Raw genomic sequence first — 72,089 nt, 5'->3', positions numbered from 1 at the left:
CCCCAGCCATTTAGTCCCAGAGAAAATCACACAGAGATCTCCATAAGTTATAAAACTGATTGGCCCATTAGCTCAGGCTACTTATTAGCTCTTGTAACTTATATTAACCCATTATTCTTATCTATGTTAGCCAGATGGCTTGGTACCATTCTCAGCCTGGCAGATTACATCTTGCTTCTTCCATGGTCTGGGCAGGACTGAGAAGAAACATTCTCCTGTTCTCATGGCCCCGCCTCTACTTCCTGTCTGGTTGACCCGCCTATACTTCCTGCCTCTCCAATCAGCATTTTATTAAAATACATGATTGACAGAATACAGATAATTCTCCCATACCCTCTGTCGTAAAAGGAACAGCGGGCCGTTTCCCACCACCCAAATAGCTTTACCCGGAATAATTACATGGAAATTGTATTCATTTAAACACTGCCTGGCCCATTAGTTCTAGCCTCTTATTGGCTAACTCTCACATCTTGATTAATCCATTTTTAACAATCTGTGTAGCACCATGAGACTGTGACTTACTGGCAAGATTCTAAGCTACGTCCATCTGGGGCCTGAGATTCATGGTGTCTGCCTGACTCTGCCTTCTTCCCAGCATTCTGTTTGGTCTACTCCACCTATCTAAGCTGCTGTTCTATCAAAAGACCAAGGCAGTCTCCTTATTTAACCAGTGAAATCAACACAAAACAGAAGAACCTCCTACATCAACAAGCTAATTTAGGTAATTCATCCACAACTGAATGCTGGTGGTCATTCTTACTTGGCACTTTGACCAACTATGAATCTGCATTAATTGTTACCTGCTGTAAAAAGAAACTCCTCTAATGCTATGTGAGAGATGCAAAAATCTATAAAAATTAATTTATAAACAATACTTAAAAGGCAGTTTGATAACAAAAGTTACCAAATAGGGTTTATGATCTCACTGGTCACGAGCTTTTACCATGTTTACAGTACCACACATAAAATACCTTTTGTAGAACAGGTATTGAAACAGAAAGCAATTGGTTAGCCCCATAACCACCATGCTACGATTGCCCTATTGGGTATATCTTGACCACTGATTCTGCATCATAGCATGCACCATTCCCTTCCAGGTAGCATCAATGATATCTTTTCTTTCACTGCACAACACCTTCTGCCATTATGTGAGCTAGCCAACAGACAGACAGTTTACCTATTTAGTTGAGATTTCCTGTTCTGTATATTTTACTAGTATGAAGAGTTGTTAAAAGAAGTCAGACTGCAATTCCTTGAAGCTAGCTATTTCAGGGTGATGAAAAACAATATGGTATTTATGATTTTCATATGAATGGACCTATTGCCATAATTGATTTTTTTCCAGGGTAAGCTTGTTTGAACAACAATGTTTGGGAATGCCATACAGTGATTAAAAATGATGACCTTAGTAGAAATATTGTATGTTGGAAGCAATGCAAGCTTGCATTCAGGACACATGCAAGTGTTCTTATAGTAAGGGCTTGCCTAAGTCTAATCTTTGCTTTGTATCACTAACTGATGAGAGTCTGTTGGACACATACATTTTTAACTAATTATTTAAATGTGAGCTAGCCAACAGAGAGACAGTTCTACTATTTAGTTGAGATTTCCTGTTCTGTATATTTTACTAGTATGAAGAGTTGTTAAAAGAAGTCAGACTGCAATTCCTTGAAGCTAGCTATTTCAGGGTGATGAAAAACAATATGGTATTTATGATTTTCATATGAATGGACCTATTGCCATAGTTGATTTTTTTCCAGGGTAAGCTTGTTTGAACAACAATGTTTGGGAATGCCATACAGTGATTAAAAATGATGACCTTAGTAGAAATATTGTATGTTGGAAGCAATGCAAGCTTGCATTCAGGACACATGCAAGTGTTCTTATAGTAAGGGCTTGCCTAAGTCTAATCTTTGCTTTGTATCACTAACTGATGAGAGTCTGTTGGACACATACATTTTTAACTAATTATTTAAATGTGAGCTAGCCAACAGAGAGACAGTTCTACTATTTAGTTGAGATTTCCTGTTCTGTATATTTTACTAGTATGAAGAGTTGTTAAAAGAAATCAGACTGCAATTCCTTGAAGCTAGTTATTTCATGGTGATGAAAAACAATATGATTTTTATGATTTTCATATGGATGGACCTATTGCCATAGTTGATTTTTTTCCAGGGTAAGCTTGATGGGATTTCACATCATATTTCCCAATCCCATGTGAAATCCCTTCCTATCTTCCTTATCCCTTTGCAATCTCCCCCCAAAACCAAAAGAGCCTCCCTCCAAAATTTCAAAAAAAAAATAAATAAATAAATATAAGGAAACTAACATTAAAAAAGTCTCAGCATAGAAGCTGTAGTAAGACTCAGTGAGTCATACAGTAAACCCTTTCAGTCCATAAATCTTTACTTGTAAGTGTCCATTGCAAAGAGTCGTTGGTAAGGTTTAAGACTCTGATAAACCCTTAGTACTGTGCCCTCACTGGGACTCCTCTTGGGTATTCTGTTGTTGCCTTGTGTAATGGAGATCCTATAGCTTTGTATTTGCAGGTCTGACCCCTTCCCATGCTCCAGCAGTTCATAGATGAGGTGGATGTTGGGGTGAACTAACTCATAGCAGTTCTAGGCTTGGATGGTAGTTGGGTCAGTCAGCCTGCCAGTTTTGCCTCATCAACACCAATAGGGCATTGCCCCAGCTAGATCACACACTGCAGCAGGCAGCAAGGAGTGGACCTAGTTCTCCTGTTCTCATGCCTTTGGTACTGGCTCATCCACACCACATCACCCAGGCCTGTTTTGTCCAGGCAAGGTGCAAGCCTATTTTTTTTTTTTTTTTATTTTTTTTTTTTTTTTTAGTTTTTCGAGACAGGGTTTCTCTGGTTTTGGAGCCTGTCCTGGAACTAGCTCTTGTAGACCAGGCTGGCCTCGAACTCTCAGAGATCCGCCTGCCTCTGCCTCCCGAGTACTGGGATTAAAGACGTGTGCCACCACCGCCCGGCAACAAGCCTATTTTTCTGAGTGCTACAGTTGGTAAAGTTCAAAGCTCTCCTACTCTCCTGCTCCCGAAGCCAGCTCTCCTGCCTGCCACAAGTTGCAATGGTGGGGTTGGGTGGGGGAGGGGGGAGGGCATATTTCCATCACTCATGCCACTGTATTTCTGCTCTCGTGCCCTCAGAATCAGCTTACCTGCACCACATCCCTTTCCTCCCCATTCCTCACCCCCCAACCCCACCAACAGGGTCAGCTCTACTGGAACATAACCAATTTCATGACCTTTGAGACAGTAAACATCCAGTCCAAAACAGTTACTCGGATTGCCTGAGAATTTAGCAACATGCCATTAAATATCTAGTTTCTACTAAGACTGAGTAACAAGCCAGAACTGATTTGTAAAAGTAGAATAGTTATCACTAGTGGATGGTAAAGTTGGCTCTAATATTCTGAGGGTCTGTATGTGCCATATATATAGGGAAGTCTGACAAAGACTCTTGATAGCATTCTTATCTGGAACAGATACTTCAAGCAGCAGTGTATCTGCTAGGTCTCCTGAGAGAAGTGGCAAGAAAGCTGGCATGGTTGTCTAGACTTAACTCAGAGCTTTCCTTGTGGATTGTTGTTCTTTTGAGCTTCTGAGTTTCCTTGGCAAATGGAATACTCAAGTGAGGTCTAGGCCATCTGAAAAAAGACAGGAAACTGTGATGCCTGATGCCGAGAGGGGCAAGATGAAGCAATTTGCTTTTCCTCTTAGGAGGAATTTTTGATATTTTTTAATGCTTGGTTCTCCCAGACATTTCACTGAACTAGTAAGGCCCTCCAGCTTTGCAGAATTTACACCCTTCCTCTTGCACACAAGAACCTGCCAAGGTAAGCAGCTGTTTACCTAGCACTTATTATTCTAGTGCTACATTTGCATTTATTACCTCATTTAATTTTCTCAGCTCCTCTGAGGGAAGAACTGTACTTTCACTTTTCAATGTACAAAAACCAAAGATTATTAAAATTCTGATTTGGCCCATAGCTTTGAAGTTAGAAGCTGTTGGTATGGTTGGAGCCTAGTAAATTCTGGCATCAGGAATTCAAATATCTTGATCTGAAGCTAGATGAAATTGTTATTTAGCCTTTTGATACTACTCATGACTTGTAGCAATAGAATGGCTCAGCATGATGCACTGTGGAGGTGAAGGGAAGGCTGTAAACGAACCTATAGCCATAGATCAGGAAACAAAATAAGAAGTCAGTTCTTGGGGGCCAAGAAAGATCTATTCCTGGCCCAATCTTTGGGAAATTTTGTTTGATGCTTTACTATATCTGATACAGAGAAATAAATTCAGCATATCAATTGTGTATATTATCAAGGTATATGAAATTTGCTTCGATAATAAAACAACCTACCTAGCTTAAGTCACCACATAGTTAAGTTTTCAGTATTACATTATTTTTTTGGGGGGGGGGTCAATTGGTTTTTTCCGTAGGCAGGTTTGAGGAAGAGTACTGAAGACATTACCACAGCTGTATCATGTAGTTCTTGATCCTTCTGTTAGTCTTTACAGCCCCTCCAGGAATGCAGCTTTTCTTGTTGTTTACTTTTTTGCAAGATGTAGATATACTCTTTTAAGTTGGATTTTTCCCTATAAGCACAGATTCTATAGGACAAGTAACAAGTGTGGTAATTCTGTCAGGTGCTTAGTGTATGTTTTGTGTACTTTGAAACCGGAAAAATAAGACACAAAATGACCTATTGGGTGCATACATACCGACTTACAAGCTGGTAAAGTTCTGTTCGTTTTCTGCACTTCCAACCTTAATATTTATTCTGGAGTGTGGTTAGAAGTGCTGTGCCTGGTCTCTGAGATTTCACATTTTAGACATGCATGATTTCTTCCTTTTCCCCAGTGTATATCCATTCTCGTAAAGAGCTAAGACAGAAATCCTTTTAGGAGAGGTTCAGACAAAGAGATAGGCTAAAAAGTTTGCCAAAAGGTCAGAACCCCTTCCCAAGAACCTCAACTGTCTTGTTTAATTAATTGATTGATTTATCTATTTTCTTTTTCAGACAGGGTTTCTCTGTGTAGCCCTGGCTGTATTGAAACTCATTCTGTAGACAAGGCTGACTTCGAACTCACAGAGAGCCACCTGCCTCTGCCTCCCAAGTGTGGTTCTGCTTCAGTTTTAATGAGATTATTCATCTGTGAATTGGCTCAAAAACTGGAAATTGGTTGGCCAGTCACAACTCTGTCCAAGTAAGCAAAGGTAGAATTCTGCTTCTGAGACACAGAGAAAATTTGTTCTCTGAGGAATGTGGAAGATTTTTATTAGCCTGCCCATCTATTTCAATTGTTGGAATATTGCAAACTAACCAACACTAAACACTATCATTTGGCTTGATTCTCATTTTGTGATAGGAACCACTCCTTCTTTGACTTTGTTGATTATGTGACCTCACTTGGGTGTGCTAGTCTTAAATGCCATAAATTCTAAGAGGAACCCTACACAAAGGTAGCCATTTCCATCAATCATAGCATGTGTAAGGTCACTACCAGGGAGTTATTTTAGAATTTTAGGGTTCTTTATGTCAATACATCTCTCATAACTTTGGTGAAGGATGTGTCTTTTGGGAGATAGATAACAAAGTGAATTATGTGGAAAATCCATTCCAAGCTTCAATTTTCGTAAGCCGGTGGATATTTTCCATTAAAAGTGCCAGAGAGCTTTGGCATTTGAACTTCATTTAATACAGGACAATTTGGGGCCAAATTTTAGTCAATCCACCAAACAAGCTGGTAAAATCCCTCTTCGATCTTTGAAGTGTACTACATCAAATCCAAATTCTCTTTTGTAAAATCATATGAGGAAATTTGACTCAGTCTCATCCCACATTCCTTTGTTGTTCTCCAAAAGCTCTTGAGTTCATTTCCGTACAAGGATTCTGAGGAGAAAAACTGAAAAAGATAATACTGTGTTGTGATGTGTTTATAATTCCAAGGGTGTCCCTTGCTGGCTGTAAATCATTTGCTGGGTTTGCCTGTAGTTATAGCAGGAGTAACAAAATTCACTGAGGGTCTGAATGGCAGGCAGTAGTCCATCCCTGTGTAAAACAACTAAGTGGCAGAGGCATGTGTGGTTAAGTTCATAGGACAGAGAAGAAAGACTGTTTTTATGTAAGTGAGGCTTGGTCAAGAACAGGGAACTTATAGCATATTTTCTTTATTCCATTTCCCCACATTTCTAGATATTTGATGTACACATAACATACAGTCTTACAGGACTGGCTTTCTTCATGTAGCAGAAGAATCTAAGCAAATTTCAAGCATGTTGCAGCAAAGATCAATATCTTGTTTCTTCTAAAGCATAATACTTTGTCATTGTATCGACGAACCAGAGTTTGTGATTTTTTTCCATTGGTAACGGGTTCCAGGTTTTATCTTTTAGGAATAATGTTCCTGTGGACATTCATGAACCCACTTTTGCATAATTTTGTTTTCATTTCTCTTATGTAAGTATCTGGGAATGAAATGGCTACAGCCTACATTTCTTAGGGCCCCATGAAGAAAACAGCTTATATTCTGTTTTACTGACAGGGAAACCGAGGCTCTTGGGAGTTAAACCAACCATCACATTAGAAAGCCAATAAGAGATTAAGCTCCTGTGGACATGAAGTTCAGAGCTCATATTTCCCTCAGGCGTCTCGAGCACTGAAGACACAGCTGTATCCACACAGGCAGTGCTTTCCCTACAGAATAAGTACATACAATGTGAAGGATGAGAGCGGTTGTCACCTGAAACCAACCTGACATTGTCACCCCCATCCTCTCCCTCACCGCTCTCTGTTGCAAGCAGGAGCTGCAGCTGGGCCTGCCTCTCTTACCTTTAGTTTTCACAAAACGAACACTGGCTTCTCTTTGGGGAACACAGCAGCACTGCATTCTTGCGTGGATTAGCCTTCAGAGACAAATGAAGAGAGAGGAGGACAGTACCCCCAGCAATGGAATCCTTTCCACAGCCCCCCAAGGGATGAATACACCTGCATGCCACCTGAATACCTGTCTGGTTAAGAGGCTACCAGAAAGTCCTTAGAGCAGGGCTTCCATTCTCAGCCTAGGCCACTACTTCTGTGCACACACTCAAGATGCTGAGAGCTTGTGACTTGAAATATGGCTCTCTCAGACTGACTGCTGTTTCCCCCACTAAGATGCAGAAATCTTACAACTTTTATATATTTTTTAAGAGCAAGCAATTCAAAATTGGATTACCTTTCCACATTTTCATACAAAGTGGATTAATGTGCCCCTGTCTTTATTGCATCTTCCACCCTTGTCATTTCTGATTAAGCCAACACTATGAAGATGTATTACAGATCAGTATAAATGGGAACATTAAAACACTGGCTGTGTGTCAGAGAAGCTCAAGGCAAGTTGATTTGTGCTATACACACCCCCGGCGCAATATATCTGGAATATTTCACATCTCTTTGGACAGAACAATCTTTCTGTGTTGCCCAAAGTAACATGAGATAAGTAAAAATGAAGAAAAGAATGAAAGGAAAGTGCTAATTTTTGTTCTAGGCACCGGAGGGAGTGGATATGTCTTGTCATAGTTTCAATATGTTGTTTCCCCAAAGGATCAGATTAGAAGGAACAATTTGGATCATGCCTAGGACTCCTAATTCACACAATGGAGGCTGCATGGGTATGACCTACCTTATTGTTTGGTTCTCGATTTCATCTCTAGCATGTCACAACTGCTCTCTGGGTATTTCTGTGGCTTAGATATAGCTTCCTTGGAACCACTGGAGTCTGAAAGGCAACACTGTTTTCAAAGAATGTACTGCCTCAGTTTTAATCATGAGGTACACTCATTACTGATAGGTGCAGGTTACTGGTGAAACAATTTTGGCAGAAGGAGAAAGAGTGAAGATGAAGAGATATGATGTTTCTGGGCAGCAGACACTCGTTTCTGCTTTGTATCACCTTTGCTGTGTGTTTATGAGAAGATTTCTGGAGTACTTCAACTTCAGTCCCTTTCTGGAACTCTTTGCCTACAGTGTTACATACATTCTCCCTGTCCCACGCTTGTCAGGAGCCATTTCAGGCTTCTCCTTTCTCACGTCTCACAGGGCCTTGAGGTGGAAATCTTGAGACAAGAAAATTTAAAGTTAGCCAAAACATTACGTGCTGACCGTGGAGACTCAAGCTCTGGAAAGCACCACAGAGTGTCTTCATTGCTTCCTGCTTATCACTAACAGCAGGTGCTCTAGCCACTGACCTTGCAACTGCCCCACCTAGTTGCCTAGCTACCGAGCCCCTCCTTCTCTTCCCCCTTTCCTCAGTTCCCCCTTGCCCTAGCTCCTTTCTGAGGAGTATTTAAGACATAAAACTTGCTTCAATAAACGGGATGCCTTGACAAGGAATACTGCTTGGCATCCGTTTCTCTCTCCCCCCATGTCTTTCAGATAGTGCCTCTTCAAGACCCTGGAGTAACTTAGGACCTGCTGGGCGGGTCACATGCTAATCTCCTCTTCTGCTCCACTGGGGCCTATAGAGCCTTGAAGGAAAAATGTGAATGAATCACAACTTTGCCATCTTGTCCTTTCATGTGCAGTGGGGAAAATATCCCTGCATCGATCTTCAGCTGAGGGGGAGTGACTTAATTGTACTGGGAAAGGATTTCTCGTGGGTGATATTATATCATCAAACTTAGTACAACAGAACAGAGAACACTGATGTATGTGTGTGTGTGTGTATGTTAGTGTGGAGGGAACTGGTGACCTTGTGCATGCTGAAGAAAAGCACTCTCACACTGAGCTATACCCCCGAGCTCTACGAAGAGCTCTGAATCAGTTTGATTTTCATTGTTGTTTATCTTATTTTAATCTGACTTTATTCTAAGGTAGAATGCAGTTGAGTATAGTGGAAATGAGAAAAGCAGAGTCCTTGTGCCTAGTGAGTTTTTGAGGAGTCGCAGAAAGAAGGAATTAAATGAATTGCAGTAATTATTAATAATCAAATAAACAGGGGCACAGGAGATAGTGAATTGAAGAGGGTAGCTTACCAATATCAGGGAAATGACTTTTCGTATATGAGTTCAACTTGATCTAAAATTGATTGGGGGACTAGGGGTTGCCTAGTGGAGCAGTATTCTGAGAGGAAATGGGTCTTCAGATGTGAGGTATTGTGAGCACGGCTGAAGAACTCTGTTTCTAGAACACACTGGAAATTATCCTCTTTCAGACCCCCGCTATTCTTTTAGCAGAGTATGAAGAGATAGCTGGAATGCAAGATTGAATTGTAAGTTCTTTCTTTCAATCTGTCTTTCCAAATTGTAGATCTGCGATTAGGATCCAGACAGTTGTAACTTCAGCAAATGCGGATTAAAACGGAAAGAATCACATTGCCACGAAATGTCTAGATATGCAGAAGAAATTGAGAATAAAGTAACAACAGAAAGGGGAAAGACTGCACTCTAGGGAGAGGAAAGGGAACACTCCCTTTTATCTGAGGTTTGATGAAGATGTGTAAGGTTATGTTTGTGTGGACAGACTGCAATTTGTGGTAATGGAAGGGGTTTGTATGGTAGCAGGTAGAGAGCCTTCTTGGCACAAGAAATAGTTGGTGGAAAGAGTCTGTGGCACAAAGACATACTTTCTTTAAGACCCTGAGAAGCAAGCTCATGTAGAGCCTGGTGACCTGGGCCAAGGTATGCAGAATCATGTAGGTGACAGGAATCGAAAGATTGCTTTATCCTAAGAGCAGTAACAAGCCCTTGAAGAATTTTTATTTAGGTCACATGGGCTCACTTGAATTTCTGAAGAGCCCTTTTGGGTAAGGCAAAGCTAGATGCATTAAAGCCTGTCAGAAACTATGTGGTACCAATCAGAGATCACAATGCCTTTGAAAAAGAACAGGGTGGCAGCAAACGGAAGAAGTGAATTTGTTAACTAGCATTTACTACTGGGTGACAATAGCACCTGCTAATGCAAGCAAGAATGGGGAGCTAGCACTAGACTGACTTGGAAGTTACTATTTGAATGCATTTCATTAGATACAGCTGCAAGCATGGTGCTAATTCCCTTAATTGAGATTAGGTAACCGTACACCTTGGTGAAAGGAAACATTATGTACTGGACTGATCCAAAGTAATGGCTATGTGTTGGTCTTGACTGACTTGAGAATGAGGAGAGAAGAAATGATGAAGATTCAGTAAGGATGGGGGAAGCTGGTAGGAAAAAATGAAACTACTGCGTTCAAAGTTCTGAGCTATTGCTTGACATTGTCTTTAGGATGGCAGCTTAGCTCTATAAAACAGAGAATTAGAGTTGTAAGGAGATGAGAAGCAATAGGATATGCAGAAAAGGGGACAAGGTAGATGCAAACAGGGAGAAGAGGCCAATTGTAAGTGTGATGATGCAACAACTTAATCTTGAATACTGAAAACTGATGGAAGGGCTTCTGAATAAAAACTCAGAATGATAAAAAATCATTAATACAGATCAATGACATACATTAAGTCTAGTCAGTAGCAACATGTGAACCAGGGAGGAAGTAGACAGATTAGTATCCATTTTTCATCTGAAGAAAAAATATTATATATTACATAATATGAGTTATAATTTTAAATGTAATAAATACAATGGAAGCTACAACTCATAAGCATTCAGCAAAGAATAAAACAAAGTTAGAAAGGCAACCCCAAGTAATCTTCCATTTTTGCTCTGTAGTAAAAGCTTTTTAGAAAAATAATGAATGAACACATATGAAATTTCACAGAAAAAAAATATAGTATAAGATGACTTTACCCAGCTTTGTTGTGTTATGTATAAAAAGGGGAGAGTATTAGAAACATAGTCACAGATATGTATACGTTTAGATCATCTAATCAATGAAGACTTTAATCACAGACATGCTTGTACACACTAATGTATACTCCTCCCACTCCCCCATACACATCCCCTACTCTTCTAAATAAACCCTTAGAAGATTAAGCCTTCTGATAGGAAGATAAGTACCAAAAAAATTAAAAGAAGCAGAATCTCACAAATGTAGATATTTTGACAGGAAAAAATGGAAGATAGCACATTTGAAACAAAAACAAGACAGATTTTCATCAGCTCATGTATAAGACTAACTATAGATGAAAAAATAGTATAGCATGAATGATTGTTATGAAAAGCATTTAGATGTTCCCGGATTCTATTGCCAAAAAGGGATAGCAGTTTAGAAATGAGGAGGACTCCATACTGTGAAATGGGGAGGAATTCTATTTTGCCTTCACATTATAAAATATAATAAAATGTATTATATTTTACCTCCCACACCAAAATCAATATTGAATTAAGAGGGATTGACTATCTTTGCACGTCTCTCTTTTGGGAAGTATGACGTCATCTCACTTCCTTTCATTGAGGATATTATTTTATTTCTATCCTAAATTAGACTTTCAGAATGTTGAGTTGTATTGAGCTATACTGTTTAAAGCAAAAAAGAGTGTCTATGTGAACACAATCTAAACTCTGTATGAAATAGTAAGAGCAGAAAACCTTATATTATTAAGAAAACAAGATATTTTTACACAAAGTGTAGTGAGATGTGGTCCCACACTCATGATGTTTGTTCTGATATTTTCACCTAAAATATAGAGTTTTACATTTGGGCTGTTTTAATTTATTCTTTTTAGCTTCAGCCCAGCATTCCTCTCTCCATCAAGGCTCTCTCATCAGACACTGGCTCTATCCATTTTAGCTTTGCACCATCTGGAGACTTGGCCAACAGCCACCTATGCCTTCGTCTAAACTCTAGTTCTGAAAACTTTAATTATTCAGGGGCTAAAGCCATATTTTTGGTAAAATTTTGAATTCACATGTGTCTTAAAAATCTATTATTTTCTAATTAACTCATATTATTAAATTATTTTTAGGGCAAGACTATAATGTAGGTTTGATGTCTAAAATATTTCTCTGTGTAAGCCACTGTGGGTTTATGTGCTAAGTAAAAGTCTCGTTCCCTCCCCCAACTGTGTGCTTTTCAGGAAGACGTGGTTCTCCCACTAAAAAGATAATAGTAGTGGACCATCAAATATTTGCCTGAACAATGATGTCAATTTCTGTGTTACCACCTAAAATCACAAGTTTGCATAATGTCAGAAGCCAAAACCTCAGTATATGAACTGATAATATGGGATACTGTAGTAATATTCTTCCACTTAGGGACATCTCTTCTGTCTTGACCTCGTCATATTGACTTTAAAAATTCCACCTTACTTTCAGTAATTCATGTGGGTCTTTGATTAGTCTCTGTCTCTGAAACTCTGCCAACATCATTTATATCTGACTATATTTCAGTTTTCTGAGAGACTAAGTTTTCTGCGACTATGTTCAGAATACACCATCAAAGACCGATTTCACTTGCACTAAAATTGTGTACCCTCATTGACTTGTCAAATCCAATGGTGATTTTGACCAATATGTATATCATCCCAGACAATCAAGTAAGATAAAATAGATATTTCCCCTTTCATGCTTGAATGGACCCAGAAAGAAATCCTTTTATTTGTTTGAAATTCTGTTTCTTTTAGCCCCGATTCTCCCTTCTCAGTTTAGCAACTGGTTACTGTCAATGTAATTTTCAGTAGAACCACTTTAAAATGCACTTAGCAGTTTGATGAGGATTGCAGCAGTGATTTCCATTGCCAAGATCCAAATAACAAGAGATGCTCATTCCTAGTCTCCAGGGACATCTGGTCACCCGGAGGGGTCAGGAAGAAAGGATTTTGGCCAAAAAAAAAGTGTCACGTGATTCACATAATTGTCTGAATACAAACCCTTTCTCTTTTAACATAGGTACAAACTCTTTTTGATGACGTATTAGCATGTTTTCCTCCAGTAACATGTTGCTATTTTACTTCCATTTTTTCCCCTATCTCCTCTCCACCTCCATATATCCTTCAGCTGTTACATTTCTTCTCTGGTCCCTATTGGTTCCTTTTCCCTTTTCACTGATGAATAATTTATTTTGTACATCAAAACTTAAGTCTTTCCATTCGTCTGTCATGGTGTGGTTAGGACACACACCCGTCCTGCCATCATTCTTCTGCCCAGCCGTTAACTAGGGCAGTCACTGGCATTCTACAGTAAATTGCAGAAGCCAATTAGTGTTTGTGGTAAAGCTGCCAGTAAGGATATAAAAGAGAAAATCGCAATACCCGGAAATTAAAGTTTCATTTAAGATAGTCTATTTGATGTTGCATCGCATACTGTGAAGTGCTTGTACTGGGAGATTTGGAATTCTTCACTTAATGGATTCCCTTCCTAATGTCACTGACAGAGTGTGTGGGTAGAGAGTGACAGTGGTGGCAGCAACAGCTGTAATACTCTTAAAACTGAAATGCATTGCTCTGCCTTTTACGTGGCTTGTTCAACTTTTAACATATTGTAAGCAGTCTGAACAATACCCAATAAGGATTGATTTCATGCAATAAATTGTTCTAGGTGAACTGTCTAGCACAGCCATTTTATTGTATCAGAAACAGCCAAATAGCAGCCATTTCGCAGGATTCAGTGACTCCGAATTCAGTCATTGTGACAGACCTGTGAGGCAAAGATTCCTGGTCTGTATATGGAGGAACTTGGGATCAGAGAGACGTCCTTGGCGTACATGGCAGCCAGTGCCTCAGGCCTGCCCAGTGTAGTGGGACTGACCACTCTGTGCTCATAGAAGATGCTCTACCCACAGGGATACAGACAATAAGAGAAAAGTGGGCTACTGACTCTCTCTACTACCAGAATATAGGGGCTCTGAGTTCATGTTTGCCAGAGGAGGGGAAAAATTGTTCTGCGATCGAGAACCAATTGAAACACCTCTTGTTCACAAGCTGCTATCAAAAGCAAAGTGGAAAGAAGAGGAAGGGGGAGGAGTGGATAAAAATATATAGCTCAATAAAAACAATAAAAGAAAGGAAGGGTTGTCATCCACATGAAAGTATTCCATTGACTCAGCTGCTGTGAAATCAGGGACATTGGCATTGTCTCTGTAACCAGACTGCTTGGAATGCCTTCCAGATGCTGCACTGGGACTTTAATAAATGAGTCCCATATTGTGTTTTTTTAAAAAAATAACATCAATTTTATATTAATATACAAAAGTTTATACCAATGCAAAAAAAAGCAACCCAAAGACACAGGTCTATCAGACATTTTCACTTTTAAAATATGCCAGACAGTGGTGGTGCACACATTTAATCCCATCACTCAGGAGGTAGAGGCAGGTGGATATCTGTGAGTTTGAGACCAACCAACCTAGTTACAGGACAGGCTCCAAAGCTAGAGAGAAGCCCTGTCTCGAAAAAATCTAAAAAAACAACAGCAACAAAAACCATACAAATGACAAAGGGAGATTGTGAAGGATATTATGTTAGAGAGAAAAATGACTGAAGCTATTACATCCCAATTGCACAAGACAAACCAACAGAAAGAAAATATCCCAAGAGAAGGCACAAGAATCACAGATTCATTCATTTGCACACGCAGGAATTCCATGAAAACATTCACCCATGTAGGTCCTGTGTATAATGCTTCAGTCTCTGTGAGTTCAAATGAGCTTTGCTCATGTTGATTTGTGTGTGTGTGTGTGTGTGTGTGTGTGTGTGTGCATGAATGTGTATGTGTGTGTCCTTCAACCCCTCTGGCTGTCCCTGAGCTCTGAGGGGAGGGATTTGATGAAAACATCCCATTTAGGCTTATGGCAGGCAAGTTGTAGGTTTGCTTGCGTCACCTGTGATGATGTGGTCCAGAGGGATGGAGAAGGCTCCAAAACATTGAGCCTTTCGGTGGATGAAAGCTGTACCATGAGAATGATTGTTTCAGTATCAGCAAGACCCTGCGTCTATGCCAGTTGTCCTTCCTGGAAACAAATCGGGTGATCTCCAGTCAGTAAAAGTCCTTGAACTCACAGCCTATCAGCACAGGTGACTCAGAAAAACCTTGTGAGTGAAATGCTTCAGGAGGTCTCTGAGCAGAATTTGGTTCTAAAAGTCAGTCCCTGGGACTGGCATTGTCAGTGCAGAAAAGACAAGCATACACTTCCAATGAGTTACCTTTCAAAGCAAACGGTCTCATTAATGTTTCCTGTATCTCTTGCTATAATGCCTTACCCCAAGAGACTATGATAGTCCATGCTGCCCCAGCTCTTCTTCCTGGATAAATAGGGACACCAGCATTTTTTGCCAAGGCAATCTCAACCTCTGCAGTGGAAGGCTGAGGATCATTTGTGACATTTGTAGCATACTTGGTTTTCCGAATGAATAATAAGTATAATTCTGTCAACTATTTTGGGAATCCATGTATTTTTTTTCAGGGAGACAAGAAATCTATTTACTTTTGCACCATATATGGCAGTCAGAAGTAGCTCATTCATTCACTTTTTTGTTCATTTGATGCATGAAAAAAAGGCATTAAATGTATTTCAGCATGTCACCTCAAATTCTGTGCAGCCAACAGTGATGAATATGCTTAGTTCCTCAGCTGGGGTAGTGTTTCATTTTTTCATGACAATATCATTTGACAAGCCGATTCTGCATTGGCAATATTGTATCATATTTTTGTCTGCATGTAAATTATGCTGACAGACTCATAAACATAAATTGGCAGGCATACTGTCCCAAAGCAATGTTTGTTAAAATACACTAATGGAATAGAATAAATAATTTTTCCCAATGCATTAATAACACAGTGGTGTGTCACTACATTGTGTAAGAAGGTCTTAGGAATATGTTGCTGTCTATGCCAAATTAATGTAGTATATAGTTCTGAAAGTATATTTCATTGTATCTCTTGTTAGTGTTTATTGATTAGTCATCCCATTAACAGAGACTTGTGGACTGGTGAGTCATGTATTTGGGGCACTTACAAGGAGTTAGTTTTGTTAGCCAAGACAATCATAATGAAACCTGGGTAAGGTACAATTCCAGTCTGGCATCTTCTCAATGTGTTATGCTTTGGACAAGAAAGTAACTCAGATGGCCTCTGCTCTGATGTGATGGGTTGATCTAAGGGAGGGTCTATAATACTGAGATTTGGAATGGAGTTTTATTTATTTGTATTCCAAATATGAGAATGTTTCCATCCATTCTAGACAGGCAGGATGGACCACAAAGCAGAGAATTCCATATTTCCAGTCCTTTCTCTTATTAGCAATGTGATCTTTGTCATGAGATGAAATCTCTCTGAACTTAATTACTATAGGAGAAGGGTTGTCACAAAGAGGGATAGGTTTTCTATGGATTTCTTGCACTGAGCTGATGGATGGACAGCAGGGGGCATAATAGCTAGCTCTTAACAGGCATCAGTAGGATGTCTAAAAAGAAAAGAATGGGGCGAGATGGAAACCAAATACTAAAAGGCAAAAACAGAAGAGGAGAGAGAAAATGAATGACACTTTCCCGTTTGATCTAACAAAGGATGGAAAATTCATATGCAAATTTATCCAAACATATGAGTATTTAGGGCTATGAGTGAATGAATGGTAGTCTGTGCACTTTCAGCCAAAGTGTACACTGGGTTCCATATATGCCCTGACCTTATGTAGAGCATAGTGGTATAGCCCTCACTCTCTGTGTCTAAAGTGGCACGTCTTTTAATGAGTGGTAACTTGAGCAGGTGTATCTCTTGGCCCATTGGAGAGAAGAGCTGATGGGTAACTGCGAAGAAGAAATGATGGGATCCCACTGTGAAAGTAATTTTAGGGAGAGAAAATGTTGCTACCTAAACATCATATTTCTTGTATTTTTGGTTGTGAGCCTAGCCTTTAAGAGCTGAATCATCTCTCCAGTCCAATATCCTACTTCTTGACTGAAGTTGGACCAGACTCTTTTTAAGCTATTGCCTCTGAAGCCTGTCTCTGCAGCTTTGTCTGGCCTCTCATATTTTACCCAGAGACTTCAGATTAGGCTTATTAACTATTCATCTAGAAAAACCACACATCTGATCTTGAGTGCTAAAGAGGGAGGTTTGAGAAGACACAATGCTTGACATCAGATTGTAATTTTAAGTCCTATAAATATGCAGTGCATTCAAAAGAGAAAGTTCATATTTAATACATGGAGCCACACTCAGATTTCAACACCCACTCTGATTAACCCATAAAGATGCAATTTACCACCCCCTTGTAAAATACAAGGTATTTTATCAAGGAGACAAAAATGTGAGAACTGCATATAGAATGAAAGTAGTATTTATTATGATTACAAATGTTTAAGTTACTGAATGAGCAGATGCAGAGGTCCACATTGAAGCATCAGGCTGAGCTATAGGAATCCAGTCAAAGAGAGGGAGGAGGGATTATATGAGCAAGGGAAATCAGGTCATGATGGGGAAACTCACAGAGACAGTAAACCCGAACTTGTTGGGGCTTATAGACTCTAGATCCACACCTAGGGATCCTGCTTGAGACTGAACTAGTCCCTGTGAATGGGGGCAACCGTTTTGTAGCTTGGTCTGTGTGTGGGAGCCCTGATAGTGGGACCAGGATCTATTGCCAGTGCATGAGCTGAGTTTCTGAAGCCCAGTCAATTGGTAGGAAGCTTTGTTCAGCCTTGATGCAATTGGTGGGTAGGGGTTTGGTCTTGCCTCAATGGAATGGGAATGTGCCATACTTTTTAAATTCTCCATGGGGGGGGGACTTACCTTTTTGAGGAATGGATAAGGATGGGTTGGGGGGAAGTAGGGAGGTAGGAGAGAAGTAGAGAGAGGGGAAACAGTTGTTGGTCTGTATAATGAATGAAAAACAATATGTTTTAAAAGAAATATTTCTACTTCATAGCAAAGTAAAGTGGAGTAGACACACACACAAAAACCAAATATTTAAGTTAAGGTCACAGTTACAGGTGAGACATAAGATGTAACTGCTTTCTAATATTAAGAAGGAGGAGTATGACAAATTAAACAGATGGTATCTTCTATTTATTAGAAGCATCTAATACTTAAAACATATTCCACTATAGCTATAGGTAATCAGAAGAGTTTTAGAGAGCCTCTATCATTCCCCAGGGGATGTAAGAGTTAGAGATATAGAACACATATTTAAATGTCCTTGAACATGACTAGATGGATGGAGGAAGTTTGTATACACACCTTAGATTAGGCATGCAGCCAACTTGAACACTTACCTTGACTGATTCTGTCTCTTTAATATTTCTCCGGAGCTTTTCTCTCAGATTGTACAAGGCGAATGATCCACAGTTGTCCTTGGCCTAAGGGAGTTTTGTCCCTCTGGCTTCTTTTTCCTGCCCAGGAATGACATATATCCAATAACTGGTACACAGGAAGGTGCAAAAGACCTAGTCTGCTAGTCTCAATTGAGGGCATATCAAAATGGGCTCTGAGCCATGGCCTCCTTATCACCATTCAACATCTTTCTACAGTGGTCTTACTTTCCTCTTTTGGTTACATTTGATACTACTGAGAAAACTGTTCAGTGAGCTACTGGTACACAAATATGCATCTCAAAGTCTGTTTCCCAGGAAACCTAATCTGTCCACCACAGAGTGTGTTTTAAGGTTCAAAGAGTTGTAGACATAATACATGCATAAAGAATATTGAAGAGGGAGCACGGTCTACATTTTGTGTAATTGAGTATCACTTCATTTCCCCAAACTTGCGAACAGCCTGTTGTATGGTCAGTTCTGCCAGATATTCACTAGATGAATGGCTTTTGTGTTCAGGAAAATTGGCTGAATGTTGACAGGCAGCAAGGACATAACTATAAAGTGATTGACTTGAGTAGCAAAAAGAATATTGGACCATTTTTAAAGAATTGAACCAAGAAAAGAAATTTAAACTGATTGCTATTTGCTCTGTCCAGCTTCAGGATATTTAATAGACTGGAGTTTAGGGATTTGAGTGAAGTATGAACTCAGGGCTCATTGCATACATGTGATACATTCTTCTTATTATCCCTGAAAGATCAGAGTAGAAACATTCTAGGAGTTGCATTCTGTTGCGATATTGGCTCCTAAAGAGTCAGGCAGAGCAAATTTTAAAGATCACCTATATTGGTACATAAGGTGTGTGTGTGTGTGTGTGTGTGTGTGTGTGTGTATTGGTCCAGTGAGATTATTATGCAGGTAGAGAGACTTGCTGCCAAGTCATACTATCTAAATTTGATTTCTGTAACCCAAGTGGCAGTAAGAAAACACTGATTACTACAAGTTGTGGTCCAACCTACACACATGTGACATTACATGCATGGACAAACACACACACACGTATGCACAGAGAGACAGAGAGACAGACAGACACACACACACATAGACAAAGGGACAGAGACAGAGAGAAGGATGTGTATATGTATCCTACAGTATTGTTTGTAGTCCAAATAAAATGGTCTTCAATTCTTCTAAAAGACTTTTTAAGAAAGCAATTAAGGCATATAGAATATTGAATCGAATTATATAGCTATATTTTATGATGACAATTTATAACAATATCAATTACATGCAGTAATGAATAAGTTACATAAATCATTTTGTTTCCCTCAAATATGTAATGTTTATGTATTAAATGCTAGATAATATATATTAACATTGAAAGACAGTTACATATTTAAAAAGGAAAAAGTTATAGTATATGCAAAATTTACACATGATATATGGATGTGTTTAATATGGGCTTTCATATATTTACATGCAACTATATTATTTTAATTGTTCAGAGAAGATATCAGAAGTGTGGTAGTTAAATGAGATGATTGTGAGACTTTTAGTATCAACATTTTCCTCATTAACTATCATTTCTGCCCTCTCATATCCTTAATCTTGTCTCTATCATATCAGGGTCTCTGTTCTTTATTTAGCCAGTCCGCTGCCAAGATGCTAAACTCAACTCATGATTATCATAGATTCCTGGCATAATCTCAACAGCAATTGAATTTAACTATAGAACTATATAGCTTCATGTCTATATTTGGGACGCTTATGACAACTTGACAGATTGTACTCTGGGTCAGTTGGGAGCAGCAGTGATGGAGGCCACCCTCATTAGCATGATGCCACCATCTTGCTTGCTTACCACTCAGCTGCACTTCCAATCCCCTCAGACGACATTCTAAACTCTGTTTTCAAATCCCTAAGCACCTTGACCTCTGCATTCTTTTATCCTTGCTAGTGACAGCCTAGGCTTCTGATTTACACAGAAAATCAAAACAATTGAGTGGGAAACCTCATCCTCTAAAGGAACCACGTTCATATGTCTGACTCCATCTGTTCTCTCCTTCTCTTCAATTCTACTCATTTCCAAGGAGCTCCAGATCTTCCAACTGGCTGGCTCTATCCCTTCGCGTGTGATTAAGAACAAAGCACAGTGTATCAAGGCTTTAAAACTGCATTTCCTTCCTTTCTGTGCATTGGTTCTTTGTATCCCATTTCCTGCCTTCACTTTAACACGCTGTTCATACTTTAGAAGTCTATGCGAATAAAAGCACCATAGATTCACACAAGGTCAAGAAGATAATGTTCTCTGGTGAGGAAAAATACAGGGAATGACATACAAAAATGGTCCAATATCTATGTTTGAATTAACTTATTCTAAAATATTGCTGAATTTCCTTCAGGTCATTAAGAATGGAATAATTAATTAATAATGAAATAAAACATTATGAATGCAGTTAAGGACTTTTTGAGTCAGTTTTCTATGGAGATAACTATTATCCTGAAGTTATACTGTGTTCTTCTTCTCTCCCTCTACACCCCCTTTAGGCTCATACTTTATTCACTAAAAGTATATAAAATATTTTGTGGCTTTGAAAGTAAGTCTTAATTGGAACTAATTAAAAGTAGTATCATTGTATGCATTATCCTGCCAAGTGTTTATTTTTCTACTCGGTAATGGTTCTGGTAACTACATACTTTATACATGTAGATTTAACTTATTAATTTTAATACTTTCACAATATTTCCCAGTCTATATATTCTGATTATATATATTACTTTCCATGGGCACAAACATTTTCCCCAGTCTTTAATTTCACATGTGGTGGTGCAGTCAACAACACTGAACATGTCTTCTTCATACCACAACACAAGCTTTTCCCTTAGACATTACAATTTGTGTATTTAGAGACATCTGAACTTTTTCACACATGTCATTTTTGCCATCTTATGTATCTTAACCATTTATCTCATTTTTGTTTCTCCTCCAGATTCAATATTCCTGCTTTCTTTCCTTACGCCTTTCCCTTCTTTTGGATGATCTGAAGGCAAGCTGTGTATAGTTGTTAATGCACATTTTTTTTCCATTCAACTCATCCGCTGACTGCATGTATTTCTAACGGCGCATTCTTGTCTATTTATATATTTCTTCTCTTCCAAAATAAGACTAAGTCTTAAGCTCAATTTCACTTGTGCCCAAAAATACTACCTCAAACAGTTCTGCTGTACTCTTGCCCTTTTAATGATTGTGTTTTGAGTCTCGTTAGTGTAATATTGTATGGATTATGCCTACTTTCTCATTCACGGTATTCGATAAGACCACTCTCTTCTCTTAATGTAGGTGTTAGGAAATGGAAATCCAGGCCCATGTGCTATAAACTGCCTGGCTGCAACCGTCTGAGGCTGGAGGGCTGACATGCTTTAGTCTCTACCTTTCTGTCTCCAAGACCTCCAGCCATCAGCACAAGATGATAAAACTGCCCTGGTAAGTTCTTTGCCTTCAGAAGTAAGTTCTAACTGGACAGCCCCGTCTTCTTTCCTCCATGACTCATGCTATCCCCAGCTTTCCCCAAGATTAACACTCCCAGGCCTGGGTGTAGGGAACTTCCTGACTCTCATTCATTCGCAAACCTGCTAGAGAGAATCCCCCGCTCCCCAAGAAGTTTCATTGTGAGAGCCTGTGGTGTGTGTGGAATCCTGTTTAACCATGCAAAGACAGGAGTTCTTCATGTTCCTCTGGAATGGAGGCTGCACCAGGGAAGATGAGGTAAGGCACAAAGAATTTTTGGTCCTATTGACTTGCTAGAAATGATACTCACTTTCCTTATATCTTCTTATTCTCCGTATTGGATATGATGCATAGCTAATCTGCATATTCCATTTGTAAACACGATACATAAATTTCTATCGTTCAAAGATTAGTAAGAAGAAAAGTATTTATCTTTTATCTCAATTTGTGCACATTCATACCAATTTATGAGAACATAAAATATTATTTTAAAGGAACACTGAGTTTTCAGACATAAATGTGCGCCGTTTGTGTGGATTATTGCACAGAAGATGAAAACCTTCCATAAGACATTAATTCTTAAATCTAATTATATAAGAATATATGAAAAATACTTATACACTTTGTGAATCGAAATCGAGGTTTTTATGAAGATTGGATGGATAAAGGGAAGCACATTAAGAGGACAGGCCCCGGCTCAAGTGAGGAGAATGATGGGTAAAGGTAACAAAAGCACCAAGAGCAAAAACGACATCCTGGCAGAGTGGATGTCTCTGTACCCTCAAAGTTACTGTTAGGGGATTAAAAATGTAACACCGCGTGTGATGGTATTAGAAAGTAGGACATAATATTGTAAGATGAAGCTAAGAGATGGGATTGTTTGGGGCTGGAGATGAGGCTCAGCAGTTAGGAATAAATGCTGTTTTTGCAGAGGACTGCAGTTCAGGCCCTCCACCCATGTTAGGCAGCCCATGCCTGTCTGTAAGTCCACCTCCAGGGCATCCAATGCCTTGTCTTTTCTTCTCCCAGTGGCAACCTTCACTTGTGTGCATAGTCCCATGTACATACCATAATTGAAAGTAAAACAAATTTAAAAGGAACAAATGGGATTGGTGCTTGTGCTAGTTATCTTCCCCTTTCTGTGAAAAGAACATAGATGAGAAGAACACAGAAGCAAAATTTTATACCTTAGTTAATATTGTCAGAGGTTTCAGTCATTGGTTACTTATATTCCACATATGGAAGAGGGTATGGCAGGTGCTGACTTCTGAGTGGGGGTGGGGTATGGGTCATATCCTTCAAAGACACACCCCAGTACCTTATTCCCTTCAGTTAGCCCCCCCCCCTTCTAAAACACACATTCAGCTATGAACTTGTCAAGAGTTTAATCCATTGATGAGGTCAGCAGTCTCATGACTGAAGCCCCACTCGGTACTACCATCAGCTGATTACCAAGGCTTAGATACATGCAGAAGCATTTTGGGGAGGGTCGTTTCTCACGAAGGTCCTAACAGTACCCTTATCAAAATTGCACCGGAGTTCTCTTTAGCCTTCTCCATCAGTTTACAACAAAAAGTAGAAACCTGTGACCTAGAAGAAAGACCTCCAAGGAAGTTGAGCACACTGGAAGTCTGATCTTCAGTTTCTGGGCTCTAGAGCTTATTAAGGCAACACATGGGTTTTCCTTCTTTTCCTTCCCGTCCCTTCCCTTCCCTTCCCTTCCCTTCCCTTCCCTTCCCTTCCCTTCCCTTCCCTTCCCTTCCCTTCCCTTTCCTTACTAATCATCTAACTAATACAGTTCCTGCAAGACAAGAATTGACGATGGTCACATGTTTCCCACAGGGAAGCAAATCTTCGCAGCTCGCACACCTCTTCTTACTAGCACGGCCCCTGCACACAGGTACACAGAGTTGTACATCCTGTGATGGAGGAAGCGAGCAGTTACTAAACTTATGCTTGAGCTAATATGTTAGACTTCACTTAACTGCCTGTACTATTCTTATTATTTCTTGGTTTTGCTGACGGACTTCTTAAGATCTTGTCCTCTTAAAGTACTGAAATATATCAGAAAACACATCGACAAACTCAGTTCACACCGAAAGTTTAATTTTTTTATAATATTTAACCAAATTCATTTAACTGAGAAATTGAAGTTATCCTTTTGAGAGTTCCATGCTGTGAATGAAGAAACAGGTGTTGTTCACAATTTGATGATAATTTGTTCTGTGTTAAACACCGAGTATATAGTTACATTTCAAATGTGAAGTTTTCACTGCATTTTATCATTGAAAGAAATCAAAAGTTAAGAATTCCTCCTAAGAAAAATAAATCTGAAATAAAATATACAATGTGTCCTTTAGGAAAAAATACTGTATAAAGAAGGTAATCTGGCTTTTGGTTCAGGACACCTGGGTTTTCATGTTCCTTCTATTAACTCACAGATGTGAAATGTGAGACACTATAATTTTTACATTAAGCTATGTGTTTGCTTTCATGATCAGTGAAATGAAGATAATTTTACTCCTGATATTAGTTTGATGCTTAAATGAGTTAAAATAAATCAGATTGTTCATGTATTGCCTTTCATTGATGCTAAATATTAAAAGGCTACTATTACAGCATCCTCCCAAATTTCTCTTGCTTCCTAATTTAAGCTCAAATGATACTTGATGACAAGGTGGAAGAAATCTAGCCGTTTGAGGTTGGCATCAGGTCAGTTGCAGCTTCTCAGGTGCTTCATGTGCTTTTAATTGTGGGAGACAGAGAAGATTCTGAGCACAACTACAAAACAAACTCCTTCCTGGGCCCTAGAGCAATGATCTCACTTGAAACTATGTTTTTTTTTTTTTTTTTCACTACCACTGATCATATAAATCATTAGTGGTTTAAATCAACTGCATCCTTAATTTCATTCTGCCTTCAGTATCTCATTGTTTTCTGCCAGGCAGGATGCAAATTGTTGAGTCTACTTGTCCATAATCTGGGAGGGAAATGAAGAAGAGAATGAGAGCTGTGATCTTTGAACTAGGCTGGGAGAAATTTCCCAGCAAGAGATTAATTTAGGCTAATGATGATCACCTGTTCCCAATCGCTTCTCCAGCGCTTGCGAGGGTAACTGGATCTGCCACCTGAGGAGATTTCAAGGCGGCTTCAATACAGCCAGCTGCTTGCGATTACTTCCTCATATATTTTAAATGCCCTAGTTCCCGAAATCCTTATATTTCCATCAAATTTTAGCCCATCTCTGTCCTGTAATAAACTCAATTGGGAACAATTTCCTTGTAGAAAATGATTTGGACGTTATGCATTTACCATACTCTTATAGCATCTCCTTTCTCTAAAAGCAGCATTTGAGAGATTGCTGCCTTCCCAGTGCATTCAGAGATTTGCAAATAATTGCATTCCCAGTCACCGGTACTTATCCGAGAGCACATTTGTTTCCCAGTCCATATGTTCAAAATTTCTTAGGTTTTATTTCTCCTTTAGGGCCTCTGGTACTGTTTTCACACGGTATGGAGTGGAGGGTGAGATGTATCTGGTAACATGGAATCCTTGTTATCCCTTGAGCACACGCCATCAATCCTACACCACGTCACTTCACTGATGTACATTTTCCTGGGCTAAGGAAACTTGAGTTATATCCCGGGGACACCCTCTCATGTGCACTTAGCCCCACACAAGCTCATTTGGTACTGGTTATGAGCATGATATTTGAGCCTATGGAAAAGTTATTAAATATTCTCTTATAAATCTTCTCTTAGATCTAAATGTAGAACGGAATTTGGCAAGCTGGGTCAGCACTATCAACCTTGTCTTCTGTTGGGAATCTGCAGCTGGAATATCACTTGTATTTGAGAGTCTATGCAAAGCTCAGCTGGTTTGTTTAAAAGCAGCAATTAGTGGTGTTTTTTTTTTCTTTCTATAAGCTTAAGCAAGTATGTGCAAATTAGCCTACAACATCACACCCACTGCACCTATATCATTCAAGGTCAGACTTTATGAGAAACCCAGGGCTCTGAGATGCTGCGAATAACTAGGGAAAGCTCAGGTTTGAGTGGTGAGGTCCTCACAGATCACAAGCCTTGTCAGCATATCGTTGGCTCTCATTTCCTGCTTGGTGCCCCTGGCTATTTTTTAGATAATGCCTCCTGTTCTCATTTGCTGACAAATATGTTTTTTTGTTTAGGGCCTGGTACATGGGGCCATACTCCTATAGAAACAGCCATTTATTTATAAATTTTTTCACACTAGGCTAAATATCCTCTCCCAAACCCATCAAGTGACAAATGGTTAATAAAATACAGTGTATGTATACATTTGTTTATTATTGAGTCATAAAATAATAGAGTATTGATTTTTGTTACATGAATGAACTTAAAATATTACATAAGATGAAAAAGCCATTTCATATTCTGTGGTAGTATCATATATAAAATGATTGAAATAAGCAACTTTATGACAATGGTAATAGGTTAATGATTGAGGGGTGAATGAGGAGTAACTGTTGATGGACACAAGAGTTCTTTCTGAAATTAGAAAATGATATAAATTGTGACCTGATGCTAAATTGATGAAACACTTGAATCCCAAGCTTATGCAGGCTTTCTTATCAGACTTGTAGATTCTCTATGGATTGTGCTTCTCTTCAGCAACCCATCCCCCACATTCTCTCCACTCTAAGTTAGCTGTGTTCACAGAACAAGAAAGAAGGGTACACTACAAAAGATATCAACTTTCTTTTTTGTTATTTAAATGTCAGCAAGAACTGTGAACAATACAATGAAGACGGCAAATATGTGAGCAAGTTACAGAAAGTAGGGTTGGGTTTGTGTGAAACAATAAATGGTTCCTTTCATTTACTGAACTTTTAATGTTAGAGCCATTGCATTTTTATAGAGCTTAGATGGAAGCTTTCATACAGTTTACTTCTAGCAATATACTTTCGATCATCCATCTACCTATTTATCATATATCTGTTTATCTATCTATCCATCCATCTATCTATCTATCTATCTATCTATCTATCTATCTATCTATTTATCTGTCTATATCTATGCATCATCTCTATCACACATCTATCCAATGAGAAGCAAGCACAAAATAAACCAACCCCATATGACTATAGTCTGGTATAGTGCCTCCTTAGCTGGAAGCCATGCCTCTTAGTGATGCTATGATTCACAAATTCCAGATGTTTTGACATCCTGGAATGTAATCTAAACTGCCTATCTTTCTATGTATTTATTCATGTGTATATATTAATATATACTTGTTTTTTTCTTCAAGATTCCCAATCTAATGAACCACGTACAGGGAATATACGTTTACCCCAACAGGTAGCATTACCACCTTTCCATGTTAGTCAGGATCAGTTTGTTAATAAGAATAAAGAAGTGTAAAACAAGTAAGGAGAGAAATTAATAGATTCATTAAAATCTTAAGTTTGGTCAACAGCAACAGAGCAATGTTGCTGCAGACAAGGAGGATACAGAAAGAAAAGAGAAGGGGCTGAGGATGTAACCTGACAGTTTGCTGCAGAAAGGAGGGAGGATGAAGAGAGGAAGGAGTTACTCCTGTATGGTATAATGCATCACACAGAAAGAAGCATCAGCAATGAAGAAGGGAAAGCATTCCCTGTGGTTCGGTAGGATGTGCTCTGATGTAGGAGATTTTCATCTTTCCTTACATTTAGCGCCCATAGTCTAATGAAGAAGGCACTCTCGTTGCTCTCATTTCACAGATGAGCTGACTGAAGCTCACTGGGAGCAAATCATCTGCAAGAGGTTTCATAAGCTTCTCTCTCCACCATTAAAGTAATGTCTTTCTAGGACGCAGGAAAAAGAAGGAGGAGGAAGAGGAAGAACTCTAAATAGACCCAGAGAAAGGGAAGAGTTAAATTCCTTGTAAGAGAAGATAAAGTATGGAACTTGTACTGTATGAAGCCAAATCAGTATTATATAAGCAAAAATCAGAAAGTAAAGTGAAAGTTCATATATATATTGAGGAGGGCAAAGGGCAGATAGGTAACCTGTGAATAATAGGTATGTCTGGAGAGAAAAACAAATGAAATAAAGAAAGTCATATTATTTTCTTAAACTGTATAAAAGGGTTTCCAAACAGTAAAGGTCTTTCCATGTTCTGAATTAAAATAAATATACATTACCCTCAATAACATTTATTGAACACCCATTGCATAGTGGATATATTCCTTACTACCTTAGTAAAAAAAGAGATAACAAGAACATAATGCTTTTGCTTAAGGACTAAAAATCTATTAGAAGAAACATAAGAATGTTAATTACACAAAATGGCCTATCCAGTTATAAACATTTTAACAATGCAGTTTATTCACATAGAACATAGTAAGGGAAATGATTCGTCAGTTATTGTCATGGTGGGTTTATTGAATGGGGCAAATCTCCAAGAAAATACAAAATATTAATTATTCATAGTGTTTAAGTGTGGATGGAGACACATTTATTCACAAAAGTGAGTCAATATACAGAAATAAATGATAATAGAAAAACAGTAATGTCACATAAACCATCCACAACTTCTTGTTTTAGGACAAGATTTAACCTTGAATCTTATACTAATCCACAGTTTTAATCCATTTTAAAGTGTTGTTAGTTACTAGTACAATTATATTTTTGTTTTCATTGTAAATTCCATAGAAATAAATATCGGACAAACATCTTTGCTATTCATTTCTAAAACTAGAGTTGCTAGCAGGATGTCTGGTGTGACAAAGAAGAATAGTAGTTGGAATTGAGCACGCCTCTTTCTTTGGACCCGAAATTGGTTGCCATTGCCTCCGTTTTTACAACACACATCAAGCTAAACCATCTCTCACCTCACCAGTGTTTACTCTCTCACCCAATGACCCAATGATCCACCCAGCTTTTTATTTTTTAACCAAGTCCTCATAACTCCTGTTTCCTTATGACTACCCTTTTGAAAGGTCTCACCTTTAGTCATTTCCTTTTGCCTCATCACCAGTCTTCAGCATCACTTTGGCAGCCACCAGCTCCTTACTTCTTAAGGCGTTCCTCGCTGTGTGTTCTCTGCTGCTTACTCTTTCATCAAAACATTATTCTATTTCTTTTAAAGGCTTAATCGACTTTTAACATTGCAGAATAAGATAAATGAACAGGAAGCCGGCACCTGGACTGATCTGTAGGCTGTAAAGAAAGCCCTGCTTACAGATATTTGTCATGGCTGTTAAGAGCTAGGGAGCTGATACTCCTAGATTGACAATCATGTGTAGTTAGGAATAGGTAGAAGCAGGTGCCTCCAGAGGGACCAAGAATAGGATGACCTTGTTGATATTTGTAGTTGTCTTGACCAAAAAAAAGTCTTCCAAGCTGCCGCTGGCCTAAAGTGTCTGAAACCAAAGCAACTGTAGCAATGGCCAGGGCAGCGCAGGAAGTTGTATTGTTTGAATAAAGTCTCAAAAATTTCTTTGGACACATGAGTAAGAGAAGTCTCACTGAGTAGCCCTGATCTTTTAAAGATAGTCACAGCTATTAAGGTGAGAACATACATAATCATTCATAGTTGTCACTCACACTTAAGAGATGATTTTTAAATGATGTCCATACACATAATAGAATAAAAAGTTATGAGACATTCTAGACATTGAGGTATAATAGGATATCACTGCATTTGGTGTGAGCAACAGAAGTGTATTTTCGTTCAAATATGTAATGTAACACAGGGTTGTGTATTAAAAGCTTGGCATTCAGACCATGTGGTTTCCATGTAGTGGTTACCAAATTCACCTGTTTGCTTTTTGAGAAAGTTAGGGCAAAAGGGAGAGGGACAGAATCTGGATGGACTTTAAAGAGGGGAAGAATATGATCAAATAATATGTTTAAATTTAAAAATTGTTTCAGGGACCAGAGGAATGGCTCAGAAGGTAAGAGCATTGGCTACTCTTCCAGAGGACCTGAATTCAATTCCCAGCAAATGCATGGTTGCTCACAACTATGTATAATGAGTTCCAGTGCCCTCTTCTGGCATGAAGTGCAAGCATACATACAGACAGAACACTGTATATACAATAAATAAAATTCTTTTAAAAAGCAAAAAATAAAAATTGTTTCAAATAATAAAATTATAATAGTAAAAAATAAAAAATGTGCATTAATGATATAGGTAAATTTTCTGTAATTCCAAATTATGTATTTCTGATTCTTTACTATTTTATGCTTTATAGAGTATGGAAATCTTGCCTTTTGCTCAAATATTACATATGAATATATTCTGTTTAAAATTCTGAACCAGGAGATGAACCAGGAGATGAAAAATCTTTCCCAGACTCCTGTTAAGGTGCCTGTGTCAGGACATCTCTAACATTTCCCTGGATATTATTCTGTTTCATTAATATATATTCAATTATATTTGTATATCTTCATTTTCTTTCATATTTGTATGAGCACATATACACAGATGCACATTAAGATGAGAGCTCACTCACACACTTTATTGTAAAGCTAGTATTCTGACTTCATAACAGTCTAAAAGTACAACACCGGGACATTTTTCTCAAATAAATAAACAATAAACAAAACAAAATGGGACATAATCTGCACCATATCTCATTAGCTGAGCAAACACCATTTGTGTAAGTAGTTTTATATTGATTTATAATTTCTGGTTTTCGGCTTTTTCTCAGTGAAAGTGTTTCTACAAAGGACATCTTTAAGTATATATCATTTACAAGAGTGTGAGTATTGAATTGGGTTAGCTTCCTAGAAGTCATTCTGTTCACTCAAATAAGATGCACATTTAAAGTCATGATAGTTATTGACAAATCGCCCCCTAGAAGATCTATCAGTGTAAATTTTCATCATAGGTCCATGGGAATAGTGTGTTCCGTCCTACAGAACTGATCACTCTATAGCTCTCTGAATTACTCTATATTTGTTGTTTTTATTTCTGAAGGGCACATGAGAGGAGATATGATGGGGTACAGGAGTTTCAATTTCCCTAAACCTCATCAGTATCTCCACATTCACTCTTGGATATGGGTAGAGATTTTTTTTTTCCTTAGAGAAAGTGTTTTGTAAATACAGTTTTCAAGTCCTTTTCTAATGCAATTGCTATTTAGATTGCCTTTTCCAAGCCAATGGTTATTTAAAAGTCAGTTTAAATCTTCGCAAGTAAATAGACCCTCTGATAGCCTAATTTATATTTAATTTCTCTTTTTGATATATTGTGGCTGAATAATATGGTAGTAACTTATTGAGCCCTTTTAAAATAGTTGTCATGTGTGGCAAAGTGTTTCATAGGCATTTGAAAGATTGTTTATTTTCTCTTTGCTGGGTCAGACTGTCTCATTGAAATACTATTGTTTTATTTAATCCCTAACCCTCTTATTTACTTTTGTTTATCTATTTGTTTTGTCCATTACAGGGAGATGACATTCAATTCTCCAACAAAAGGTATGGATTTCTCGGTTTTTTCTTGTGTGTTTTCTTTTATGAAATTTGTTCTAAATATTTCAAGGACTGTATAGCCTTTAAAACATTTTAACACAGTGTAGCCTTTGGGGTCAAACAATTTGCATGCTGTGTTTTGTCTACTTTACAACCTTTCTTCCTCTTGCATTCCATTTAATCTTTTCTTAACCCTTAAATCAGATTTTTCGTTCTCTCTTTCTTTTATTCTTTTCTTTTGTTTCCCATTCTGTTTAGCTGAATTTTCTGTATCTTTTTCCTGAATTTGTATTTTTCTTATATTGTGAGCAGAATTGGAATACTGCAGAGCATCCCTTGAGTTTTTCTGCCTCTGATTTTCTTGGTACACCGTGTGCTTTCTGTTTCTCTGTCTATGACATTGTTCTGGAGACACATACAGAGCAACTCCAAGCTTCATTTGAGTGTCAGTGATTCTCCAACACCAGCCTGTTTAGTTCCACCTTGTATTTGATCCTGTGAAACTCTATAGCATCAGCCAGCAGCACAGGTGTAGCTAAGATTTTGGGACATCAGGTTATCTTTCACATCCATACAAAATCATAATACCTGCTTCAAAGGTGTAACACTTATTCTCTTTGTTTCATTTTTACCCTATTTAAGGTGATTCCTTTTTTTTAGCAATGACCTGGTTTTGTGTTTGTGTGACTTTTGTTGTTGTTGTTGTTGAGACAGGGTCTCATTTCGCTGACTGTCCTGAAAATCATTATGTATACCAGGCTAGTCAGGAACTCATAGAAATAAATCTTCCTGCCTTACCCAGTGCATTGATCCTTCCTTTTAATGAAAGGACAACTTAAATTTCAGGCCAAATGTCTTGCTTGCATTTCTTATGCATTTTCTAACTAGTGACTAGACAAATGACATAGTAGATATACAATGAATGTGATTTGTTATGTTATTCACTAATAGCAAGTACGAATTGCTGAGTCTGTATGAGATTTAGTGCTCCTTCAGATTAAAGTTATGCCAGCTTGAGGCTTCAGGAAGAGTGAGTGTGTTGTTTTTAGGGTAGGAATGGGAATCTCCTAAACTCAGTTCATTTTTAAATTTTAATAAAATATTTTTATTTTCTATTTTTGTTTATTTATCTCTGCTTTTGTGGTTTGCTGCCTAGTGAAAAGTAGATAATTCTGGTTCATCTCCAGTGTTTCTAAGCCAAGGAAGGACTTCCCAAGGCATAGAATGACAATCAGCCTCAGCTACTTTTGTATTGCTGTAACCAAATACGTAAGAGTAGATAACCTATAAACAATGGAAGTTTCTAGGGCTCATGGTTGGAATTTGAAAGTACAATATTGAGGGGTCACCTCTGGAAAGGTCCTTAGAACTGTGTCATCACTTGGCCAAGTAAGGAAGTTCAAAAGACAGCTTTGGAGCAAGATGGGGTGGAATTTGCTTTAACAGTTAGTCTCCTCCAGTGACAAGAAGCCTCTTTTGCAATGACAGCATGGAACATGCTGAGATTACCTCTTAACCTCTTGGAGGCTTCACTGCTCAACATTGTCACACTGAGGATTAAACCTCTACCATCAGACCTCTGTGGACTACATCAATTTCGCACATCACCCAACCCCAGAGTATGCTGATATTTTAGGACTGGAACTTGTGAAGAATGGTGTTTGAGCCCAAGTGCCACTCTCCTGTGTGTTCATGAAGAACTCCTTCTTGCCTGTCCTTTGCATAACAACCAAAAGCAGACAATTGACTTGGATGTTATTCTTTAGTTGTTAGGTTTTTTTTTTTTGAGGACTTAGTACATATACACAGTGTGTGTGTGTGTGTGTGTGTGTGTGCGCGCGTGTGTGTGTGTGTATTATGATCTTATGCACCTTTTATTTTCTTCCTTTGGTTCTCTCTAGGTCTCCAACACTGCATTCTCATCCTCATATAGTATTTTACTTTTAAAAACTGTCCCATTATGTTCCTAGTTAGTACTACCCAAATGTACATGAGTATGGGGTATCCCTTGGAGTACAGAAAATCTACCATGATACCAAGAAAAAATAGTCACCTATTCCATAGCTGCCATTAGCTTCTAATTACTTCTTGTCAAGGAGTGTGGTTTCATGAAGCCCTCCACTATCCATGCTGGCAAGCCACCTGGCTTGATCTAATGCTAGTCTTGTGTTGATAAACACAGGTCTTGCAAGTTCACAAGTGTGGCAACCATGTATGGTAGAGTCTTCCAAGTCCCCATCCTCCTGAAGACCTCAGTGATGTTCTGCTTCCACTTCTCTTTAGTTCTAGCAGATGTGACTTTAAAGTTCTCCCAGAATTGTTCGTGGCAGGCCACCGTGCTCACCTAGATGTTTGGATCTATTTCATCTGCGTTTGTTTCTACATAGATCCAGTTCTGCTTGCTACTTATCACTCAGTCCTGAAATACCCTAATTTGTTAATGTCTCTCCTAAGGTCCATTGGGTGAGAAAAAAATTTTCTACCCTTTCCTATGGCTGTGTGTTGTTGAACTAGAAGCAGACTAAAAAATGCTCAGGGATGATCTTAGCCAAGCTCTTCCACACAATTATGCTTTATAATTAAAGGAAAAATTTATCAAAAGATGGTTATAATAAAAAAAAGAATATAATTGCTGTTCTCTCCTTCTGAAAGGTTGAACAAAATCTAACCGAGGTACTGCCCACTTCAGGGAGGACGTGGTTTTCCACATAGAACTGATGAATATTTGATATTCATGATAAAGGTTAAAAAGTACTTGCTATTAACAGCTAATTAATGGCTTCTTTGCCATTGTCATCCTGAGCAAGTAGAGATCAAGGGAAGCTAAGAGAGTGGATGTGAACAGGAAAGAATGCATGGGGGCAGTGTGCTTTATTTTCAAGCTTTTCTGATTGTTTCTCAGCACTGCAAATCACACGCACTGTGAGGTGACCTCAGAAGGGCTTGCTTGTCCCTCTCTTTTGCTTGTCCTTTGAACAAAGGTGGCACTAAGCAGAGCTGGCTACCTAGGCCACGCTACTTGTGTGTCAGGGCTTCATAATCACATCATTAGGAGGTAACAAACATAAAGGCTTTCTTCTCTTGTCTCAGAGGCAAGGCAAACCTGATGGGAGCTAATCTCCAGATTCTACAAGCTGATTATTCAGAACTTTGATACTTTTTTGTTAAGCAGAACATCACAGAAGATATTTTCTTTTTAGTTTCTTTTGTAATATATTATCTATACTATAAATATCATAATATTGTGTGCAAAAATATAACATATTTTAATCCCATTCATCCCATTGCCCATTATTATTTCCTTCCCAATCACACCGATTGCTTTCTTCTTTCAAAGGAGCACTCCTCATTTATACTTACATGAAATAGAAGCACCAGCAGCTTATCAGTTGTTATACAACTGGAGAAAATGCCTCTCCTTCACCTAGGAGCCACTAATTGCCTAGAAATCCTGAGGCGGGGGCGGGAGAGAGAGAGAGAGAGAGAGAGAGAGAGAGAGAGAGAGAGAGAGAGAGAGAGAGAGAGAGAGAGGAGAGAGAGAGAGAGAGGGAGAGAGAGAGAGGTGTTCCTCATTGAGAGTTCCTATGGGAAATGTCTTTTGTTCATGTCCATTTTCATCAACTTGATTCAACCAGAACTGAATGAAACCAAGCATTGTATTCAATGGGTTTTGATTTTATTTGTAGCTATGCTTCCATCTTAAGATGAAACAAACGTCTTGGCAAAAATGACATCATTTTTATAGCAGAATACGCCACCAAGATGCAAGGAATGACAAGCAAATACTCACACCTTGAAACAGCTGACTAGCAATTTCAGTTGAGTTTATATGAAACTATCATTTTTGTGCCTTCGGCAGTGAGGAATGATGTTCAAATGGTGTCTTTAAGAATATGCAAGATAGTCAATTGATGAAAAAGAGAGCATTAAATATTGTTCATTACCATCTCCTTGCCCAGCAGGGATGTGGATGAAAGAGCTGAACTATAAGAGGTTTTGCCTATAGGAATTTTGTCATAAAAGCACTGCTACCAGCAACTCCTGACCTGGCAGGAAGTCAGCACAGAGAAGTGGGTAAAAGCTCTGACCTCTTTCGTCTCTGCCCTTCAGACTCCTGCTGAGGTCTCACTGTCACAGAAACCAGAAAGCAGGGGATTCTGGGTTGAAAATCAGAGGTCAATATCTCCAGAATTAAAGTGAGGAGGGGAGGAAAAAGAAGCTCATCTCTTCTCCACTTAGGATAATGGTCACACTTCAAGGAAACCTGTTTATTGTTTTCTGTGACAGCAGTGAGTGATGGCTGCCTGGTGCTTGTGAGTTCTGTTCACATCATTCCTTGCTTAGAGGTGACTGATTCTGATGCCTAATGACTCTCTGCATTTGGAACCTGGGGCACTTTTTAGGTCTAGAAACACAGAGAATATTCAAATGTCTAGAATATCTAATAATATTTATTTGCTAGTTTCTGAGAGGTTAATAATTTCACTTCAAGTCATAGCTAGCATATAATAGTGGGTATATGATGTGCGTTATGTTCTTATCTGTTTCGTCTTAAAAGCCAAACTTTTTCTTTTACTTTATGATTTTTTTTGTCACTTCATTTTTTTCCCTTATGGTAAAAAATTCTATGTGAATTCCAGTGACTATCCTTTTCCTCATTCTCTGGCCTTCCGTGTCAGCAAACTATGATATTTTAATTAATTATTTAATAACATCCCAAAGTATTTGATCATTTGATTCCACACACATAAAAATTTCCAACATGAGTTCCCACTCTTCAACATTTTCTTTTTGTTTCACATGGACACTTTTTATTTTTAAATGTTCTTTGTCCCATTTATAATTGAATATTTTTGTCCTTCTAGATCCAAGCTTTCACTGATTTCTTTAAGAAATCAACATAGTTTATCTTTCCTTTTCAAATATATGGCTTTGCTTCCTATCACACTGAGAATATAATAACCATTAGAACAGAAAGTTCTTAACTACTTTCATTCTGTCTAAAAATCATCAATATTTTCATGTCTTTGTCTTTTCCTGTAGATCCCATTCAACAAAATCCAATAAGGCTTTATTTGACCACCTACTGTGAGTCAATCAATATGAAATGAGCTTGGCTTATAAAGATGAATAGCACACAAAATGGTAGTTACCTTCTCCAGTAGTCCTGATTCTAGGTTGTGTGGAATGGCGGAAGGGGAAAGGCAAATTGAGCCAGATTAAGATACAAAAGAAGTAAAATGCAGTGCACACCAGTTGCCACAGGTACATCAATGAGATGCTATCATTCCAGAGAGAGATCTGGAAAAATTCCAGTGGCAGTCAAGGAAGGAATGGTACATAAAAATATGTTACTATCCACGACAGTCTGCTAATCTGTCCCAATTCCTTTCCCATTCCTCTCAGAAAATTCTCTTTAATTTTTGTTTAGAAGTTGTGAAACCTATAAAATTTCTGTAAAATAAATAATACTTTTGGTAAGTTGTATTAGTCATATTTTCTGTGACTATAAGAAAATTCCCGAGACTGGATAACTTGCAAAGAGAAAAAAAAATCCTTTATAAAGTTCACAGCTCACAGTTTTGGAGGCTGAAACTCTCAAATGACATGGAGCCAGCTGTGGTGATGACCTCTGTCAGCCTCATCACCCCGGGACATATTAACAGCAGTACGGCAGGGCTATGTCTGTGAGAGGGAAAGATTACATGGCCAAGCAAGAAGCTCGGAGAACTAGCTTAGGGGCCCATGGGAGTGACCTTAATCCTTTTCAAGAGCAGCGTCCCAAGAAAGAACCAATGGCCTAAACCCCTAAGTCCTGGGACCTTTACCACTGGCACACTGGGTAGCATTTCGAACACAGGACTCTCTGGAGGACATGAAAGCCATCTCCATGTCATAGCTCATGCTTATAATCTCTCTAAATGCTTGCCTTCTACCTTCCCCTTTCCCATTTTCTTGCATCCTGGCTATCCTTGTAGTACTCAGAATTTCCCAGATTTCCTACTGTCCTCCCATGGTATCGCCATATAGAAGCCCTTCCTCCTAATTTTTATATCTGCCCAAATTCTTCTCCTCTTCCAGGATTAGAACCTCTGAGAAGATCTAATTTATTACTGAATACAGAGTTAGTCTCTCCTTTTCTTCTTACTTGATTTGCAGGTCTATTACTAAAGACCCCCAAGTAATGGTTACTTATATATGTTCCATTGTTTATGTATTTCCGTTGTTGAGTGAAGAGTCTGTAATTCCTGTATTTTTATACATTGACTAACACTGATAATGATCAGTGTGTGTGTATCTGACTGACAGGCAATGTGACACACACACTTATGTGCATGCATATGCATGCACACACACACACACACACACAAAGCCCAGACTCCATTTCTCCATTTATTGGCTGAGTTATGAGCAGACTTGTGGATCTTTGACTCTTCAATTTCTTAAACAGTGAACGGGCAGTATAATGCCATGGCGACTTTACAATACTATTGGAGGAAAAAAATCTATGTGAAGTTACTTGAAAAAGGGTACTCCAATATAAATGAGCAATCTTTTAAAAGATGATGTCTGTAGCAAAAAAGAAAACTTAGTGAACCCACAAATGAAGCTTCATTAGTTTTATGAAGCATTATCCCCTTTTAGTTATTCAGTAGTTATGAAGAAATGCTGCCTGAGCCAGACTGTTGTAACAGGGGGAAAAAAGTGAAAAGGAACACCAGGAGAAGTCCAGCATCTTCTCAGGGACAGTACTGCAAGGAAGAGGATTGTGTGCTGTATTCTCACAAATACAAAGGGAATGGAAATGGAAGAGTGACATAGATCTAAGTCTTTCATTCATTCTTTTCATACACGGCAAATAGAAACACTGTTTCTCATGGGGAATGCAAATTTCTGTAAAGTTGACCAATAGCTTTATTATGGTATACACTGAGTATATGTGCATGTCAAAAGCCACCTACCCGCACAAACACAAGCCTGAATATTGGTTAATTGCTGTAGAGAAGCTTAAAACTAGTTCCCTTGGCTCAGATTTACCTGAAGATATAGCTTTTTCGCTACTGGGCAATTCTGACCACTTAAACATATTCATGCATGAAATGTAAAACTGACTTGAGTTATATCGTAAGTTGTTGAAGTATAATGTGAACCCTGATGTCTTACACCTCTCGGACTCTGGTTAGAAACTAACCACCATTCCTTACACATTGAACTCAAGCACAGACAGCTGACTCTGACTAGTCCTTTCTCCAGATTCACAAGCCTGGCGAGGTCAATTAAATATGAACTTCTCCATTTTTTTATCACCATGCTTTTAATATATGTTCTTTTACTATTGGTTTGTCCAAGACCAGATCCCTTTCTTATGTTACTTGTTTGAGAAATCTGGGACATACTAAGTTTAGTATGTATCTAGTTTCAGCTTAGTAATGGTTCTGTGAGTCAGAGTTTGCTATAAGGCCTTGCCCCATAAAACTAACCCGAGAGAGGTCTGACTTATGAATTCCAACACCTCCTGTAGGAAGAAAGTTTAGGCTTTGGGGACATTTGTAACTTGATGTGCTTGGCTAGTCTTTCCTGGATGTTCCCTTCTCTATACTGAGCTTAACATGCTGTGACCAGAATTGATGGAAAGCAAAGCCGGAGGCAATTTACATCTTGTAAACCCTAGACTGCTGGAAGCCTACCCAGGCTATATCTGGAGAGAGCTCCATTATTTACAGTCCCTAGTCCCTCCTACTGTCTCTAAACTCTTGAAACACACAGAGCAGCTGCCTCTTAGATGCCCTCCTGCTTTTTGTCTCCTTTGTTCATTCTCTAATCAGGGCACAAAAATCATCCTTTTCCTCTCTGAAATTTATCAGTGTCATCCGGACTGGACCTGAGTCATGGCTTCCATTGCCTATCAATAGCAGCAAGCTTCAGGCCACCATCAAGTAAGTAGTCATTGGCTAGCCTCTTAACCAAGGTTGAAATGTAATGAGGGCGTATGAGATATTTACGTTAAACTGTTGAAGTTGCAGGGAACTTAACTACTTATTTTGTGAGAAAGAATGGCAGGTTTCCTTAAATTGTGATCTTTTCCAACTGATCCTGTTTTGCATAATCTCAAAGGAAACTCTTGAGGTAAAGACTTAGGTGATGTTGCCTTCTTCAGGTGGAAGCCTGAATAAGCATAAATCCAAAAGGGGTAGAGATGACAGAAATTTTGGGGACACCAATGGTATGATACATTTAGAAGCAGGTTATCATTATCATCATGGCCCCAGTATTCCTGAGGATCCTCTGAACTGCCATTGGATGTAATTCAGTTGTGTCTCATCAAGGGGCAAAAAACCACAAAGACTATCCACCAACTCCTATATCTTATGGGTTAGGGATTATTTTTAGAGAAGCAAATTCTCTAGTGCTTTGGTCTGTAAAAGAGTCTGGCTGCAGAGTGAAAGCCCATGCAGAAAACCCAACTATTCAGGGTGAGCATGCTTGAAATCTCTCTCAGAAGGAATGTAATCATGGGTAAGCTAAGAACTTGTGGAATGACACTCATGGCCCCAAATACAAAGAAGGAAGAATCATAAGCTACCCAACAGGAAAACAAACCAGTGTGTGAAGAATGTCCTATGCTACCGCACCTTTTCTCAGAATTTGCAATTCCTCCCTTGGCAGGTCCATCATCTCTAAGTGTCAAAAGTCAGTTTGTTTTTCTTTGCTTCTGAGCTCCTTTTATAGTGTTGTGGTTCACATTGGAAAGGCACAGTATAGGTTCGTGGGTTTGAATGTCTGATAAATCTCCAGATTCTGGCACTGTCTGGGGAGTCTGTGGAAATTTTGTGAGGTAAGACCTAGATAGGGGAAGAGGAAGAAGGATTATCAGTGGTTGCTTACTAAGAGCCATTGACTTGATACTGTAAATAACAATGATGATATTTACTAGATATAGTAATAAATCTCTCTCTCTCTTTCTCCCTACAACACACAGAACACACACACACACACACACACACACACACACACACACACACCAGAGGAGTCTGGACTTGAACCAGTTTTAAATGTATACCCAAGCCTTGTACCCCATCAGGAGATGGGGAATAAACAAAGTTCTTTGAGAGACAAAGAAATATGATCACTACATTTGTCTTTTCTTCCAGAAAGTTGGTTGCTGAAAAATCTCTACCTAGTGTCTAGGAATGTACCCCCAACACTTGTCGAGTGGTCAGTGACTCTACAGTATGAGGAATAAGATGTAAATTAAGAACACACCCTCTGTCAACAGAACTGTGTGGAGTTGAAGGTTAGTACTAATTCTCATCCACTGTGACCTTGGTTTAAGTGTTTACCATGTTTGCCTCTTACTCTTCTCAAATCCCAAGTAGGGTGAGCTTCAGTAAAAATCTCATAATTTTAAGCAAATACACAGACCTATACAATGCATACCTTAGGACAATATCTGACTTACATATGAAATGTGTAGGGCTTTGGCTTGTTTTTCCAGAAGGAAGTCTTTTTGACATCAAGGTCTACCCCAGCATCCCATCTCTCTCCAATCTGGTTTGCTCTTGTATGTGTGAAAAAACTTAAAGCTAGGAACACAGTGATCACTCAAAAACTTTTGCTCAATAAGTGGGAATATTACTTTCAAGCCCCTGTGCCTATACTGCCTTACCTGTAATTTGAAAACAATAGCCGGTGTCTTAGAGAGTTCACTGCTTACCACAATGGCCAGAAAGGCTGCTAGCTGCCCAAATCCCTTTGCAAAACTCCCAGAGGCCAGATGAGAATCTTTGAAACTGTTGTTTCTGTTATTTTTATGAGGAATGATGACCCAGGAGAGAAAGTGTTAATAAAAAAAATGTCCTGAAGGTACAGATGGTGCTTATGAAGAACCAGCCTATTTTTCAATTTGCAAAAATGATTAACTAGGATCCTACTGAGTTCACTGCACGGGCCACTGCTAGTCTTAATTTGTGCCAATAGGATGGAGAGATGGACTTTAATGAGGACCTGTGTTTTCTAATCATGAGCAGTATTACAGGAAATGGCAGAGGGTGTGGGGAGGGTGAAAGATAATTGGAAGATTCGGAAGATGGGACTGTTTCTCCAGATGGATGGGTTTTTTTCTGTCTTCCAGCAAGAGTCCTGCCTCAGTGCTTCTCACTTGGCCAGGGGAAAGACGGAAGGGGAAATGTCATAATTAGCCAGCCATGCAGCTTGTGCGAGGCTCCCCAGCACGACTCGAGTGAGTCAGCCTGAGTTTGTCTCTACTATGTTTTGTTTTCTCGTTTGCAAACCAGAAGAAAACCACATTTCTATCAGAGGATTTTAGTGAGCATGACAATGCAACGGAGATTATAGCCATGCCTTTCCTATGCTAAGCTTGTAATATTATTTTTATTTTTCATACTGCCTATTTAGAAAAATCAATCCAGCATCCCTTAGCCCTTAGAAGAGACTTGATTTAACACAGAAAATGGGGGTTCTTGAGTGCCCTCTTATCATGGAGTGGAAGTGGGGGATATGTGCTGTGATCATCCTTCCGAATTCCTGTGATATTTTCTTCTACCCTTGGCTTCTGATGGGAATCATTTCATGCTTATAATAGAGAAATCTGGGATCAGCACATGGCTGGTGCAATAGAAGTACGTGGATTCAGTCACCAAGGAGAATTTCCCGAAGAAGTGACTTTTGGGTTAAGAAAAGTCCTAGATTCTATTCTGCCTAATGTTTCTCTGTGTAGATTATTGTAGTTCACACAATGATGCTATGTGCTGGACCAGGTGTCCACATATTCTTCTTTCTTGGCAGACTTTAGAAACATTTGTACTTTGAAGGCCTTGCCAATCATTTGAACAAGGTATTCTAGAGACAAACAGATTATATTGTGTGCTACCAGAATTCGGGTGCAAGGCTGTGGTTGTCTTAGTATGGCTCACATCCAAATCTGAAGAACATTTTGAGGAGTGGGTGAGAGGAGGTGGAGATCCTGCAGAAATCTGAAAGAAGGGAATATGACTGTTTTGACATAAGATTGCACTATGGAGTTCAGGCTTGAGTTACTGATGCATCTTCCTCAGTCCTCAGAATATTGGAGTTATAGGCTTGAAACAACATGTCTTGTAGGGTATTTATTTTAAGGAGCAGAAGCCCATCACATTTCTTGAAATTTTATTAAGCATTCCTTATTTAGAAATATTTTATTTCGGCAAGAGACAATGAAGTCACAGGATTTTGAGATTTAGAAGACTTAAGAACTACCTCTTTGGGGCTAGAGAGATGGCTCAGTGGTTAAGAATTGGCTCTTGCAGAGGACCTGAGTTTCAGTTCTCAACATCCAAATCAAAAGATTCCCAATCACCTGTGACTCTAGTTCCAGCCTTTTCTGGCCTCTATAGGTATCTGCATGCATGTGTACATAACTAAACACACACTCTCCCAAACACACACCTGAATCAAAACAGAAATGAATCTTACAAGAAAGAACTACCTCTCTAAAGAAAAACAAATATTTTATTATCACTTTCTTTCTACAAGTGGAGAAATACAAATAAGACATACTTTCCCCCCAGAAGGAGATGCTGTTCTAGTTGGAAAGATAAACATACCAAACAGTGATCAGAGACCAAGGCAAATCCATACGATGGAGTACCTGGAAGGGCCTTTGGACACAGAGAAAAGAGATTACTGGACAGAGAAGACTAAAGGATTTCTTTATATGAATCCTTGGATATTCTTGATTCTCTGCTTCTGATATAATCACAGCAGAACCAACAAATTCCCCCACATCTTGTTTTTAGGTCACTATCCATTTCCTTCTAAGTCAGTTACCCCAGGGAAATGTCCCCTCAGCCACACAGCAGCTTTTGCTCTTCACAGTTCTGAGTCTTCCTTGGAGGCAAGTTCAGTGCATCTGTTCTGGAGACAGGCATGAAAAGGAAATATAAAACAATCCGCAGAAATGCATCCAGGAAACATATTGTTGTGCCGGCTAATTGGCTTTTGTAAAAGCAGTACTCTAATCAAGATTTCTATATAGTGTGCATGGCCTAATTATAGCAACAATAATACCCTGGATTTACAAAGAGCCTTTCAATATGCATCTCTGCAATTATTTCAATTATTCACCAAATATCCTCAGGATACAGAGAGAGGTAGATGAAGAAGCTGAGGTTTGCAGGGGCAATAGAGCATCCATTATTTTCATGGCTGCAGCTAGTGTCTTGACCCTATTCTGTCCTCAGGGTATAAAGCCCTGGTTGCTTAACTCATTAATGTTTACAAAGGAAAAAGAAAAAGAAAAGCCCATGATAATACTAAGGATTATGATAGCCTTGATTATTTTGTTGTTGCTGCTGCTGACTCTAAGATTCTATATAAACACCCCTGCTCCTATTTGTTTCTCAATTATTTTCTGAAGGGATGAATAAATTAAATTAATGACTGATTCAACCAATCAATGAACTATATACCACTGCTTGACAGGGAAAGCCCATACAAAGTAGTGACTAAGTAGTCCAGACCAGTTAGGTCTAGCATACATCAGTCTTAATACAATTAATCTTCAAACTGGCTTATGAGGTAGCATAGGAAAGATTTTTTGGAAGAGAAAATGATCAAAGAACTGTGAGAAGTAATAAGGAAATTGGTTTACACTTCTAACAATACACACACGCAAACATACATGGGGGCGAGAGATATGAATGGGGGACAAGGAGCATGAGATAGGAAGACAATCAAATGCATATTGGGCACTTAATGAATTATATAGAGAAACAATAATGAAATAAGGTCATTGTGGGGAGGACACCAATGCAATTATTTTGCATTTTGAGAGTGGATTCTCTGCAGTGTCCAGGATGATTCAAAGAGATCTGCATTTAATGAAGGATCTCTCCCTTGTTGTACTCAGGTTTTCTTTGTCCAAAATTTGGATTTCAGTAACATTCATTTATGGCTTAAAGGAGTCTTTTTCTCTCTCCCTTAGCCCCTCAGTAATATAGGACATCTTTTGTCATAGTTTCTTTAATTCCCAGTCTCAATCAAAACTCATGCACATGTGAAGAAGACTTCATACGAAGATATGTAGATGTCTGAAGGACCACACCCTCAAATGCTAAGCAAATAGTAGGGCATAACAGAGGGCTCAAGACTTCCACAAGCTGATTCATAAAGATTAGGCAATTCTACAAAGAGCAATAATCTCCTGCATGCTTTGGGATGTCTATTGCTGGAAATGGATTTGAAAGTCCATACTAATAACCAATGCTCAGAATCTGCATCAGCATAGCTACATTGCCCAGAGTTACAGCAGATAGAGAAATAAGTCTCTCTGTAAAAAGTTTAACAAGAATGGACAAATCCTAAGAAACAGGGGACCTGCTGTGAAATATCAAGACAGGGAATGACGTCTCGCATGCTATTGTATATTCTCTATGAACATTCCACACAGGTATGACTTCCCCCTGGCCAATAAACAGTAAAGCCTCCTGTTTGTCACCCAAAATGTGTATGTCCTTGCTATGTTCCTAAATCCTTGATCTATGAAGTACACTTTTCAATTTAAACCAAAATAATGTTTTCTTTCATAGTATCTATTCAGAACTCAAGTGAAAAGACAAATGGAGACCAAGACAGAGATGAAAAATTACCAGGACATTTCAATAGAGATGCTCTGTTACAGAATGGAAATGCCAGCTGAGAAAACTGTTCATAAGAGAATGACTCCGAGGATGACTGATGGGTCAGCTTCCAAGATATCTGGGATTCTGCAAACTCTTCCGACAATGCATTGCAAATGAGTACATATTTGTGGATTTAAGGCTTGCCACACAAGCGCTACTGTTTTCTGTTCATACATGCCAGGGAATAAAAATTTAAATTCCAAGCAATTCATAATACCAAAGGATTTTCTTTCAGTGAAACTGACACTACTGTATTTTGCTCTGCTAGATAGATACATCCCTTGTAAGTTGTTGTGTGACATTTGACTTAAGGCAAGTGATGCAAGGTAATCGTGGGCAGAAAGGCTGCCAAAGGCAGGAGCAATGTGATCAATAGGCTCCTTTTGTTGTTGGCAAACACTGTCAGGGGATGATCAGCGTCAGAGCTTGGAGCCCGAGGAAGCTAATAAGATGAGTGGCATGTTTCCCACAATATGCTCTAAGTATTTATGTGCTGTTCAAAGCAAGATCTGTAAACACGATGAGGACAAAGAGAATACAACATTATTGATGATATCCTCCTGATTTATGTTTACAGCATCTGTGGATAATAACTCCATTTGTCAGAGACACCCTCATGAATACTAATTTGGGGAGGCATTCCAACCATGACCAGACTGGCTTTGGGTGAGATTCTCCCATTCTTATGTGTTTCTCCAGGGCTCTGGTAGCTGGAGCTCTCTTAATCCCTACTCTAAAAGCACTTCTGGATTCAGAAGTTTTTAGGCATAGCAATTCTACTGAAGTTGCAGAGTTCATGAGGTCATAATTATCAGAATTAGAGCTTCCATTTTTAGAGTCAGGTTTGTGTTTCCTGAAAGCAGTTCTTGGTTTCATTCTAAGTATACCTCCAAGTCCGCAGGGAACATTTCAAAAGTCTTCGACGTTACTTTTGGTTTGGATGATAGATGATAACAGAGCAATGACCTTACATTTATTTTCCTTTAGTATAAATGAGTGATCTTCTTTTAAATAGGTGTTTGCTGTAATATGGCTTGTTGGGCCACTAGAGACTGTACTTTGGATCTTTGGAAGGCAGTAGGTTGTTGGAAAGGTTGAAATGAACCAGTTTTCCCCTTGGGAAGATTTTCCTTTTGTTTGAGACTCTTAGTAAAAAATCCAAGTTAGTTTATATACTAACTGTGGCTCTGAATTTCCCTTGTGCTTCATAATTTTCAGTGCATGTTTGGGTGTTGGGAAGAAATAGTTCTGCAGAATACAGATATTTCTCATTGAAACTTGTTCATGTGCATGCATTTTCTCCTGTTAATTCTTCCTTCCGGAAGTGGATCTGTCTGCCTATGTCCTTATCCCATTCTTTGGTATATGGCTAGGCACATTGAGGATTTTGGAGGCAAAGGACAGAAATAATAAGTCAAAATAACAGACTGCAAACAATCTTTAAAGATGTTAGCTAAGAGCAAGGAGGTATTTTATATATGCTTTTCTACTGGGTTATCACATAGGGCTCGAGTCACTAAGGAATGGGCTATTTTACCTCTCCATCTCTCCAGATTTACCAACACAGGTAGCTTTACTAAATACCCAGTATATTTTAAAAATAGTGTCGTTAATTCATTTCATGGTATTATTTTTTTTAGTCAAGCTTAGTTTCCACACATTCTCTTAAGATAAATTCTACTCAAAACATTCACAAATCTTTGCTTAATCAGTATCCTATGTCACAGTTATTAACCTAATCTACCTAATTTGCCATATGATCCAGTCACTCTTTTGAAGCACCCTACATAAAATTAAACAATTTGATTTTTTTTGACAGTCTCTTTCTTCTTGTGATTTTTCGGATGAGGATATATCACTATGAGGATAATTTAGAACCTTGTCTTTCAGTTATTCTAAATTCCCAAACACTGACATATACACACAAAAATGAATTCCTAGGACAGACTCAAAAATCTAGTGCCCCATGACCATTTTATTATTTTCATTCATGTCATAATGAATGTCAGAATCAAATTACAATCTGATATCACTCAGTCTTATGTTTGGATTAATGTGGTCATAGACATTCCTTTTCACATCTTCACATCAAATAATAGTTATCATCAGAAAGCACAGGGTGTTGCTGATACTGCTGGGTTGGGAGGACTAGTGGGAAGCAGTGAGCTCTGCTGTGTCTTCTTATTTGGTTAAGAATAGGCCTTGAGTTTTGTGCATGGTGATAGATATGGATCTATTCTCATTCTTCTACATGTTTATGTTCTGTTATGCCAGAACCATTTGTTAAATATGCTTTCTTTTTCCATTTGTTTTTTTTTTTGTTTGTTTGTTCGTTTTGCTTCTTTGTCAAAAATTAGGTGTTCTAAGGTATGTGGATTAATTCGGGTCTTCTATTCCATTCCATTGGTCCTCCTGTCTGATCTTATGCCAATACCAGGCTGTTTTCAGTACTATAGCTCTGATGACTACTTATGCTGGAGAGGTCGTGGGCTAAAGGGAACACTTCTGCATTGCTGGTGGGAGTACAAGCTGGTATAGCCCCTTTGGATGTCAGTGTGGTGATTTCTCAGAAAATTAGGAAAAAACTTTCCTCAAGACCCAGTAATACCACTTTTGGATATATATTCAAAGGATGCTCAATTGTGCCACAAGGACATGTGCTCAACTATGTTCATAGCAGCATTGTTTGTCACAGACAGAATATGGAAACAACCTAAATGCCCCTTGACCAAAGAATGGATAAGAAAAATGTGGTACATTTAAACAATGGAGTATTACACAGAAGAAAAAAATAAACTCTTGAATTTTGCAGGAAAATGGATGAAGCTATAAAACATTATTTTGAGTGAAGTAACCCAGGCACAAAAAGACAATTATCATGTGTACTCACTCATAGGTGGTTTGTAAACATAAAGCAAAGAAAACCAGCCTACAAACCTCAATCCCAGAGAACTTAGAAAACAATGAGGACACTAAGAGAGACTTACATAGATCCAATCTACATGGGAAGTAGAAAAAGACAAGATCTCCTGAGTAAATTGGGAGCATAGGGATTTGGGGAAAAAGTTGAAGAGGGGAGGAGAATGGCAGGGAGGGGAGCAGAGAAAATGTAGAGGTCAATAAAAATCAATAAAAAATGAGGGGAAAATTAGAATTGGTCTTAATGGTGATAGACCTGACACTTCAGGTTAGAAAAAAGAACGTGATGTAGGAGTGATTTCTTTCTAATCTGTTGCTTTCATTAGTTAATTAATAAAGAAACTGCCTAGACTCATTTGATAGGCCAACCCTTAGGTGGGTGGAGTAAACAGAACAGAATGCTGGGAGAAAGAAGCCGAGTCAGGCAGTCGCCATGATTCTCCCACTCCAGACAGATGCAGGTTAAGATCTTTCCTGGTAAGCCAGCTCATGGTGCTATACAGAATATTAGAAATGGGTTAGATCAATATGTAAGAGCTAGCCAATAAGAGGCTGGAACTAAAGGGCCAGGCAGTGTTTAAAAGAATACAGTTTCCATGTAATTATTTCGGGTATAAAGCTAGCCGTGTGGGTGGCCGAGTGCCGGGAACGTAGTCCGCCGCTCCACCAACAAGAACACACTACAGGTTTAGGAAGAAAGAATATTATTGACTCTGATTTAAAACTTACTCATTTTTTAATTTTCTTTTTGAGTTAAGATCTCTCTACTTAGCCCTAGTGGTTCTGTAATGCACTGAATAGAGCAGGTTGGCTTCATACTCACAGAGATTGGTTGGCTTATGCCTTCTGATTGCTAGGATTAATGGTATGTATCACCACACATTTGGTTTGACTTATTCATTTTTAAGTATGTTTCCTGATCATATCTCTATTTCTTTCTAGGCCATCTATACACCTGTTGTTCTGAATTGTTCAACAATGGTTTCTTCCTTCTCATTCTGATTTACCCAGGTAGACAGATGGAAGCTGTGCTTTCTCTACCACAGTAGGACAAGATCAACTAACAGTTAAAAGCTGGGTAGGTTGTTAATCCACAGTGACCTAACTGTCCACAATTGCTAATAGCTCAGAAAGCAACTCCATTCCAATCTCAAAATCAACCACAGCTCTGTTGCTCTGTTCTCTTCTTCTTCTGACCCTAAATTACATTGTAATTGGGTTGAAGTCCCTGAGACTTGGGTAGCACATTGAGAAAGGAAAAATGAGGGTAACACTGTCTTTGTTGAACTTTATAGACTTTATCTGACCCTGACTGAGAAAAAAAGTGATACATTATTGTCTTCCTGAGGCTTGTGTTAAGTCAGGTGTGGAAATAGCAATAGTGACATGATCTGTCTTGCCTCCAGGAGTTTCTGAGCTGGGAATGACCCCTGGAACCTAAGTCCATAATCATCACCCCACCCCTCTGCTTCAGAACATATGTTGGAGTATCCTTAGGGTTACTCAGAACTTTTAGAGATTGAAAGGACCTTGAGGGTCTATACTTACCTCCCAATAAGGATAGGAATCCCTGTCATAACATTTATAGTAAAATAAAATAGTTCAGGAATCTGAGAACACTAAGTGACAATGATAGTTTCCTTTAAAAATAGCCATACCCTAAGAATCTTGTAGAACATTATTTTCCTCTGAGCATTAGTCATAGCCATGCTCAGTGATGAAGAGGAGCCTGACTTGTACAGAAGGGAGATACCCAATTGTGAGGAACGACTGGGAGACTAAATTTAATTGGGTAGGTATTTTGAAAGTGACCTGAAAAAAATTTTCAAGTATACTAAATCTTTACAGATGATTCCAGGTACAAAAGTGAGCTATGTGGGCTATGAATTGAGATGCTCAAATTAATAATCAATAAAATAAAAACAGAAACCATTCTACTCTTAAACTCTGCCATGAAGGAAGAGATTTCTCCAGGTGAATAACCTTTATCTAGCACAACTGTCATGCAGCCATGAGTTTCAGCCAATGAGGACATGTTTTCTAGAAGGGGCCAGTTCCATGGCTCTAGGATTCTATGAACTAACAGATTGGTTGAATTTGTTGCTATTGTGTGTTGGGATCCATGTACAGCCTCCAACTGAGAGCCAAAGACGAGGCTCAAACTTTTAAAATTCCTCTTTGGTATTGATCATTGTATTTACACTGTTCTCATTATTCTTCAATCTTCTGTAGACATGAATCATTCCAAGATATGAACTTCACAGGCTGTAATGATTTCATTTTGGGTCAGGTCCCCTGGCACATTAATCATGCCTTATGGCTGAGTGAGGTCTCTGCAGATACAAATGGCTTTTTAAAATTCCATGACATAAAGCTCCATTCCTCTGAATTAAACAGAGCCTTACAAAACATTGCTTATGGGCAGAACATGGACCAACGTGGTTCAACTCTACTCCGCCATAGCTTTGTTTCTTCTCTGGGCATCTCCATCTTCTTCTTTGGATTCTTATTATCAGACTTACAAATTGTCTCATCCCTTATTTTAAAGCAAATGCATGAATGCACACACTCATTGACACTAAATATCTGTCACTTAAGATGGCATATTCCTACAGTTAGTGTTTCTGATTTTTTTCTCTATAAACTCTAGATTTATAAAAACAAGAAAATCTTCACCTTGACATTTCTTTGCAAATTTAAAGTTTATTCTTTTCTGTTTAACTGACAGGAGGGGTAGAGAATGTGTGTGTGTGTGTGTGTGTGTGTGTGTGTGTGTGTATTAGGATAAGAGCGTTAAAATTGGAACAAAAATTAAAAGAGAAAAAAGATGTATGGAAAAGTGTAGGTAGATAGAGACTGAATATAGTTATTAAAGTTTGCCTCTTCTAGCTACACAAAGTAGTTATTAATATGATCACCACTACAAAGCTAAAAAATTGCATGCTGGAAAGGGCAGAAAATTCAAAGTACTCTTCTCGAGCTAATTATCTGGGAAAATTAAACTAGTCAACCCTTCAGTGTTATTTATTTTTGATTGTGAGACATGGTCTGGTACTTTCTCTGACCTGCAGCACTCTTGGTGCCAAGGTCACTGTGACTTCTGTAGCTCGTGGCTGATGAGAAGAATAGGACCAACTCAATCCTCAATGCATTTGCCCTCTGTGCTACTATACAGATGCTTGATCATGGCCAAACTGGGCTTGTTCTGACCGCCATGTGAGCTTTCTTGGGCACTCAGAGATTTCTCGATATTCTTGGTCTTATGCCAAGCCACGAACTTAATGGTAAGCAAGGTCCCCAAGCCTTTAGATGGACAAATCGAGGTCATGTCCTCATTTAGAACTCTGCTTCAGTGTCTAAAAGGCTCGAATTAGTTCTGTCATGTGATAAGCAGTGTGTGTAGCCCTTGTGATGGAAAGGTATAACAATATATTTCTGATATAAAGAAAAACACTCATAGCTCCACTGATGCTGTATTTATAAAGAAAAACACACAACATGCAGGTAATAGAAAATAATGTAGTACGTCTGTTTACTTTCATTTTTAATGACAAAATTTGTCTGAAAAAGGTCATACATAAAGATAATAATGTGATTGTAAGTTTTTCTATTTGTTTTGGAGACATAGTCTCTCTACATCAATGCTATTCTATAACTCACTATGTAGTCCATACTGGCCCTTAACTTATTTTAGTCATCTGGTCTCTACCTCCCAATCACTGAGATTATAGTTATGAACTACTGCACGCAGCTCTCAGGCAATTTAACCATACTTATTTATTTGATGTAAGTGCATTCAGCAATTGTTAAGCATTTTAATTATTAAGTACAGGTACTTTTACACACTAGTACCTATAATAGCAACAGAGAAATCGTTATTAGCAAGTGAACTGTATGTGTATGTATTCTTTAGCTTGAATGTTGCTATTACAATGCCTATCTCCCCCACATATCTTAAAATGTGTTTGGTTACAGAGAGCAAACTGGAATTTAGTTAACTAAAGAATCATTATTATGAATTTTTAAATAATCAGTACAACTCTTGGCAAGGCTCAAAAGGTATTAGTTGAGTAATTTCTGAATTTTCACAATAGAAATGAGTCTTCAAAGGACTGGCGATTTCTCTGCAGTTAAGACATTTGCTTTTGGAATTGGTATCTATGGATGTGGGTGCTCCGTTACAGTTTTTGCTACTCTTCTTACAGTCTGGTCCATGATCATGGATGCCCTATAGCCTCTTTCCTGTCTGTGAATCCTAATTTCTGCCTCCTACTTGTGCTTCTGAACAAGAGAACTGTATTTTCTCAGAAATAATGGCGGGAAGGAATTTCATCACTGCACTGTAGAAACAAGTTATAAGGACAGAAATCATGTGGGTTAAACCGAGAGTGAACCATTAGGTACTGATATGGGATACTTAAGTTCCTCCAAGCTTGGTTCTTTAGTCACTTTTCAAAACGCCAATGAAGGTAGTCACTTTTTTCTAGACCTTTTATCTTATATAGGACTGTAGTGATATTTCATTTGTATTTTAATAATTAAAGCTTGTCTGAAGATCAGTGAGTAAAACAGCCACACTGGTCAGCATACTGACCAGGCAGTGGTGGCACACACCTTTAATCCCAGTAGCCACACTAGTTTGTCATAGATGCTGGTTTTAATGGTGCACACTTTTAATCCCAGCACTAGAGACGAATATAAGAGAGAGCTCTCAGTTCAGTCTCATTCTGAGGATTCATGGAGGCAGGATCACCATTTTAGGCTGGCTGCTTTGCTTTTCTGATCTTCAAGTTGAACCCCCAATATCTGTCTCTGGATTTTTATTATGTGTGCTACACAGGACCTCAAAATCCTTAATGATAAGGACTGTGCTGATAAATAGGATGTACTTTATATACAACATAATCATTGTAAATATTTGGTACCGATCTTTCCTGAAAAGTTGATGGAATGGCATGTTGAATGTGTGAATGAATGTAAATAAATGGGCAGTGATTGGCTATTGGTATTCTTCTATAGTGAGTATTTAAATGAATGAATATGTAGGGTGCCCTTTGCTCAGGCTCATGGCATTCTTGCTGATTCTTGTTTCTGGTCCCAGCTAGGGATAAACACATGTCTTATTTAGTATATGGCATTTTATTTCTTCAAGTAGAGTGCCCACAACTAAACATAAAAATACTAATGAAGAAGATTTTCCAGGTAGGATTCAGTTTTTTTTGTTTTTTTTTTTTTTTGGTTTTTTTTTTTTGGTTTTTTTTTGTATATTTAAAGTGATGATGATCGCTGAGGTACACTCTTTTGCAAATGGTTGCACAAAACAACTGATTTTTTTCTTGACTTGTGGAATATATTAGGTCTTTACAACAGAAGGTCTAAAAGGTGCCTTACTGAGCAGTGGCAGATAGTGTTCATTCTTAAGGAGTTTCAGGAGGGCAGAAGGTCCGCAGATGCTAGGGCTGAACTTGACAGCACACCCCTGTTCTCCGACCTAACACACCTGCCTTTAGCCTTTGCTTTTTCTCCGTGGAGAGAGAAAATATTTGAGAAAGTGTCTGTGCTCCATAAGACATCTTTAGACTTCCATTTGTGACTGACTGGTAGTTTGTTTTGTAGAATTTTTCATAGTTCTAAGGATATAAAATATGCAAATAAATTTGCATATTAAAATATCTTTAAACATGAAAAAGGAAACTCAAAACAAGCCCTATAGCAAAAGGAGAGAGGAAATAATGGAAGAAGTGGGTATCCTGAATGGCTTTTCTGTTTCTGAGCATTCACCCTTTCCTGGCTCCAATCTCGGTTAAACTAACAGAACAATCAGACATTTAGGGAACAAGACTCTTCATCATCTCCATAGAGAACCCTATAGCTATTCTTGTTTGTTTTACTTAAAGAAAACAATGCCATCTTGAAATATTGCACTCAGGACAAGATGCATATTATTTATGCTCCTTATAATTCAAGCAGAAAATACATGGTTGGGTGTGTAAACTAACTTGCAAAAACGGAATATCTTTCATGTGTCAGACAATGTGTGGATTGCTTAATAGAATAATGAAATGGATTTGCTCCTTGACCTCAAGGAATAAGCAATCTAAAGAGGAAAACTCATAAATATGCAGATAATATAGACTTTATAAGAATCTTTAAAAGCATAAGGGGCGAGGAAGATGCCTCCGATGGTAAAGTAACCTACCAGCGAAACAGCCAGGAATGGCGGCTTATGCTAGTAGCCCCAGAACTGGGCTGAGGAATTGGAGGCAAGAGAAACCATCAAGCTTCTGAAAAATCGTTGGCTAGCTAGTCTAGCAAAACTGATGAGCTTCGGGTACACTAAGACATCCTGTCTCAAAAAATGAAGGTGGGCAGTGATCAACCCGAGTTCTCTTTTTGTGTACACACACACACACACACACACACACACACACACACAGATACGCATGGGGGGGATCATAAAGTTAATTCTGTAATTCTGTAGGTAAAAATTGAAGAGAGTGTTATATATAGAGAGAGATTGCATAAGCAAGGACTTGGGCATGATGACCATTACTGCAAAGAATTGTCTTCCAACCACATAGAAGGCTAAGGCAAGGGGATTACAAATTGAAGGCCTGCCTGGACAGAATCAGTTCAAGAACAATGTTGGCAATTTAGCAAGACTTTATCTCAGGACTAAAAATGACAAAGGGACAGAAAGTATTTGCTTAATCAAGATCAGGAATATGATGTGTGCATGCACCTGTGTGTGCATTTGTAGGCGAGCAAGCACATGCACATGGCGGATGGTGAAGACCAGAGACAGACATTGGGTATCTTCTTCAGTTGCTTTCCATTGGGCTTTTGGAATGAGGTCTGTGATTGGACCTGGAACTACTGAATTAACCAGACTGTCTGACCAGCGAGCTCCAGGGATCCTTCTAGATTGACCACCCGAACACAGAGACTGCAAGTGTGAGCCAAAGCAACACGGTCTTGTTGGCTGTCACTTGGGTCCTGAGGAGGAGACTTGAGTCCTCATGCTTTTACACGGGGCACTTGATTAACTAAACCTCCTTACCAGCTCTGGGAAAGGGATTATAATTTTCTGCAAAATTTCTCAAAACCCAAATTTTCTACAAAACCCAAGTGGAGCAAACGCAAGGATCATTTCCTAAACCAGTGTGACCGCACACACACACACACAAAACACACACACACACAAAAAAAACACACACACAGTGCTCTTATTAATTTATACTGGAGGGATTCTAGAGCTCAATGAAGCTCCATTTGGGAATGTTGCTCTATAAGGTATGACAAATTCTCTCTTCTGAGAAGGGTTTCTTATATTAGAGCTTTATTAATTTTTGTTTTAATTGTGTTACTTGCTCTTTTTTCAAGTGAGTGGATCAAGTTCCTTGTGCCAATATTAAATTCTTGTAATCTCTGTCAGATATACAGTTTGTTAATAGTTTTTCTTTTTTTTATTGTTTATTTATTTATTAAAGATTTCTGCCTTCTCCCCGCCACCACCTCCCATTTCCCTCACCCTCCCCCATTAAGTCCCCCTCCCTCATCATTCCCAAGAGTAATCCCGGTTCCCTGCCCTGGGGGAAGTCCAAGGACCACCCAGCTCCAGCCAGGTCTAGTAAGGTGAGCATCCAAACTGCCTAGGCTCCCACAAAGCCAGTATGTGCAGTAGGATCAAAAACCCATTGCCATTGTTCTTGAGTTCTCAGTAGTCCTCATTGTCCATTATGTTCAGCAAGTCTGGTTTTATCCCATGCTTTTTCAGACCCAGGCCAGCAGACCTTGGTGAGTTCCTGATAGAACATCCCCATTGTCTCAGTGTGTTGGTGCACCCCTCGTGGTCCTGAGTTCATTGCTTGTGCTCTGTCTCCTGCTCTTGATTTGGACCTTGAGATTTCAGTCCGGTGCTCCAATGTGGGTCTTTGTCTCTGTCTCCTTTCATCGCCTAAATGTTTTTCTTTGGGTTCACCTTCTTAATTAGCTTCTCTAGGACCACGCATAATAGGCTCAACGTCCCCTATTCATGTCTAGAAACCAAATATGAGTGAGTACATCCCATGTTCCTCTTTTTGGGTCTGGCTCACCTCACTCAGGATAGTGTTTTCTATTTCCGTCCATTTGCCTGCAAAATTCAGGAAGTCATTGTTTTTTACTGTTGAGTAGTACTCTAATATGTATATATTCTATACTTTCTTCATCCATTCTTCCATTGTAGTTTGCCTCTTTATTCTGGTTTGTTTCCTTTGATGATGGGTAGAGGCTTCTTAGTTTTATGTAGAGGATCAGTAAGCAAGGTAAGATTAATCAAAACACCATATCTTACCTCATAAACTATATACAAGTATTATGTATCAGTCAAGCTGTAGATAAATAGAGAGGAGTCTTAGTTATCAGTATATCATTATCTATTTACTTCTATCATCTATCATATATGTATATATGTATCTACCTACCTATCATCAATTTATCTAGTTTCCTGTCTTTGTTTACCTATCTACATCTATCTATCTATCTCCTACCTACCTTTCATCTATCTAATCTATCATAACTTGAGCATAAAATGGTCTCCAGAGTCTTAAGTAATATAAGCTTTATCCCCATTGCTGTTGCTATTTCAGAGGTTGCTGAAAGTTTCAGCAAATGAGGCCTAGCTGGAGGCAGTAGGTCACAGAGGGCGTGCCTTGTAAAGATGTAACTATGTCACTACATCCCTCATCCCTTACTGTTGTGCTTTCCATTTCCTCCTGGGTTTTGCCTTCTCTAAGCCCTCCACTATGATGCTCTGCCCCACCACAAGCCTAGAAACAATACATCTAAGGATTTGGGAGCTGAAACCATGAGCCACAATCTATCTTTCTTCTATATTTCTGATGAGGTTGTTTGTCAAAACAACAGCAAAACTGACTAACATAGAGTGACTATATAGCATCAGTTTTCCTTCCTTTTTTCATCATCTTTCTCATTTAAATTCTGTTGTAAGTATATGAGTATGTTAAAAATGAATTGTTAGGGCTTGAAAGATTGCTTAGCAGTTAACAGTTTGTGCTGTTTTAAAAGAGGACTCAGTATATATCTCAACATCCAAGCCTAGTAGCTTACAACCATCTGTAACTTCAGGTCCAAATGACCGGTGCTCCCTTCTGGCCTCTTTGGTACTGCATTCACAATACATAACCACACAGAGGCATACACAGACATTCATATACACAAATTAAAAAAATATTAAAAAGAAAGGAATTGACAGCCCATTATGATTTTCCAAATATAGATTTTTCCACAGCACACTATTTCTGTGGATCACCTGAGTGCTGTAACAACAAAATAAGAAACAGGGCTTTGTTATTGCTCTTCTCAGAGTGAAAGTGATTACCCATGGCAAAAGAGGACTGGCGGAAGAAGGTTTTGGGGTGAAGGGAAGTAAGTGGATAAAAATGCAAGGGATATGGTTAGGTTTTTCCCAGTTAAGAAGAGACTCTATTCTTCTTACATCGAAGGAAGCAAAGCACAATCAATAATTCTGTGGTCTTTGATCTTTTGCCTTTCAGACTAGAGAGATCTTACCTGGCCTCATTTAGAGGGGCACACAGAGATAAGACCCTGACTGTTTAAGTTGCTTTGAAGAATTCTAAGAAGTGAGGCACAAAGGCCTGTTTTAAAATAGATGGCTACTGACTGGATAGTTCTCACAATAAAAGTTGACAAGAGAATGAAATATGGGCTAAAAGACAGTGCAATTTGTTTGATTTGTAATGTGTTGAAAGACTGTACCCAAAATGTGATCATTCATCCTTTCATTTGTTCATCATTGATTGATTGGCAAGGGAGGCAAAAAGGACCTTCACAAAAGACATTCCTTAATGACCAGAACTCATACAGAAAAAAGCTTCAGATTGCCATTGGTTGCACATCTTATATAGGACAGGTAAGGTGTGTGCTATTCCCCGTTCCTCTGTATCACTTATGCATTCCAAATTCAACCCCCGCTGGACAGAAACATGCAGAGTTTGAACTGGCCTTGGTATTTGGGGAGATGTGAGCGTGTGTGTGTGTGTTGTTTGTGTGTGTATGAGTGTGCGTGTGATGAAGAAGTCAATGGATACTAGGCCCTAGGCACTACTGAAATAGTACGGCAGAGGTCGTGCGGTGACTGCAGATTCTCTCCAATTAGAAAAATGTCACCATCCCAGAAAGACCACACAAGAGAAAGACCATACTTTTAATAGCACTTAAAATTATCTCAGCTACAAGAAGATAATAATTCTTTCAACTCATGGACTCAGCCGGGTTAGAATTACAAATTAAAGCTTGTGTCGAAGACCTGTGTTTTCTTTTTCTTGACTGTTAAATATCTGTCTCTTTTGCAGACTTATCAGAACAGAGTTTTATGACCTTTGGTAAGCACTGACCAAGGATGCCAGGATTCAGGGCATTTGTTCTTGTTAATAATCTGAAGAAAATTGCAAATTAAAGCAGCAAGCTCTCTTTTTGGTCTACCGAATTGGCAAATATTTAAAATGAAGATATTATGCAGTGTTGATGAGGGTGCGGGGCATTGGTGAGCTCCTAGTGCTGGTAGGAGTGCAAATTAGCTCAATCATTTTGAAGAGTGATTTGACAAGCTGTAGCAAAAGCTGAAGGAAAGAGCCAGGAGGCATCCCACTTCTAAGGATTTCTTCTAATAGGATAATTCTAGGTGTGCTCAAAGATTTGTCTATATGCATATTCATTGGAACATTGTTTAATAAAAGAAAAATCGAAAAAAAGAGAAATGCTCGATAATGGAGAAATGTTTGACTAAATTGTGCTATAGCCTGAGAGTGGAATACAGTGAACTCTTGGGGATGCGGCTGTAAAATGATGACAAGGAGAGAAATAAAATGAGATTGGGAGATAATAAGAGTCCTAAAACGCAAATCAACCAGATTCAATATGAAGACTGCAAATGCTGATTTAATAAGCCAACCACAAAACAGCCATGTACAAACACATCAGGGAGATATGTACAGGGAATATTGATTGTATTAAGGAATTATTTAAAGTGACTTGGGAAGATTATGGCATTGTGGCAATGTCTCTTTATGTTTATCTAGTCCTTGTCTTCGGCAAATTCCTACCTCAGTATTTCTGGTGAAATGACGTATTGCTTGGTCTCTGCTTTATGTTTATGGGCTAAATGTTGAGAGCTATTAAATTCTGCTTTAGGTATATGGTGATTTATTATAGCATTGTATTTTGTTCTTGCATTTGTTCTTATAATAAAAAATAAACATTTCTTCAGCTGAATCATTATTTATTCAAAACACTTTCATGGTATGATCTTACTTAAATAAATATTAAATGTAATATATAGTGAATCCTTATAGTTTGATGTAGGAGGTCCACTCAAATGTACAGTTTGTAGTTTTTCTCACCATGTGACAAAGAAAGGAAAACATCTTTTAAAAAGAATATTTTTACTTCTTTTTATTTTGTTTTATTGGCCCTCACACACACATATACACAAACAATATATATATATCACATATACACAGTGTCTGTGGAGGCTTAAAGAAAGATTTGGATCACATGAACATGGAGTTACAACACACATTGTGTGTTCTGGGAACTGAACTTAGGTCTCCTGCAAGTGCATGCAGAAATTTTAACCACAGAGCCATTTTTCAAATCTTAAGGGGATGTTTTTGAAGAAGGTTTGTCAAAGTGGTGGATTATGCTTGATGCTAAAAGAGATGCAGAAGGCCTGGAAGGGGTCATTCAAAAAGATTTTTGATAAAGATTTTAATTTATTTTTTCAAATGAAATCATACAATATCTAACATCACACTTTGATTTCTTTTAAATATACGCCACTAGCAGTACTTTTTCTATTTGAAATTTTTGAGTAATTCTGGAATAAAATTTTGAGAAGTGCTTCTCTTCTGAGAATGGTACAAATCAGGGGTAGTGCAAAGGTGACACAAACGTACATTCTGACCTGGCTGCTCTTCGACGTGAAATCAGCAGTACCCTGATGGCCACAACGACTACGCTGTGCATGGACCCACACGGAATAGCTTCATATTAGTTGTGGACTTACCAGGATGTTACTTTAGCTAAAAATGTCTCAAATTAAACCTTTGTCTCTGTAATCCTTGAACACTTTTTCAAAAAGTCAAAAGTCAGACATGGTGATGCATGCCTGTCATCCTAGCTACTCAGAACACTGAGTTAGGAGGTTTATACATTCAAAGTCAGCCTAAACAACTTAGAGGGATGTCTCAAAAAAACAAAACAAACACAACAAAACAAAACAAAACCCTGGGATCTAGCTAGTGGTGGAGTCCTGTATTCAAAGCCCTAAAGCACAAATCAACACAAATGAGAAGAAACGGGCATAGAGAAATAGGCTCTATCTTATATTTTCCATAATAATTTAGCTTTTTATGTTCCCTTATTTGGGCTGTATTCCTTATATAGCTCTGCCAAAAGTGTTGACTGGTAACTTTTTTGAACATTAGTTTCCTAAATTTTAAATGTATTCATAAAAACAGAACATCGAGTTAATTTAAGAATAAATTATAGTTTATGTAAAATTATTTCTCCCAAACTGTTTCATTTTCTGCTTTTTCTTCCTTCCTTCCACTCCATTCTGTTTTCTTTCCTTTGACCCTTATTTCTTTTCTGCTGGATGATCATATAAAAATTTCTTAATAGATATGTCTTTACTATGCAATAAGTTGATACATAAGTTTTAAAGAGGCCTAAATATAGTGACATTGAGAAAATTAGTTTGCTATGTAAATAAAAATGCTTAAATACACATATGTATATTTAAGAGTAAAAGTCAAAGAATAAGTAGCTATGAATTTGAGAGGGAGTAGGGGTCCATGGAAGAGGTTGGAAGGAAGCAGGGAAGAGAATTAAGTTATTGTGTTTAATTAAAAATTAAAATTAAAATGTTTATAATTTCTCTTTATAGAACATAACACAATAATTTACAAAGTAACTCAAAGTTAAATGTGTTCATTATAAATTTTACTTTTATTTTCTCTTCTTTTTCTCTGTTTTTCCATAGATATAAAGGGACCATGTCTCCCTTTATTTATGTGAATGCTGGGGATCTGAACTTAAGTTCTCGCTATTGGAGAGCAATTGCCCTTACACATGGGGCCATCTCCCTAACCATAACAAAGTTAAAAATTAAAAAAAAAAAGGAATATAAATGCAATATCTGATACTAAGACAGGGAATCTAAAAGCCTTCTGGGCAAAATTGCCATTAAAAAGTACAAAATGTTTATGCAGATTTTTTAATTGCAGAAAGAGCCACATGCGCAGCTATTTCAGACAGCCCTCAGAAGTTCTTCCTCCAAAATCCGCAAGTTTGCAATGTTGCGTGCGTCCAAATTCCTTTCCTGAAATGGCACTTTATCTAGAATTCTTCACAGACTTTCGTATTCAAAACAGTTCATTCAAGGCCTTGATTCTGAAGATCTGCTTCATTCAGATGGACCAAAATACCCAAGGAGTCTATGAATAAATCTCTTTCTCATAAGTTTTCTGAAAATGGGCTTTTCCTTCACTCACAGAAAAGCAAAATTTGTTCCCAAAGTTCATGGAAGTACACTCAATCTCTCTCTCTCTCTCTCTCTCTCTCTCTCTCTCTCTCTCTCTCTCTCTCTCTCTCTCTCTAAATATAGAAAGCTGATAACGTCCTATGTACTAGAAAGTAATTTAATATTAGGCTTATTTTTATTTATTTGTTTGTTTATTAATATTTTAGAAATCATGTATTTAGAGAATAACTCGATGTCATTACTATTTTAAAGTTCATCATTATAAATGGCTTTAACTCTTCATTTTACAAGAACTATTGAAAGGGCTTCATCCACTTTGCTTATTAATATATAAGAAATGACTCAAGCTAAATAATAAGATGGAATAATAGCTTTCCAGACCCAACATTAGATCATGGGTGTCCAAACATTGTAGGATTTTCCTTCTGTAGAAGTTTATTTGGTGAGGAATATTTCCAATAATTACAAGACTTCAAACATCTATGTGATTTTCAAAGGTTCTCTTAAGGGAAAACTAAGTACTTATGGCTGGGAAAAATGGTCCTGGTGTCTAGTTTCAGTACATCTTTGGCTTGGCAATAGGACAAGGGACAGTACGGAGCCACATCCAAAGGAAGATGTGTCAGCTGCAACAACTTGACTTCCACTTTATTCGATTCTATTCCTAGTCCTTAATATCCAGGTTTGTGTTCATAGAAAAGATCCTGATGTGTGATTCCCCTCTGTATGGTGTGAATATGTTTTATTAACATTTGTTAATAAAGAAGTTGTTTTGACTTACGGCCGGGCAAAATATAGTTAGGCGGGAAAACTCAATTGAATGCAGGGAGAAAGAAGGTGGAGTTAGGGAGATGCCATGTAGCTACCCAAAATGCAAAATGTGAGGTAACAAACCACAAGCCTCATGGTAAAATACAAAAGAATAGAAATGTGGTAATTTAAGATTTAAGATCTGACTAAAAATACGCCTGAGCTATTGACCAAACAATGTTGTAATTAAGATAGGTTTGTGTGATTATTTGGGTCTGGGTGGCCGGAAACCAAAGTGCAGTCTCCATTTACAAGAGCCTTCCTCCCGCAGAAGGGTGAGAGTAAAGCAATTGCTTGGGTTGGAATCAAAGAATGAGAGAGTCAATATCTTCCTATGAAAACATACTTAGTGTTAAAGAGTCTTAACGGGGAGTATACTTTCTCTGATTTCTAATCTTTGGATGACTATCAGACATCTAAAACAGGCAATAATAGAAATTCTGTACTTTATTCATGTATTTTTTATTTTTTGGTATGTATGTGTACATATTTGTTCGAGTAGATGTGTGTGCATGCATTGTGCACATACACATGCATGTGTGTGAGTGTGTGTCTTTGTGTGTAGGTCAGAGGCCAACCTCAGATCTTTTTTCTTGAGTACAATTGCTATTACTTTTTTTATTTTATTTTATTTTATTTTATTTTACAAAAGAATCTCTCATCGAATAAGCTGAGCTGGTTCCAGTAAACTCCTAGAACCTCTCTGGGTCTCTTCACTTGGCACTGGGATGATAAATTCCTGCCACCCCACTTAGTTTTGCACAGAGGATCTGAGAATCAAACTCAGATTCTCAGGCTCACACAGCAGACATTTTACTAACTAAACTGTTCACCGGGCCCAGAGAGTCTGTGTTCTAATTACACAGATTCTAATATTCCCCCAGGATTTTATTATGAAATATTCACCAAAACATCATCTGAACTGGTCAGAGTTCCTTTCTAAACACTGGGTTTAAGATCCTTCCTGCAACATTGTAACACAATCAAGTTGAACTCTTGATTGAGGTCCTAGATGGCTTTTTATTGACCAGAACACAGACTCTGAAATGCAGTACGGTTGTTAGATACACTGAATTAAACTTAACGTCTCAGATGATGAGCAAGAAAAAGAATTTTAAAAAAGGGGAGGAGGAAGAAGATGAAGTACAAAAATTTTACACTAAAGTTTGATGGAAGCTTATGTTCTTTTATTGTCTTGAAAACTCTAAAAAGGCATAAAGATTAGAAAAAAATAAGAGTTGTATTCTTGAAAGCTATGATGTAAAATCTTAGTTATTGTTCGGTATTTCTGAAAACACCATGACCATCAGAGTCAGGCCATCCTAGTTTTGTGGAAATGGAACATAGTGCAGCAGAGAAGAGTCATTTTGAGGGTGGGCTTCAGAAACCCCTTACTATTATATACATCTAGCAAAAGGATCCTACGATAAACTATTGTAAGAAGGGCCTAAAACTTTGGAGCCATTTCAATATCATCAAATGAAAACACAAACGCTAAAAATGAATGGGCTGCATGAAATTTCAAGGGTCACCACCTTTGCTTACTGCAGTTGGTTTTAGAATCAACCTTAAAATATAAGTCATAAAATTAATGATAGGAACCCTTAGAAAGTTAAATGTCAATATTTAGAGGTAGGAAAATTCCAAAGCATGTTTCCTAAAGAAGAGGTTATACCTCCAAATACTGGTATGGACAATTTTCTACTCTGTAAAATAGCCCTCCTTTCCTGAGATCATCTGACCCCATGATGGTCTTAACTTATTGGGAATTTAAATTAAAGACAAATGGGTAAGAGTTGCCTTTAAGAATATTAGATGGGTGTGGCGGGACATGCCTTTAATCCCAGCACTCGGGAGGCAGAGGTAAGCAGTTCGAGGCCAGTCTGGTCTACAAGAGCTAGTTTTAGGACTGACTCCAAAGCAACGCAGAGAAACCCTGTCTTGAAAACAAACAAACAAACAAACAAACAAACAAAAAGAATATTAAAAGGCAATTGAAGTGATTGCAAATCTGAGGGATCCTCAGTGACTTAATGAACTTTGGAAAGGGAAGAAAAGAGACTAAAGAGATTTATAAAAAGATGATATGATCACTTGGAAAAGGAGAAAGAGAACAGCACTAAAGAAATGAAGAATTTCTGGAAGTTGGACTATGTGGGATGCTGGAGTCACTGCATCCCTTTCTCTGTGTGGTCTATCTCTTTTTAAGAGGCCATGACAAGGCTTCATGAAAGAGAAATGACAATAGTCATAAAAGGAATATTCAAATGCACAAGAAAACCATGCATCACTTACTTAATCCTTGTGAGACTGTGAGGATGGTGAGTTAATTTTGTCATTGCGTGGATGACACAGAGTGTGCTTACATAACGAAAGGCTCCAGTGACACCACTCAGTGCTAGAACTCCAGGAAACTGCCAGACCAAAGTTTCATGTCAAGCTCACTTCAGCTCAAAGGCTGGTTTTGCATACTAGATTTTGATAGACACAAGGTACCTCTGTCTGCTCTGGAGATGTACAAACAAAAATACAAGTCACCCCTTCAGCAGACACAACACTGGATGGTAGGACCAGATCAGGGCACTGTATTTTACTTAAAAGAGTTGGGGAAAGCTGAACATTGGTGGCAATCACAGTTACCAGTCACAGTTTGCAATCTAGCTGAGCAGTTTTGGGGGTTTTGTTTTTCAAGGGAATAGGGGTTGTTCCTCAGCTAAGGAATTCCTGCTCCATCCTTGCATGGGCCCATTAGTTCTTCCCTCTATGTAAATGAGGTTTTATGGAGCTTTCTTTCTTTCCTTCCAAACATCTTCGTGACAGTGATGTGGGAGTGTCATATATCAATCTGTTGATTTCATTGGTTAAGTAATAAAGAAACTGCTTGGCCCTCATAGGTTAAAACATAGGTGGGTGGAGTAAACAGAACAGAATGCTGGGAGGAAGAGGAAGTGAGCTCAGACTCGACAGCTCTGCTCTCTGGAGCAGACGCCATGCTCCCCTCTCCCCGGCAGACGCAATAAAGCTCTGACCCAGGAAGGACGTAGGCTAGAATCTTCCCGGTAAGCACACCTTGGAGTGCTACACACATGAACAGAAATGGGCCAAGCAGTGTTTAAAAGAATACAATGCGTGTGTTGTTATTTCTGGTGTAAAGCTAGCTGTGCAGGAGCCGGGCAGGATGAAAAGCAGGCCCGCAGCCCCTACTACATGACAGTAAGCAGGTGGCAACCCCAGGACCTCTTTTTGTTTGAAATGTTGTCTCTTCAGTCAACAGCAAGTGTTTCCTAGGGAGATAATGACTTCTTACTCCATGCTACAGGGTCAGCTTGGATCTCTAGAAGATGGGTCTTCGTCTGGTGTGGCCTTAGCAGGTAACGTTTGGCACGTTTTTAAGTCTCTAGGAGCTGTTTTGTGTGACCCTTTAAGTCCGTCTGAAGCTGTATTACAAAATATATTCATGATCCATAGTCTTCGCTTGATCATTTTCCCCAAACCCCTTCGTACACCTAGTCTCTTTTGCTAACTTGAAAACTCTGGAATGAGAAAAGTATCATCTTTTGCAGCCCAGACATTTCTGTCTCTTCTCCTCATCTAGTTTCCTGTTGCAAATGAAACCGTCTTCTCAGCTTCTCGCTTTGTCTAGGTCTCGCCATATGCACCTGTAACAGGCCAACTGGTTCCTTCAGCATCCTGCCAGGAGGTCTCCTCAGCCAGGTCCACCACTTTATCAGGCAGGATTATCACTCCTGGGTCGCAGCAGGTGACAGGTTTGCCAAATGTTTTGTGACTATAAAACATGGCCTGCCATTCTTTTTCTTGCTTCTAATAATTTCCCAAGCCCACTTTCAGCCCCTGCCAACAGTTTTGTTTGGCATCTCTTTTGCCTTTGCCAGTAGACCCCTTGTACTTCTCAAGCCTCCGCCTGCTGCCCAGTTCTGAAGCCAATGTCTCATGCTAGAAATTTCATTATAGCCATGCCTTTTTTCCAGGTAGCAGGTTCCCTTTTAGCCAGAGAATAATGGCTTAAAACAATGATTGATGTTTTTTGGCATTTGTGGATTGTGTGTTAAGTCTTCTATAGATCTCATTTGGGCTTCCACAAAGGGCCTCATTTACCTGTTGAACTGGCTGGGTGCTCTGTGATTTGAGATGCACAAGCCTCTCTGTACGTGCAATCTGTTAATCTTCAGAAGCTTAAACTGGGCTTCTTCAAATGGGAGGGGAGTGTTTCAAGGGGGAAAGCCTGGTGTCCACATGCTGATCAGGCCTATGTTTCTATCATATTTGTTGGGTTTCTACTGATGAAAGGGAAGTCACATAGCTAAGTGTGACTATAGGAGCAACTACCAATGGGCACAACTATCAAAGAACACAGTAAATCTGAATAATTAGTAGTATGCACATAAACAATAAAGATAGATTTGATAGAAATAAAAGAAAATGAACAAGACATAGAGAAGTTAGAGGAAAATGCTAGTTTTATAATGTAGGCAAAGATGAATAAAATGCATAAAAAGAAAATAACACTGATATTGATTTTTAAAAATCTAATTTAAGGAACCCTTCGTCAAATGGTAAATGACCTATATGTTGGAAAGTCACTAAGAGGCAATTTATAAAGAAGGATCAACTTTGGGACATGATTTAAATGAATATGAAAGAAACTACCTCCATCCAGAAAGAAGATAAATAGAAGATCAAAATATAATCAATGAAATAATGAGAAGAAAATGCTATTTGGGGCACCCAGATAAAAAGTCACATCTAAGTGCAGTTGGAGAAATCACATGGCCCACTTACCATGACATAATCTTTGTTCCTTTCTATTGTTTTAAGCTACGTATAAGTTGCAGCTACTTTCCCTTTTGAAAAGTTACAGTTACTATTGGATTTTTTTTTTTAAAAAATAAAGTACATTTCTAAAAAGAATTCAGAGATGCATCTTAAAAACTCGCAAAAGGAAACAAAAACACACATGAGGTTATGAACACTTGAATATGAGATGTCTCTCTAATGCTGAATCCAGAGGCTTTCTAGCTACTTCTAAGTCATATACAATAATTTGTGCAGTAAGTCCTGCTTCAGAAGGTGATGGTTGAACCTGTGGGAAGATTTCCACTTCTATTGTCCAGGGGACTTTTAGTACTACACCGTTTTCTTTGGAGCTATCCCTTACTCTTGCACAAGTATTGAGTAAGAAAAAGAAATTGGGTCGGGGGAGGCAACTGTACACAAGGTTTCTGTCAATAACTGTTAATTTCAGTGGGGTAAAGTGAATTTTCCAACAGATATTTTGACAGTACTAAGAAACATTGAAGCCATAGCTATGATACATTTTAGAAAAGAGCCAAGCGACTTAAATATAACCTAATTTTCTCCAAGTTTAAATACTAGAGAGATTTGAGTGAGGATTTGTTAATAAAGAAATACACCTTTCCTGCCATTTTAATACGCTTTTCCTTAAGAAAAGTAAAGGAGTGTCAGCATTAGTCACTGGGAAATTTTAAGTTAAACTTTAGCCAAAGGACATCTAGTAACAACTGAATGTACTTACTTACCCTTGAGTAAGTTGAACAAAAATGTCTCAAACTAGACTGTATGTTCTGAAAAATTGAAATTGAAAAAGGAAATAAAATTAAAGAGACAACTATATAGAAAGTGTATATTGAGGATTTCCTCATCTATACCGAAAAATCAAAGAATATAAGTTGAAGAAGGCGATTCAGATAGGAAAAAAAATGAGCCCATAATAATATTAGGGAAAGGCTAAGAAAGAGATTTCTGTGGATTAAGCACTAGGTTGTGGTGAGGGAAAGCAAGTAGAGTTGAGTAGAAGAGAAATGCATAGTCAATACTACGAGTGAATCGATGATATTTGAAATGATGAACTGTCATTACCAAAAAGAGCTAAATGTAAACACTGCAATGTAAAATACCAATCTTCATAAATGTCAGACCAACAGAAATCATAAAAGTAAGTATGGAAAAGTAACAAGATGATGTGAAATGTAAAGAAAACCCTTCCTGTAATGTCAATGACTATCAGTAAGGTCAACTCGCTCAAAAGGACAAGGATTTGATACAAAGAAACACTCAATTCTAAATAGTATGAGACATACTTAAAGCGATGCATCTCAAAAACAAATGAATACTCACTAGAGGAACTTTATCCTAGGTCAGCTTAGACACAAAGAACGCAGGGAAGGGGGCTTTCAAGTAAGGTAGAAGGTAAAAAAAAAAAAGAATATTTATAATCATAAAGTGTATGTTTAAAAATGAAGATCTAGCAATACTGTTTAACCTCCATGCACTAAATGGCATCGCTGTAATCTTTGAAAGCCAGAATGAAGAAACGGGACAAGACACAGGAAAGGACACTGTGGTCCTTGACACAAAGTAAGGAGCTCATTCTTCTAAAGCTAAAGAAGATGCACGAAGGTCTTCTATGTCCAGGAAGGTGAGCGTCTAAACAGGCTAAGCTCCCACAAAGCCAGTTCATGTATTAGGATCAAAACCTAGTGCCATTGTCCTTGGCTTCTCATCAGCCTTCATTGTCCGCCATGCTCAGAGAGTCCAGTTTCAACCCCTGTTTATTGAGTCCCAGACCAGCTGGCCTTGGTGGGCTCCCAATAAATCAGTTCCCGCAGGGCAGAGAATTTGGACAGCTCTTCAGTATCGAGAAGGAGGGGGAATGGGGTGGGGGGAGGAGAAGAGGAGTGGGGATAGGGGGAGGGGAGTGGGGGGAGGGGGCAATATTTGGGAGGAGGGGAGGGAAATGGGGAACGGGGAGCAGGTGGAAATTTTAATTAAAAAAGAATAAAAAAAAAGAAGATGCACGTGTGTCTTTTAAAAATCTTAAGTACAAGAAAAGACTCTTTAGAGCTAAACATGAGAAACTGTGTGCAGGGAAATGTTTCTCATTCTTACACAATAGAAATAGAGAGGATAATGGGGTAGAGCAGGTAGTGGAAAACAGCTCTTACATATTCTTAAAACCTTTGAGAAATGGTTAATTCTCCTCCACGCCCCTCTCGTGCATGTGTGCCTGTGTGTGTCTGGGTGTCTCTGTGTGTTTGTGTGTGTGTGTCTATGTGTCTCTCTGTCTCTCTCTCTCTATGTGTGTGTGTCTGTGTGTGCCTGTGTGTCTGTGTGTAATGTGTGGATGCTGATTGAGGCCAGAAGAGAGCTTTAAATACTTTGAGGCTGGAGTTAAAAGGTGAGTGTGAGCTGCCTAACAAACTGAGCTCCCTGTTCTCTGGAACAGCAACAAGTCCTTAAAGATCTTGAAAGAAATGCAACAAATTTTAATAATTTCTGGAAAGCAGCAACACAATGCATGGGAGAAAACCCAAGCCATACTCAATGGAAAATTCATAGTCTTATATGCTGACTTCAACATAAAGTAAGGGGTGTAAACAGAACTTAGGCTAGCTGCAGCAGAAAGAAACATGGCTTTCCCACATTTATTTTTATTCTGCCAACTATAAACATTGCTTTAATTTATCTGTACTTGGCTTATCATTCTCCGAAGCCTACCAGAGCAGAACACTATAAACCAGAGTTCAGGAAACCTTGGAACTTGTAAAGTAAGGTTAAGGTATTGTATGTCTGATTGCTTTTGCCTATGGAGGAGCTCAGTAGAATTCATCTTAAACACTTGCCCATCTAATTCTTAATTAAAATACTGCTTTGAGAGTTTGGATTTAATAATTCAAGTCATGTTCTTATGCTTTGTTATAGTAAACCACATACTCAATTTGGAGAGTCATTAAAATGGTCAAATATCACAAATTTTTACATGTGCCATGTGTATTGGTACATTTCTAACATGAGTAAATATTTACTTAAAGGAAATATTTTCTTTCTAGAGGCCAAAAAATAGCTCCGTAGGTAGAGGCTCTCATTCCAGTTCTCACGACAGGACTTGCATAATGGAAGCAGGGATTCTACTTCCAAAAGTTGTTCTCAGATCGCCACATGGGTGTTGTGGGGCCTGAGCACGCATGTGAAAACACATACAGATACAAATATACATAATTAATAAAATAAAAACTCAAAATAATTCATTCTACATTTATTATTCTAAAGCTATCTAAATTTGAAGAAATTATTAATAAAAATGTAAGTGTTTTAAATTTACCTAAGAAACACATTGTTCACCAAGCCTATTATGATTATACTTTTGTGGATATATGTGTACATGTCTACATGTATGCAAATGTGTGTGTGCTCATGGAAGGCAGGGATCAACATGGAGTGTCTTCTTGAATAGCTCTCCATCTCCTTCTTTGGGGGATAGAGTTTTTTGGGATTTTTTTGCTTTTGTGTTTTTCAGAGAACCCAGAGCTTTCCAAACCAGCTAGACTTGTCTCTCGACCCCTTTTATGAATATTCTTTGTGTTTGTTTTTCTTCTAATAGGGTCCTTGTTCTCTCCTGGGCATCAACTTTCTTTTTGATTGCCTGAATTATATCTTGTCCTAGAGGAAACTTCAAGTCTGTCCTTTTGCAGGCAGTCATTCTAGACTATTTGAGGATAGACTAATTTATTTTCTCATTTTGTATGTTTCAGATTCAGTCTAGAAAATTGTATTCTTTTATACCATACTACCAGAACATACATCAAACACACAATGGATGCCACTTCATTGCGAAGCTAGCATTCCTAAGGGATTTCTTTGCAAATGATTTCTATGGTGTCTGAAGATCTGCCAGGAGCCATTGTTCTATTGAGGTAAGAAGAGTTTTCTTGAATTAGTTGAGAGAAAAACCATGCAATAGTGAGACGTATAGCAATGTTGTCTTTTTCTTGGTTTATTTCTTCCTGCCTAGTAGAACAGACTGAAAATTGTGGGCAGCATTGTTATTTGGTTCTGAAAATGCCATATCTAAAGATTAGAGAGATTAGACTGGGTTAAAATTGGGAAAATATGCATGAAAGTAATTTACATATATTAATAACAGTCTTTGTCAGTTTCAAACTTGTCTGCAGTTTTTGGTATAATTTATGGACTTTTTTTCTTTTCCTCCTATAATATTGGATATTCTTTTTTAAAGTATTCATTTTTAAATGTTCTGTGCGTGTCTGTGTTAGGATGCACAGGTGAGTGTAGATGCCTAGAGAGGTCAGAAGAAGCCATTGGGACTCCTAGAACTGCAGTTATAGACACCTGAGGTAGGTAGGTGCTGGGAGCAGAACTCAGTTATAAAATCTCTTAATTTATAATATGTAAACATGTGTGTTTTCAAAGTGAAAATATTAAAGTGGATTATAAATTATTGGTCCTAATATTTCCAAAGTCATACTAGTATTTACAAAAGAAAATAATAACTGAAAAAGGAAACTGGCAAGTTTTATTTTGGGGATAAGAATCTGAGTGATTTCTCAATGTCTAATCAAGGAAAAGTCTTGTAATGATTGTACATTGGTGACCAAATTTCATTTTCTCTTGTTTTCCCAGAGGAAAGTATGATAAGAAAGTGTTGGTGCATTAGACATTTCTGGAATATTTGCAATTAAAAAAAATGGGGCTAGAGAGAAGGTAGGTTGAAAGTAAATAATAGGAAGGGGTTTGGCAGTTCTAGTACAAAGACAGGGCTTCTCCTGATGCTCTATATCATGTTAAGACTTAGATCATATTTTAAAGAGCATCTTTGTCCAGATAAGAAAAAGAAGAAGAGAAGGAGAGGGAATGGTCAGAATAAGGCGGTCCCATCTTTCTGTGTGATGTTTTCTTACAGTGACACTTTTTTTTTCCAAGGTTTTACAACATGGCACATATATCTCCCTCTTTTCCAGTGACTGCAACAATTCCTGGCCCTGTAACTGCTCCAAACTCTATTATACTTGCTTGTTTCTGTTGCCTTGAGACAGAATACACTCCTTGAAGGGAATGCCATCTTTACCTCTAAATCTCTATCTAGCATAAGAGAATCTAGAACAACAGCATCTAGTTTCCTAAATAAAGAATATATAG

The 72,089-nt window shown here is 38.4% G+C and overlaps 1 long non-coding RNA gene across 1 annotated transcript; it reads left to right on the top strand.

Annotated features, from left to right (window-relative positions):
• Nucleotides 1-38,896: 38,896 nt before the first annotated feature.
• LOC130884866 (uncharacterized) lies at nt 38,897-45,173 on the top strand. Its single transcript, XR_009058118.1, has 4 exons — nt 38,897-39,076; nt 40,292-40,434; nt 41,272-41,379; nt 44,726-45,173. It is a non-coding gene; the product is annotated as an uncharacterized LOC130884866 (long non-coding RNA).
• The last annotated feature ends 26,916 nt before the right edge of the window (nt 45,174-72,089 follow it).

The sequence above is a fragment of the Chionomys nivalis genome, chromosome 1, assembly GCF_950005125.1.
Source record: "Chionomys nivalis chromosome 1, mChiNiv1.1, whole genome shotgun sequence".
Classification (NCBI taxonomy): domain Eukaryota; kingdom Metazoa; phylum Chordata; class Mammalia; order Rodentia; family Cricetidae; genus Chionomys; species Chionomys nivalis.
This window is presented reverse-complemented; position numbering and strand designations above follow the sequence as displayed.